Source organism: Somniosus microcephalus, unplaced genomic scaffold (genome assembly GCF_052327205.1).
Source record: "Somniosus microcephalus isolate GS21.2 unplaced genomic scaffold, FLI_Smic_1.0 scaffold255, whole genome shotgun sequence".
Classification (NCBI taxonomy): domain Eukaryota; kingdom Metazoa; phylum Chordata; class Chondrichthyes; order Squaliformes; family Somniosidae; genus Somniosus; species Somniosus microcephalus.
This window is the reverse complement of record NW_028225442.1, coordinates 304173-366925: the sequence shown is the minus strand read 5'-3', so window position 1 is coordinate 366925 and position 62753 is coordinate 304173. Positions and strand designations below refer to the sequence as shown.

General features: G+C 49.3%; 1 long non-coding RNA gene and 1 pseudogene across 2 annotated transcripts; both read right to left on the bottom strand.

The window, feature by feature from the left end:
* Positions 1-2476: 2476 nt before the first annotated feature.
* LOC147081974 (uncharacterized) lies at positions 2477-10676 on the bottom strand (annotated as a pseudogene). The gene is made up of 2 exons (XR_015076344.1): positions 10237-10676; positions 2477-5015 (listed from the first exon to the last, which is right to left on the bottom strand). The product of XR_015076344.1 is annotated as an uncharacterized LOC147081974 (transcript).
* A 13643-nt stretch (positions 10677-24319) lies between these two features.
* Positions 24320-27789, bottom strand: LOC147081973 (uncharacterized). The gene is made up of 2 exons (XR_015076343.1): positions 26838-27789; positions 24320-25012 (listed from the first exon to the last, which is right to left on the bottom strand). It is a non-coding gene; the product is annotated as an uncharacterized LOC147081973 (long non-coding RNA).
* Between the last annotated feature and the right edge of the window lie 34964 nt (positions 27790-62753).

Genomic DNA, 62753 nt, shown 5'->3' with positions numbered 1-62753 from the left:
GAGATGAGGAGGAATTTCTTCACTCAGAGGGTTGTGAATCTTTGGTATTCTCTGCCCCAGAGGGCTGTGAATGCTGAGTCTTTGAGTATATTCAAGGCTGAGATAGATAGATATTTGGACTCTAGGGGAATCAAGGGATATGGGGATCGGGTGGGAAAGTGGAGTTGAGGTCGATGATCAGTCATGATCTTATTGAATGGTGGAGCAGGCTCGAGGGGCCGTGTGACCCACTCCTGCTCCTAATTCTTATGTTCTTATGTAAAACTTTAAAAGGAGTAGAGGAGCAGAGTGATTTAAGAGTTCAGGTACAGTGGTGTTCCACAGGGATCGGTGCTGGGATCACTGTTGTTCATAAATGATTTGGATTCAGGAATCAGAAGAACAATTTCAAAGTTTGTCGATAACACTAAAAAAGGTAGAGTTAATACTGAGGAAGACAAAATGCAAGAAGCCATTAATAAATTTCAGAATGGGGGTGTAATTGGCAAATGAATTTCACTGTAGATCAGTGTGAGGTGGTGTGTTAATGAATTTCACGAAAAATCAGTGTGAGGTGGTGTGTTAATGAATTTCACTATAGATCAGTGTGAGGTGGTGTGTTAATGAATTTCACTGTAGATCAGTGTGAGGTGGTGTGTTAAAGAATTTCACTAGATCAGTGTGAGGTGGTGTGTTAATGAATTTCACTATAGATCAGTGTGAGGTGGTGTGTTAATGAATATCAGTATAGATCATTGTGAGGTGGAGTGTTAATGAATTTCACTATAGATCAGTGTGAGGTGGTGTTAAAGAATTTCACTGTAGATCAGTGTGAGGTGGTGTGTTAATGAATTTCACTGTAGGTCAGTGTGAGGTGGTGTGTTAATGAGTTTCACTGTAGATCAGTGTGAGGTGGTGTGTTAATGAATTTCACTATAGATCAGTGTGAGGCAGTGTGTTAATGAATTTCACTATAGATCAGTGTGAGGTGGTGTGTTAAAGAATTTCACTGTAGATCAGTGTGAGGTGGTGTGTTAATGAATTTCACTGTAGATCAGTGTGAGGTGGTGTGTTAATGAATTTCACTGTAGATCAGTGTGAGGTGGTGTGTTAATGAATGTCACTATACATCAGTGTGAGGTGGTGTGTTAATGAACTTCACTATAGATCAGTGTGAGGTGGTGTTAATGAATTTCACTGTAGATCAGTGTGAGGTGGTGTGTTAATGAATGTCACTATAGATCAGTGTGAGGTGGTGTGTTAATGAATTTCACTATAGATCAGTGTGAGGTGGTGTTAATGAATTTCACTGTAGATCAGTGTGAGGTGGTGTGTTAATGAGTTTCACTATAGATCAGTGTGAGGTGGTGTGTTAATGAATTTCACTATAGGTCAGTGTGAGGCAGTGTGTTTTGGTGGGCAGAATAAGGAAGCCACTCAGCACTTGGACAAGTGGGTGAAATTGGGTTGCTTTGTGCCTCCCGCGATATTCAGCAGGAGGTTAGCGACGGAGTTAGTCGGTAGCTCCCCGCGGCACTGCACCGCCGGCAATGACGTCATCGCCATGCGCAGCACCCCGGCTGCAACCTTGGGTTGCGACCCCTGACCTATCGCTGGACAATATGTCCGACGGGGTCAGGGGTCGTTTCTGCAGCCGCGGCGATGCCACTTAAAGGGCAGGTGTCGGGCGGCAACTTTTTATTTTGGCCGACGGCCAGCTCCTGCCCCCTTCCCCTTCTTCGGGGTGTCGGCCGCGATCGCACAGCAAGGCGCTCCTCTTGATCCGACACCCCACTCCCTGGTGGTCCAGCAGGGCCCCGGTGTGCGCAGTGCTAGGACCCTCCCCTTTAATCAGGGAGGGAGGTCTGCTATGACACGGTGCTATGTGCCAATGGGCGTGGTGCTGTTACATGAAGCGCCGTGAAATTCACTGGTAGCGCCTCAAGAGGGAGGGGAGCACTTCCAGTAGCACCCTGCCTCCTGCCTGGGGCGCTACCACTGAATTTAATGCGCAGGGGCGCTAACTTTTTCAGGGGGCTAAAATTAGCCCCGGTGACGTTAGCGACCCAAAGGGGGCACCACCGAATTTCCCCCTAAGAGTCTAAATGGGCTGGAGGAGCAGAGGGATCCCGGGATACAGATACACAAATCACTAAAAGTAGCGACACACGTTAATAAGGCCATTAAAAAAAAAGCACGGGGTACATTCCTAAAGGAGCCTTCTGTTCCGTGCCTAGGAGCTCTGAACCATGGCAGAGAGTGGCTGGGGCACATTTCTCACACGCCTCGAGATTAACCCGCACGGCAACTTTGCTGTCAGTGAAGAGAGACGAGAAAGACCAAAGTGCCGTTTGCCCCTCTCAGTGTGGCCCTGAAGGACTGTGTCCAGGCTGGAGTTCTGTTCCCACCATACGATCCTCCCCCAGATTGTCCTTTCTGAGCTCCAGCCAGGTGATGCTAAACACTCAGGTGGGAAAGGCAAAAATCTACAACAATGTGTTTAAAACAAAGTTGATTTATTTGACATATATCCAGAATATTAAACTCCAGCCCAGTTCCCGGAGTTATTAACATCAGCAGAAACAATCCCCACCTGTTAGAATGAACATGGTTCAGTCCTGGATGTGATTAACAGCAGCAACAACAGAATCCATCCCCTGCAGTCACTTGTGAACTCGCTGGTGTGTCAGCAGGGTGGATGGCTGAGTGAATCCCATCCCACACACGGAGCAGGTGAATGGCCTCGCGCCAGTGTGAGTGCATTCGTGTTGTATCAGCTTCCTTTTGCTTTTAAAACTGTTCTCAGTAAGAACATTTAAAAGGTCTCTCATCAGTGTGAACAAGTTGATGATCAGTGAGGTGGGATGAGCGAGTGAATCATTTCCCACACATGGAGCAGGTGAACGGCCTCTCCCCAGTTTGAGTGCGCTGGTGTACAGTGAGCTCAGATGATCGCCTGAACCCAGTCCCGCAGTGAGAGCACCTGAACGGTCTCTCGTCAGTGTGAACATGTTGATGGTGTATCAGTGCCCCGGAACCTTTATAGCACTTCCCACAGTCCGAGCAGTTAAAAGGTCTCTCGTCAGTATGAACTCGCTGGTGATTCAGCAGGTTGGATGACTCAATGAATCACTTCCCACACTCAGAGCAGGTGAACGGCCTCTCCCCAGTGTGAACTTGCTGGTGTCTCAGTAGGGTGGATGGCTGACTGAATCGCTTCCCACAAACAGAGCAGGTGAACGGCCTCTCCCCGGTGTGAATGCGCTTGTGTATCAGCAGGATGGATGACTGAGTGAATCCCTTCCCACACTCAGAGCAGGTGAACGGCCTCTCCCCAGTGTGAACACGCTTGTGTATCAGCAGGATGGATGACTGACTGAATCCCTTCCCACACTCAGAGCAGGTGAACGGTCCTCTCTCCAGTGTGAACTCGCTGGTGTCTCAGTAGGGTGGATGACTGAATGAATCCCTTCCCACACTCAGAGCAGGTGAACGGCCTCTCCCCAGTGTGAACACGCTGGTGTCTCAGTAGGGTGGATGACTGAGTGAATCCCTTCCCACACTCAGAGCAGGTGAACGGCCTCTCCCCGGTGTGAATGCGCTGGTGTATCAGCAGGATGGATGGCTGAGTGAATCCCTTCCCACACTCAGAGCAGGTGAACAGCCTCTCCCCGGTGTGAACACGCTGGTGCATCAGCAGGATGGATGACTGAGTGAATCCCTTCCCACACACAGAGCAGGTGAACGCCCTCTCCCCGGTGTAAACTCGCTGGTGTCTCAGTAGGGTGGATGACTGACTGAATCCCTTCCCACACACAGAGCAGGTGAACGGCCTCTCCCCGGTGTGAACTCGCTGGTGTCTCAGTAGGGTGGATGATTGACTGAATCCCTTCCCACACACAGGGCAGGTGAACAGCCTCTCCCCGGTGTGAACACGCTGGTGCATCAGCAGGATGGATGACTGAGTGAATCCCTTCCCACACTCAGAGCAGGTGAACGGCCTCTCCCCGGTGTGAACTTGCTGGTGTCTCAGTAGGGTGGATGACTGACTGAATCCCTTCCCACACTCAGAGCAGGTGAACAGCCTCTCCCCGGTGTGAACACGCTGGTGCATCAGCAGGATGGATGACTGAGTGAATCCCTTCCCACACTCAGAGCAGGTGAACGGCCTCTCCCCGGTGTGAACTTGCTGGTGTCTCAGTAGGGTGGCTGACTGACTGAATTCCTTCCCACACACAGGGCAGGTGAACGGCCTCTCCCCGGTGTGAACCTGCTGGTGTCTCAGTAGGGTGGATGACTGAATGAATCCCTTCCCACACTCAGAGCAGGTGAACGGCCTCTCCCCGGTGTGAACACGCTGGTGCATCAGCAGGATGGATGACTGAGTGAATCCCTTCCCACACTCAGAGAAGGTGAACGGCCTCTCCCCGGTGTGAACTTGCTGGTGTCTCAATAGGGTGTATGACTGACTGAATTCCTTCCCACACACAGGGCAGGTGAATGGCCTCTCCCCGGTGTGAACTTGCTGGTGTCTCAGTAGGGTGGATGACTGAATGAATCCCTTCCCACACTCAGAGCAGGTGAACGGCCTCTCCCCGGTGTGAACACGCTGGTGCATCAGCAGGATGGATGACTGAGTGAATCCCTTCCCACACTCAGAGCAGGTGAACGGCCTCTCCCTGGTGTGAACATGCTGGTGTATCAGCAGTTTGGATGACTCAGTGAATCCCATCCCACACTCAGAGCAGGTGAACGGCCTCTCCCCGGTGTGAACACGCTGGTGTATCAGCAGGCTGGATGACTGAGTGAATCCCTTCCCACACTCAGAGCAGGTGAACGCGATAGGCCAGAGGGTTGGCTGAAGCCTCGTCCACACACAGAACACATGTACGGTTTCTCCCCGCTGTGAACGGTGCTTTTTGCTTCCATGTTCAGAGGCCGATGATATTCAGATCCGATGAGTCACGTGATCTGTCAGATCTTGACGTGATGCTTGGTTTGAGTTTCCTGTCTGCAAATCCTCCCCTTCCAGTGCCCTGTAAAATTAATTTAAAACAGGGAGCGTGAGAAACAACCCACAAGAAAACAAAGGCAGGTTGTGAAATTGAGCTCAATGAATCTGGTCAATTGTGGGGCCGGCAGTAGAAAAAAGTGACCATGAAAGCTGCCGGATTGTCATAAAAACCCAACTGGTTCACTGATGTCCTTCAGGGAACGGAATCCGCCACCTGGTCTGGGCCTACACAAGACTCTGGCCTCTATGGGAGGAGAGAGAGAGAGAGAGAGAGGTGGGTGTGGGAGGGGGAGGGGGTGAAGGAAAGGAACTTTATACATCTGCAACTCGACCAGAACTTTGATAGAACCTCCAAAACCCACAACCTCCACCACCTAGAAGGACAAGGGCAGCTGTTGTATGGGAGCACCATCACATCCAAGTTCCCCTCCAAGTCACACACCATCCTGACTCAGATATATTCATCGTTGCTGGGTCATAATCCTGGAACTCCTTACCGAACAACATTGTGGGAATACCTTCACCACACGGACTGCAGTAGTTCAAGAAGGTGACTCACCACCCCCTTCTCAATGGGAAACTGGGGATCGGCAATACAGGAAACTTTCGTTTAAACGGAGGTTAAATATCCGGAATGCTCTATCCACTGGCAAAATTCAGGAGTCGGTTCAGATAACTTTTTTTACTTTTAGCTGCTTTTTTTCTCCATTTGTGGCTCTGCAAGTGTCTAGCTGAAGCTGTTGCTTAGCTACAGAGACGCTTGCAAGCTGCGCCGACTGTTCTGAAGCTGTTGCTAAGCAACAGGGTTTGTTGCTTCAGACGGAGCTCAGAAGCTCCGTATCTTTTAACTATAGCGCTCGTTTCTCCGGCAGTGTTGATCGACCGGCACCAGCTCGGTCCCGTCAGTGCCGGATACCAGAAAGTTTCCTGTATTTGCTGCTCTTGCGAGCTACGCCCACATCCCAAAAATGAATTAAAACAAATCTGTAGATGTAAACTGGATTAAAAGCCTGTACAGAAATACTTGTTCCTAAAACAATGCTCTTTTACATTGTACGGACAGTGTCTGTGTAACAACCTAATCTCCCCTAGAATCCCCCTCCCTTAACAGTCTCACATTGGAAATTGTTGGGTCCTCCTGGGCTCAGAAGTACTGGGGGTTAAACCCAGCAGCTTCTCCTCCATCTCCACTCCAGCTCAAACTGAAACATAGAAACATACAAACATAGAAACACAGAAGATAGGAGCAGGAGTAGGTTATTCAGCCCCTCAAGCCTGCTCCGCCATTCAATGCGATCATGGCTGATTATCCAAATTCAGTACCTGGTCCCTGCTTTCTCCCCATACCCCTTGATCCCTTTAGCTTTAAGAAATATATCCAACTCCTTCTTGAATATATTTAATGTATTGGCCTCTACTGCCTTCTGTGGTAGAGAATTCCATAGGTTCACCACTCTCTGGGCGAAGAAATTCCTCCTCATTACTGTCCTAAATGGCTTACCCCATATCCTTAGACTGTGACCACTGGTTCTGGACTCCCTGACCATCGGGAACATCCTTCCTGCATCTAGTCTGTCCAGTCCTGTCAGAATTTTATAAGTTTCAATGAGATCCCCTCTCATTCTGCTAAACTCCAGTGAGTACAAGCCCAATCGTCCCAATCTCTCCTCATACGTAATTCCTGCCATCCCAGGTATCAGCCTGGTAAATCTTCGTTGAACTCCTTCCACGGCAAGAACATCCTTCCTCAGATAAGGCGACCAAAACTGCACACAATACTCACAATGTGGTCTCACCAAGGCCCTGTACAACTGCAGCAAGACATCCTTGTTCCTGTACTCAAACCCTCTTGCTACGAAGGCCAACATACCATTTGCCTTCTTAACCGCCTGCTGCACCTGCATGCTTACCTTCAGCGACTGGTGCACAAGGACACCCAGGTCTCATTGCACTTCCCCTTCTCCCAATCTATTGCCATTCAGATAATAATCTGCCTTCCTGTTTTTGCCACCAAAGTGGATAACCTCGCATTTATCCGCATTATACTGCATCTGCCATGCTTCTGCCTAATCACCCAACCTGTCCAAATCATACTGGAGTTTTTCGGTATCCTCCTCACACACGCCCACCCTGCTTTGTGTCGTCTGCAAACTTGGAGATGTTACATCTAGTTCCCTCGTCTAGATCATTTATATATATTGTGAATAGCTGGGGTCCTAGGACCGATCCCTGCGGTACCCCACTAGTCACTGCCTGCCACTCGGAAAAAGACCTGTTTATTCCAACTCTTTGCTTCCTGTCTGCCAACCAGTTCTCTATCCAAGTCAGTACCTTGCCCCCAATCCCATGTGCCTTAACTTTACACGCTAATCTCTTATACGGTACCTTATCGAAAACCTTCTGAAAGTCCAAATACACCACATCCACTGGTTCTCCCTTATCTCTTCTACCAGATACATCCTCAAAAAATTCCAATTAGTCAAGCATGATTTACCTTTTGTAAATCCATGTTGACTTTGTCCGATCCTGTCACTGTTTTCCAAGTGCTCTGCTATTACATCTTTTATAATGGACTCTAGCATTTTCCCCACTACCGATATAATTCCCCGTTTTCTCTCTACCACCTTTTTTGAATAGTGGGGTAATATTAGCTGCCCTCCAACCCATGGGAACTGTTCCAGAGTCTATCGAATTTTGGAAGATGACCAGCAATGCATCTACTATTTCTAGGGCTACTTCCTTAAGTACCCTCGGATGTCGATTATCAGGCCCTGGGGATTTATCGGCCTTCAATCCCGTCAATTTCCCTAACACCATTTCCCTACAAATACTGATTTCTTTCAGTTCCTCCCTCTCATTAGACCCTATGTTCCTCGACATCTCTGGGAGGTTATTTGTGTCCTCCTTTGTGAAGACAGAACCAAAGTATGTATTTAATTGGCCGGCCATTTCTTTGTTCCCCATTATAAATTCCCCTGATTCTGACTGTAAGGGACCTATACTTGACTTCACCAATCTTTTTCTCTTCACATATCTACAGTTAGTTTTTATGTTCCCTGAAAGCTTACTCTCATACTCTATTTCCCCCCATTTAATTAATCCCTTTGTCCTCCTTTGCTGAATCATAAACTGCTTCCAATCCTCAGGTTTACTACGTTTTCTGGCCAATTTATATGTCCTCTCCTTGGATCTTACGCTATCCCTAATTTCCCTTGTTAGCCACAGTTGAGTCACACTTTTTGTTTTACTTTTATGCCAAACAAGGATGAACAAATTCTGTAGTTCATCCATGCGATCTTTGAATGTTTGCCATTGCCTATCCACTGTCAACCCTTTGAGTAACATTCCCCAATCAATCCTACCCAACTCGCGCCTCATACCATCGTAGTTTCCTTTATTTCAATTCAGGACCCTAGTCTCTGAGTCAACTGCTTCACTCTCCATCTTAATGAAGAATTCTATCATATTATGATCGCTCTGACCCAAGGGGCCTCGCACAACAAGATTGCTAATTAATCCTTTCTCATTACATAATACCCAGTCTAAGATGGCCTGATCTCTAGTTGGTTCCTCGACATATTGGTCCAGGAAACCATCCCGTATACACTCCAGGAATCCCTCCTCCACAGTATGGTTACTAATTTGGTTAGTCCAATTTATATGTAGATTAAAGTCACCCATGATAACTGCTGTGCCCTTATTGCACGCATCTCTAATTTCCCGTTTAATGCCATCCCCAAGCTCCGCATTACTGTTTGGAGGTCTGTATAACACTCCCACTAACGTTTTCTGCCCCTTGGTATTTCTCAGCTCTACCCAAACAGATTCCACATCATCAGAGCTAATATCCTTCCTTTCAATTGTGTTAATCTCCTCTTTAAAAAGCAATGCTACCCCACCTCCTTTGCCTTTTTGCCGATCTTTCCTGAATATTGAGGACCCCTGGATGTTGAGTTCCCAGCCTTGGTCACCCTGGAGCCATGTTTCCGGAATCCCAATCATATCATATCCGTTTGCGGAGATCTATTTGCGCAGGTAATTCATCCACCTTATTACGAATGCTCCTCGCATTAAGACACAAGGCCTTCAGGCTTGTTTTTTTTAACACTCTTACACCTTTTAGAATGATTATTTACTGTGGCCATGTTTGATTTAAACCCTTGATTTCTCTGACCACCAACTTTGTTTTTCTCCTTCCTGTCTTTTGCTTCTCTCCTGGTTTCCCTTTCCTCTGTCTCCCTGCTCAGGTTCCCAAACCCCTGCCATTTTAGTTTAAACCCCCCCCACAGCACTAGCAAACACTCCCCCTAGGACAGCAGTCCCAGTCCTGCCCAGGTGCAAACCATCCAGTTTGTACTAGCCCCACCTCCCCCAGAACTGGTTGCAATGTCCCAGGAATTTGAATCCCTCCCCCATGCACCATTCCTCTAGCCACGTAGTCATCTGAAATATCCTTCTATTTCTACTCTGACTAGCACGTGGCACTGGTAGCAAGCCTGAGATTACTACCTTGGAGGTCCTATTTTTTAATTTACCTCCAAACCCCCTATATTCAGCTTTTAGTACCTAATTTTACCTATATTGTTGGTACCTATATGCACCACGACAATTGGTTGTTCACCCTCCCCTTCCAAAATGTTCTGCAGCCGCTCTGAGACATCCTTGACCCTTGCACCAGGAAGGCAACATACCATCCTGGAGTCACGTTTGCGGCCGCAGAAACGCCTATTTATTCCCCTTACAATAGAATCCCTTATTACTATAGCTCTCCCACTCTTTTTCCTCCCGTCCTGTGCAGCAGAACCACCCACGTTGCCAGGAAGTTGGCTGCTGCTGCCTTCCCCTGATAAGCCATCCTCCCCAACAATATCCAAAGCAGTATATCTGTTTGAGAGGGGGATGGTCACAGGGGAACCCTGCACTACTTGCCTGCGTCTACTGCTCTGCCTGGTGGTCACCCATTCTCTTCCTGCCTGTGTAGCCTTTACCTGCGGTGTGACCAACTCCCTAAACGTGCTATCCACGATGTCCTCAGCATCGCGAATGCTCCAGTATGTATCCACTCACAGCTCCAGTGCCGCAATGCAGTCTGTCAGTAGCTGCAGCTGGATACACTTCCTGCACGCATGGTTATCAGGGACACAGGAAGTGTCACAAGAATTACAGACACCCTATAAACTCCGCCGCCTCGCTCTTTATATCACTGCCACCGCTCCTCACAGGTCCGCTGCTGTGGGGCTTACCTGCTCCACCACCTCGCTTTATATCACCACCGCCGCTCCTCACAGGACCGCCGCCGCCGTGGGGCCTACCTGTGCTTCGGATAATAGATACATAGCAGATAGGAGCAGGAGTTGACCATTCGGCCCGAGTACCTGAAGGAAAAAAATGTGCAGGGTTACGGGGAAAGGGCAGGGAGTGGGACTCGCTGAAGTGGTCTTGCAGAGAGCCGGCAGGGGCTCGACGGGCCGAATGGCCTCCTTCTGTGCTGTAACCATTCTCTGATTCTATAAAATATTAGAAAGTTTGTTCCACAGAAGCACGAGGTTTATCTGCTTTTATTGATGAATTTAAAAAGTCTGTAGTAAAACCTTGTGTCCAATGCGGGGAATAAAGGCCCACAGCCTCCCCGGGCCCCGGGCCCTGAACAAGGGACTGGAGAAACTCGCTGCCCTGCGGATCAGACAATCAGCCGGCGCTAGTCCCACCCCTCGGGCTCCCCGATTGGTTGGAGGACCCGCCGCCGGCTCGCTCCTCCAGCCCCGCCCACTGGGTGCCGCAAGCCTCGCCCCTTGTGCTCCCCGATTGGTTGGAGGACCCGCCGCCGGCTCGCTCCTCCAGCCCCGCCCACTAGGTGCCGCTAGTCCCGCCCCTCGGGCTCCCCGATTGGTTGGAGGACCCGCCGCCGGTTCGCTCCTCCAGCCCCGCCCACTGGGTGCCGCTAGTCCCGCCCCTCGGGCTCCCCGATTGGTTGGAGGACCCGCCGCCGTCTCGCTCCTCCAGCCCCGCCCCGCTCGCTCCCTATTGGTGGGAAGCTGCCGTCAATCAGGCGGCGGGCCCGGGTGACGTGCCCCGAGGAGATCACGTGAACCGTCCAAGTGCCGCCGCTCGGTCCGGGGCCTCGCGGACTCTGAGGTTTTTCTATTTCTCTCGATTCTCTCCCGATCCACCCCGCGCCATTCTCCACCCAATCGGAGCGGAGAAAACTCACTTCGCGTCACCGATCGCGACTCTGGAACCGACACCAAGGCCTTTCCCCGGAATGGCCCCGCGCCGACTCCGTCCGGCAGGATCCGAGTGCGCAGGCGCAGCTCCGAGTGGGGGAGGGGGGTTGATCTCCTCTGGGCATGCGCGGTTGTTGCCCTTGGTGACCGGGAGGGGTCGCTGTGCTGGACTCGGCCCAAACCGCCGCTCCATGTGCGCATGCGCGGACTCTCGGTTGTCAATCCACCAACCGCCAGAAGAGGGCGCTGGTGAGACCAGTGAAGAAAGAAAGACTTGCATTTATATAGCGCCTTTCAGCACCACCGGACGTCCCAAAGTGCTTTGCAGCCAATGAAGGACTTTTGCAGTGTAGTCACTGTTGTAATGTAGGAAATGCGGCAGTCAATTAGCGCACAGCAAGCTCCCACAAACAGCAATGTGATAATGGCCAGATAATCTATCATTTTTTATGTTGATTGAGGGATAAACATTGGCTCGGACACTGGGGATAATTCCCCTGCTCTTTCCCACATTACAACAGTGACTACTTCATTGTAGTACTTCATTGGCTGTGAAGCACTTTAGGATATCTGGTGGCACTATATAAATGCAAGTCTTTCTTTGCTGAAATAATGCCATGGGATCTTTTACAGCCACCTGAGAGAGCAAACAGGGCCTCAATTTAACATCTCATCCGAAAGACAGCACCTCCGACAGTGCCGCACTCTCTCAGCACTGCACTGGAGTGTCAGCCTGGATTTTTGTGCTCAAGTCTCTGGAGTGGGACTATGAACCCACAACTTTCTGACTCAGAGGCGAGAGTGCTGCCCACTGAGCCACTGGCTGACACTAAAGAGCAAGCAGTTCTGACGAATGGTCATCGACCTGAAACGTTAACTCTGTTTCTGTCTCCACAGATGCTGCCTGACCTGCTGAGTATTTCCAGCATTTTCTGTTTTTATTAAAGAAACGAGGGAGTGATTGCTGACAGGAAGAATGTTGGGTCGTCCTGCGCATGCGCACCTCCCTGGCGGCTGAGGCAAAACACCGACTCGCCCCCACCTGAGCCGCTCACGCGTACCAAATGTTGTGGCTCCGCATGCACGCCCGATGTTCCAACTGCGGAGTTTTGTGTGCTGAGCATGCGTGTTGCGGACCGATCGGGACGGGCGATTGTGGAGCAGGAGGGAGAGCGCGGGGGCCATGAGCACATGCGCGGGACTCAGAGTCAACAGAGTGCTTTCTGGACCGCAGAGGCTTGTGGGTATTACAGCAGTCATTACTGCTGATCCTTTCAACCAACCTGTGCAGCAGCTGGGGCCTGAAAATGAGCTTCACTGCCCCTAGGTTCGGAAAGGGGAAAATTAAACAACAGTTTGCCTCTGATCCTTTTCTGATCTCAATTTACAGGGTTATAGAAGTGGAGCAGTTACAGGCGGGAAGCTCAGGCCAAACATCACGTCAAGATCTGACAGAGTCGCTGGATTCATCAGGACCTGAATATCATCGACCTTTGCACATGGAAGGAGAGAGCAGGGATCGCAACGCAGACAAACCGCACACGTGTTCAGTGTGTGGACGCGGATTCAGCCGATCGCCTGACCTGGTGAGACACTTGCACCGTCACACCGGGGAGAAACCGGGTAAAGGTGGGGACGGCGGGAAGGCCTTCAGTTCCCCGTCTGCATTGGAAGTTCAACGGCGCAGTCTAACCAGGGACAGTCTGTTCACCTGCTCCGTGTGTGGAAAGGGAATTGTTTGTTCATCCCACCTGCAAACACACCAGGGAGTTCACACTGGGGAGAGACCATTTCAGTGTCCTGACTGTGGGAAGAGCTTTAAAAGCGCTCAGTATCTGAAGGGACACCAGCTTGTTCACACTGATGAGAGACCATTTCAATGTTCTGAGTGTGGGAAGAGCTTTAAAAGCCCCCGGGAGCTGAAGAAACACTGGTTCCTACACACTGGGGAGAGGCCGTTCACCTGCTCCGTGTGTGGGAAGGGATTCGCTCGGTCATCCAACCTGCTGGAACATCAGCGAGTTCACACTGGGGAGAGGCCGTTCACCTGCTCTGTGTGTGGGAAGGGATTCACTCAGTCATCCAACCTGCTGAATCATCAGCGAGTTCACACTGACGAGAGGCCCTTTAAATGTTCTGACTGTGGGAAGAGCTTTAAAAGCTCCGGGGAGCTGAAGGGACACCAGCGAGTTCACACTGACGAGAGGCCCTTTAAATGTTCTGACTGTGGGAAGAGTTTTAAAAGCTCCAGGCAGCTCAAGAAACACCAACACCTACACACTGGGGAGAGGCCGTTCAGCTGCTCTGTGTGTGGGAAGGGATTCGCTGATTCATCCAACCTGCTGGTACATCAGCGAGGTCACACTGGGGAGACGCCGTTCACCTGCTCTGTGTGTGGGAAGGGATTCACTCATTTATCCAACCTGCTGACACATCAGCGAGTTCACACTGACGAGAGGCCCTTTAAATGTTCTGACTGTGGGAAGAGCTTTAAAAGCTCCAGGGACCTGAGGGTACACCAGCGAGTTCACACTGGGGAGAGGCCGTTCATCTGCTCTGTGTGTGGGAAGGGATTCACTCAGTTACCCAACCTGCTGACACATCAGCGAGTTCACACTGATGAGAGGCCCTTTAAATGTTCTGACTGTGGGAAGAGCTTTAAAAGCTCCGGGGAGCTGAAGGGGCACCTGCGAGTTCACACTAACGAGAGATCCTTTAAATGTTCTGAGTGTGGGAATAGTTTTAAAAGCTCCCGGGAGCTCAAGAGACACCAACACCTACACAGTGGGGAGAGGCCGTTCAGCTGCTCCGTGTGTGGGAAGGGATTCACTCGGTCATCCTACATGCTGGTACATCAGCGACTTCACACTGGGGAGAGACCGTTCACCTGCTCCGTGTGTGGGAAGGGCTTCACTCAGTCATCCCGCCTGCTGTTACATCAGCGAGTTCACACTGGGGAGAGACCATTCACCTGCTCCGTGTGTGGGAAGGGATTCACTCAGTCATCCAACCTGCTGACACACCAGCGACTTCACACTGATCATAGAATCTAACAGCACAGGAGGTGGTGATTCGGCCCATCGTGTCTGTTGGAGGAAAATTTAAAATGGCACCGTAGTGCCTGCTGAAATACTTGACATTTATTGACATTTTGCAGACACTGGCATAACAGACAGCTGACTTGATCTGCTTGCACCAACTTGTGATATCACTTGTACAGATGTAAGACAGGAACGGCTAGTCAACTGTTGGGGTAAAACTGTAAGAGCGAAAAATTATGTTTAGGAAGAACAAGGGAGGTAAAGGGTGTTTAAGGGCGGGGTTATGCAACTGGCAGGACATAGGTATCACTGTGAGAATAGGGTTGCGAAATACCAACATGTCACATGAAAGAAGCTAGCTAACAGTAATATAATTAAGTTGTTTGTGAAAGAAGCTAGCTAACGGTATAATAATATAATTAACTTGTTTTTGACAGAATGTGATTAAGGGTTGCTAAGGTATCGGATTGGCCAAAGTTGAAGGATGCTAAAGTACCAGATTGGCCAAGGAATTAATGTAATAACTGCTGATATGGTACCTTTCCTGTTTTTAAACTGTATAATAGAAGCTCGGCTACTATTGTAAAACCGAGAAGCTGGCAGCTGAGACCGTGGGGTCTACTGTTCTTCTTCTCCTAGAGCGCTCTGTACATTAAACTGTGCATTTTTACTTCTCTCAAACTATTTGGTTGTGTGAGTTTATTCACATAAGTCTAAGTTGGGTACCGTGTCGACCTCGTATATCACTTGGCCCGCTCAGGCTCCAATTAGACCCTAACAAATTGGCGTAGTCGGCAGGATCAGCTCGGTGGGCACCGGAGCACCCAGAGGTGATCTCGGGCGAGCAGTCAAATTTTTGACCATCCATCAATTAGCGACGCTAGACGGGTGACACCGGAGCACCAACTGATCAAAAGAACAAGAAAGGGGTTTGACGAGAGGTGAGAATTCACAGTTAACCGAAAGTTTGTGGTATTCTTTGTTTGTTTGTATCTCGTAGGGCATTTATAAGGATCATAAGGTAAAACTCGTAGACGTCGCTTACTACCTTTGGGGTTGGACTGGCAGAAGGTCCCGGGGAACCACCGATATATAGATTGCATGTACGCTCGCTTCTCTTCGTGAGGAGGACGTACCTCTGACAACACAGGGTAAGGAGAGGATTTACAAGATGACAGGTAAGGGTCAAACATGGGGGCCTTCGGGCTCCCTTAGTAATCAGTATATGGCTGATAGGAGAACCCTAATTAAAAAAATGCGGAGTGATGGATGGGATACGAGTCAGACATTGGGAGCACAAAGAGAATGGTGGGAAAAGGAGAAACAGGACAAGACTAAAAAGGCAGGAATACTCTTGGTCCACCAATTGGTTGGCTTACAAGAAGCCGTTGAAAAATGTAAGATTGGAATAAAAGAAAGAGATAGTAAGTTAGAAGCCAAAGACGTGAAAATTAGGGAACTAGAGAAGAAACTGGAGTATTTAGAATCAAGTAAAAATACGTATGGAATGATGCCAGTATTGGGAGATATGGGAGAACCCGTCCCACCCTATGAAGAAAAAACAGCCGCCACGGCCCCAAGTACGGGGGAAGAGGCAGGAATTGAAACATTCGCCATGGCCCCTGTGGCACGGGGAGGCACGATAGCCGCCCCCTCTGCAAAATGGACACCATTCACGCCCGGTGATAGACAACAGATAATGCAATTTTTGGGGATCATTAAAACCCCGTAGCAATAATACAGAGTTCTGGAAAAACTTAGAACGAACATGGCAAAGTCACCAATTACATACTAGAGATGTACATCAATTAGTGAGAGCAGCCTGTCCCGCGGACAGATGGAGACTTATGGGGCAGGGAGCCGCACCACCTACCCAATTTAGGGATGGCCAGTGGGCACTTCAATTGCCTCACACTACTGAAGTAAATGCATTGCAGGCAATTTTTATACCATTTAAGGCAGAAGTACAAAGGGTGTTGGGGGCAGCACAGACAAACTGGAATAAAATCACAGCTTGTAGACAACAACAAGGAGAAGGGTCTTCTGAATTTGGTGAATGATTGTTTACGATATACGAAGAGAGTTCGGGCCAAATTAACCCCCAAATGGAAGACCCTGCCTTTGTACAATTATTTAAAGATGGGTTAACAACCGAACACCAAAGGATCCTAAAAATGGGAGTTGTGGCTGCTAATACCTATGATGCAGTTGTCCAATGGGCATGCTCTGTAGATGCCCTGGAGGCCCAACAATCCCACGCGGTCCGTATCAAGCAAGAAAAGGTAGCAGCCGTACAAGGAAACGGCCAGGAAGCACGACCCAAAACGAAGGGAAATTGTCACAATTGTGGGAAACAAGGACACTTTGCTAAAGAATGTAGAGCCCCGCAACAGGAATGCTCATTTTGTAGAAAGAGAGGTCCCACATGGGACAAATGTTATCGTAGATTAAATCAAGTACCGGGAAAAATGACCAGCGATGAATACCGAGAACTCCAAGCCTTTAGGGATGCTCGGGACGGAGGGCACTGACATGCAGCGGCCCCCGTAATTAAAGATAAGGGAGATAGTAGAATTTATGTGTCCGCACTAGTAGGGGGCCGACAGTGTAACATGCTAGTGGACACTGGCGCATCGATGTCTATAACCGATTTACCTTTGCCCATCACACAAACTAACATTTATTTGACCGGATTAGGGGGAACAAAGACCCCCGCCTTTTTAAGTACAGTACAAGTGGTCGAATTAGATGGCCATTTGATCCTGATGAGATTTTATGTGTGTAAAAATAATGAAGGAACTATAATGGGAAATGACCTTATGAGGGAATATAAAATCCTGATTGACTGTCATAAAGGAAAATTGATCTGGCCTAGACAGGATGGAAGTAAAACTGAAGTAAACCAATATGCTGCAAATTGCACTAAAATAGCAACTGCTAAACCTCTTTCCCGGGATTGGAAATTAGAAACTGGTAATTTTGGAACAATATGTAATGCCGTAAAAGGCGTATGGGCAGAGGATAAATTAGATACCGGAAAAGTAAGAATGGAACCAATTAAAATCCCTGGACCAGAGCATAAACCGCATAGACAATACCCAATAAAACCCGAAGCTAAGAAAGCAATTACGGAAATAATTAAAACATTGGAAGAACAGGGAGTAGTGCGTAAAACGGAAAGCACAACCAATTCCCCTACCTGGCCGGTAGGAAAACCCGATGGAACTTGGAGATTAGCTATTGACTATACCGCTTTAAATAAAGTAACACCAAAGTTACATCCTATTGTAGCAAGTCCAGCGACAATATTAAATGGGTTAAGCGCAGAACATAAAGTTTTCACAGTATTAGATACTGCAAATGGATTCTGGTCATTACCTTTGGACCCAGAATCCCAGGAGAAATTTGCGTTCACTATAGGAGATACACAATACACATGGACCCGCTTGCCACAAGGGTTCCATAACAGTCCAGCTATATTCCATAGAGTCATGCAGTCTCTACTGGAGACAGTTGACCTCCCGAAGGGAAGTACTATTCTACAATATGTGGATGACCTCCTCATTGCTTCAGAGAAGGAGGAAGACCACAATTGTGCACTCTATTTGGTGTTACGAGCACTAAATAGTAAAGGGTTTAAAGTGAACCCCAAAAAAGCGCAAGTTGGGAAATCAGAAGTAACCTATTTGGGCCATAAAATTTCGCAAGGAACTAAAACAATGCCAGAAGATAGAAAAGCGGCTATACGGGCTATGCCCAGACCCAGTACAGTTAGAGGAGTTAGGAAAGTATTAGGACTCTTTAACTATAGTAGGAACTTCATCCCCAACTTTGCTAAAATAGCGGAGCCAATACAAAGATTAGTAAAAGGAGGGAAAGCGGCCCTCGATCAGATAGAATGGGGATCGGAACAAGAAAATGCGTATACCGAACTAAAAACTGCCTTAACATTAGCTCCAGGATTAGGATTACCCAATATAGGTAAGCCATTTCACATCTATTGTGAAAATGAAGGAGGCTTCTACGCTGCGGTAGTCACTCAAGACCACGGGGGTGATAATAGACCGTTAGTCTATTATTCCACACCACGATGTCCGGCAGCAGCCGGACTTTCTCGGTGTGTAGCTGCCCTGGATTGTGCAGCATGGGCGGTAAAGGTTAGTGAGCCCATCGTAATGACAGGAGAAATTATCCTCCATGCCAAACACACCTTGGTAGAAATGTTAAATACCGGAAGATTAAGGTCAGTTTCAAATATGAGGAGGGCAAGATGGGAAGCCGTATTAGTACCAGCGGATAAATCAGTACGAATAATTCGGGACACCGGAGTTAACCCAGCCGCAGGAATGTTAAACGAAGGAGAACCACATAAGTGTGGGGATATAGATGAGGAAGCTGAGGAAAGTTGGATTAAGGAAGAAGCTTTGGAACAGACAGAAGAGGTCTTCTATGTAGATGGATCCCGCAAACATATTAACGGCTTACCTAGAACAGGCTGGGCAATAGTGGACAATCCTCTTAAAACAGTAAAATCCGGGCGATTAGAAGGAGGACTATCTGCACAGGTTGCGGAGATAGTCGCCCTAACCAAAGCCCTTGAATTAGCAGAAGGAAAAACTGTCAATATTTATACAGATAGCCGGTACGCCTTTGGGGTAGTACACGACTATATGACAGCCTGGGGAAGACGTGGATTTGTAACCACTACTGGGGAACCTATTAAACATCAACAACGAATAAGAGCCTTATTAGATGCGGCAGCAAAACCAAGTAAGGTAGCCGTTATAAAAATAAAGGCACACCAGAAGGCCCCAGAACAGGGTAACCCTGACTGGCTAAATCAACAGGGTAATCAGGCGGCCGATTTGGCGGCCAAGGCAGCTCTAGAATTAGAGGAAGAGGAAGACAGTTATCCCGTAGGGAGCGTACAAATGGAAGAAATTGAAATACAGAAATTGCAGAAAGATACCCCGCCAGTAGAAAAGGATGAATGGAAACAGAAAGGGCCAGTACAAGGATCAGATGGAAACTGGAGGAAGGATACTAAAGTATTAGCACCAGAGTGTGTAAGGTTAACGTTACTGGATCTGCATCATGGCCTGACGCATTCAGGACGAGATGCCATGCAGGAAGCTCTCTCAAGAGATTGGTGGTGGCCTGGAATGGGGAGAGATATAGCAAAACACTGACACCGGTGTGTGACGTGTGCACAATATAATCCAGGCAGGCCTGAAAAAATTAGAATGGCACATCAGCCTCGACCGAGGGGACCTTGGGAACACTTACAAATTGACTTTACTGGCCCCCTGCCATCATCACATGGAAAAATATATTGTTTAGTAATAATTGATCAGTTTACAAGGTGGGTAGAGGCTTTTCCTACCCGAAATTGTACCGCATTAACAGTTGCGCGTCTTTTGGCAGAAGAAGTTATCCCAAGGTGGGGAGTACCATTGCAAATAGATTCTGATCAAGGAACGCACTTTACTGGAACAGTGGTAAAAAACCATTTGCAAATTGATGGGAATCAAACAGAAATTCCACATACCTTACCACCCCGAAAGCTCCGGGATGGTAGAGAGAATGAACAGAACTTTGAAATTAGCTCTGGCCAAAGCTATAGCCGAAACGGGAAAAACATGGGTGGAGGTGTTACCCATAATATTAATGAAGTTGAGAGCAACTTCCAATCGTACCACTGGACTAACCCCTTATGAACTAATGACAGGACGAGCAATGCAATTACCAGAAGGCATTATAACAGGTGGAGCAGATGTGGGGCCCTTAAAAGACAGGCTAAAACGATATGTGTTGGAACTAAGTAACCAACTAAAAGAAATGAGGGCGGGGGTGAGGAACCGTCAACAGGAAAGGGACGAGGAGCTGAAATTACAAATGCTCCCCGAGGTTCCACCCGCTGGATCTAAGGTAATGTTAAAAAACTTACCTGGAAAACCGGGATTTGCCCCAAAATGGTCTGGACCCTATGAGGTTATAATCAGTGGAGACACCTGTGCCTGTCTGGACATAAGGGGTGTAGGAAAGTGGAAACATTGGACCCAATTAAAAGTCTATAACCCATAAATTGTTCCCGAGAGAAAAAAACCATGTAATTTAAAACTACAGATTGAATACTGCAAGCAAAAGGTGACAGCCCCAAAACAACATGAGGCTGTTAAGTGTTTTATGTATAGTTGCGTTAATTGGTATTGTCACGGAAGGTATACTTAACTCCCGCAAGAAAAGAGAGCTGCATGTAAATACGTTTTTATATATGTCATATAAGTAATCCAAACTGAGTGGGATAGATGCCTGTTCGGTATGTAGCCATACTCCCACTCATGCGAAAGGAGGGATACCCTTGCGACCAATACCCTTGAACCTCACAGATATGGCAGAATGGATAATTAATAAAAATCATACGAAACAGAAAAATACCACCTTATCCACCTTCGGAAAAACATGGGAACAGAAATGGAGTAGCCTAAGGAATGAGTTCCGGGGGGGAGGATATTCATTAGAAAATTTTAAAGAATGGTATAAGCCAACATATGATTATACGAAAGAACCCCCCTTTTTAGTCCTTACCAATACGTCAGGAAAGGGCCAGCCGATCCCAGAGATATGTTGGGAGCGCGGTACAGAACAGACTGAAGGGATCAGAATTGATGTGGGGAAAAGTCATTGTATACAAAATTTTACCACATATAATGCAGGAAATTCCATGGAAAGCTGGTGGTTCAATACCACCAATTTGATGAATTTGACCAATAATAAACCATGGAATGGGACCAGGCGAACAGATACTGACAACCAGATGGGTTTTACCGTCTTCCGCGCCAACATAAACCCCGAACAACCGGGACAGATAATGACAGCCTATAATGGGACATACTTCATATGCGGTCATAGAGCATACCCCTGGCTACCAGAGAATTGGGCAGGATCATGCTATTTGGGGTATGTAGTACCATACGTACACCACATAAAGGAATTGAAAGACCACCACAAGCATAGTCGTACTAAAAGAGAACTTCCCACCTGGCAGGTGGTACTAGGAGCTATGTTCCCCACGGCTGGAATAGTGTTTACTTCTCAAGAAATATAGTTATTGGCAACCATAATTGAGGGAGTAGCCAATGACATGGCTGAATCCCTGAGAGAGATGAGTGCCGAAATGGTAGCCCTAAGAACTGTTGCCCTACAAAATAGAATGGCACTAGATTACCTACTAGCTGCACAGGGAGGTACACGTGTCATGATCGGAGCAGAATGCTATACATATATCCCAGACAGTTCTGAAAATATTACCAACCTAGCAGACCATATTCAAAAACAAGTAGCTTTGCTCCATCAATCCAATATTGGAGGCGGATGGTTTGATTGGTTACTGGGAGGATCAGGCTGGGGTGCTTGGCTAATGCAAATGATATTGATCATAGTTGTGATATGTATACTGCTGTGCTGTGCATTGAGTATCATTAAAATGTGCTGTCAAACTGCTGTGAAAGCTGTGCTGCCAGTAGCTTCTGTCGAAGAATACACCGACCTCCTGCCCAGAAATACGGGTGAAGAAGAAACGTATGATGACGTGGCCGGAACAGACGGTTCTCACGAGATGAGTCAGTGGTTGTAAACCAACCCTGTGAAGAAACGAAGAACGATGGTCATCTGGGAGCAAGAGGATCGTGCTCCAGGACCAAAAGGAGGGGCTGTTGGAGGACAATTTAAAATGGCACCGTAGTGCCTGCTGAAATACTTGACATTTATTGACTTTTGCAGACCCTGGCATAACAGACAGCTGACTTGATCTGCTTGCACCAACTTGTGATATCACTTGTACAGACGTAAGACAGGAACGGCTAGTCAACTGTTGGGGTAAAACTGTAAGAGCGAAAAATTATGTTTAGGAAGAAGAAGGGAGGTAAAGGGTGTTTAAGGGCGGGGTTACGCAACTGGCAGGTCATAGGTATCACTGAGAATAGGGTTGCGAAATACCAACATGTCACATGAAAGAAGCTAGCTAACATTAATATAATTAAGTTGTTTGTGAAAGAAGATAGCTAACGGTATAATAATATAATTAACTTGTTTTTGACAGAATGTGATTAAGGGTTGCTAAGGTATCGGATTGGCCAAAGTTGAAGGATGCTAAAGTACCAGATTGGCCAAGGAATTAATGTAATAACTGCTGATATGCTACCTTTCCTGTTTTTAAACTGTATAAAAGAAGCTCGGCTACTATTGTAAAACCGAGAAGCTGGCAGCTGAGACCACGGGGTCTACTGTTCTTCTTCTCCCAGAGCGCTCTGTACATTAAACTGTGCATTTTTACTTCTCTCAAACTATTTGGTTGTGTGAGTTTATTCACATAAGCCTAAGTTGGGTAACGTGTCGACCTCGTATATCACTTGGCCTGCTCAGGCTCCAATTAGACCCTAACCCCAATCCTAACCAATAACCACTAGCCCCAACAACTAACCCCAATCATAACCACTAACCCCCAATCCTAACCAATAACCACTAGCCCCAACAACTAACCCCAATCATAACCACTAACCCCAATCCGAACCAATAACCACTAACCCCCAATCCTAACCAATAACCACTAGCCCCAACAACTAACCCCAATCCTAACCAATAACCACTAACCCCCAATCCTAACCAATAACCACTAGCCCCAACCACTAACCCCAATCCTAACCAATAACCACTAACCCCAACCACTAACCCCCAATCCTAATCAATAACCACTAGCCCCAACCACTAACCCCAATCCTAACCAATAACCACTAGCCCCAACCACTAACCCCAATCCTAACCAATAACCACTAACCCCAACCACTAACCCCAATCCTAAACAATAACCACTGGCTCCAACCACTAACCCCAATCCTAACCAATAACCACTAACCCCAACCACTAACCCCAATCCTAATCAATAACCACTGGCCCCAACAACTAACCCCAACCACTAACCCCAATCCTAACCAATAACCACTAACCCCAACCACTAACCCCAATCCTAACCAATAACCACTAACCCCAATCCTAACCAATAACCACTAACCCCAACCACTAACCCCAATCCTAACCAATAACCACTGGCCCCAACAACTAACCCCAATCCTAACCAATAAGCACTAGCCCCAACCACTAACCCCAATCCTAACCAATAACCACTAGCCCCAACCACTAACCCCAATCCTAACCAATAACCACTAACCCCAACCACTAACCCCAATCCTAACCAATAACCACTAACCCCAATCCTAACCAATAACCACTAACCCCAACCACTAACCCCAATCCTAACCAATAACCACTAACCCCAATCCTAACCAATAACCACTAACCCCAACCACTAACCCCAATCCTAACCAATAACCACTAGCCCCAACAACTAACCCCAATCCTAACCACTGGCCCCAACCACTAACCCCAATCCTAACCCATAACCACTAACCCCAACCACTAACCCCAATCCTAACCAATAACCACTAACCCCAATCCTAACCAATAACCACTAACCCCAATCCTAACCAATAACCACTAACCCCAATCCTAATCAATAACCACTAGCCCCAACCACTAACCCCAATCCTAACCAATAACCACTAACCCCAATCCTAACCAATAACCACTAACCCCAATCCTAACCAATAACCACTAACCCCAATCCTAACCAATAACCACTAACCCCAATCCTAACCAATAACCACTAGCCCCAACCACTAACCCCAATCCTAACCAATAACCACTGGCCCCAACCACTAACCCCAATCCTAACCAATAACCACTAGCCCCAACAACTAACCCCAATCCTAACCAATAACCACTGGCCCCAACCACTAGCCCCAATCCTAACCAATAACCACTAACCCCAACCACTAACCCCAATCCTAACCAATAACCACTAGCCACAACCATTAACCCCTAAGCCTACACCCTAACCACAGCCCCTAACAAAGGACCATTGACAGGGATCAATGGAGGAGCTAAAGACCTGATAATGGAAGTATTTGAAATAATTATCTCAATGAAAGAAATAGTGCAAGGTATGTTAGTAACAAGAGATTAAATCAACTGGACCATCAAGCTCAGAAATTACTACTGCAAAGATCAGAACCTTTCAAAGGTTCTCACGTGCAGTCCGTGTGGAGGAGATTTACTAAATGATACAGGTAATAACAGATTTCAAAACCTATGCAAGATAGTTCTATAAAGCTATGGTTCAAAGGAATTGCAGCTGAGTGTGCTCTTTTGTGTTAACAAATAAACTGTAGCTTAATTTAAAACATTAAAGGAAACTTAATAATTCAATTAACATTTCATTACCTGTGGTGATAAGCACCCCAGTCCCTGCGGTGTGCAGATGAGTTTACTCTTTTGTAGGGATCATAAACAAATAAACTGTAACTTAATAAACCATTAAATGAAACTTAACAAATTAAATTAAAATTTTGTTGGCCGGGGTGATGATGCACTCCAGTCCCCGCAGTGCCCACCGGTCGCGGAAGGCCTCGAGCCTGCCAGCGGACACCGCGTGCTCCATCTCCAGGGCCACCGGAAGAGAGGCAGGCAGTCGGGCCGAACGACCCCCTCGACCGCCCGCTGCCTGGACCAGTTGATGGCAGTTGAGTGTAAGTGAGACACTACAGTTCAGTCTATGACACCCACAAGTCGTGTACTCAAATGGAGCAAGCTTGGGGTTTGATGTGGTAGAAGGCGAACGAGATGAGAACGGAAATAATCTAGAGTAAGAAAAGGCCCGAAAATTAAACAGTCTGGAACAGAACATCAATTCGTCTTCTCTTATGGAGAAATCAAATATTTGACACACTGTGTTTGAAACAAAGCTTATTTATTCCCTGAAATAACAACAGAAAATGCTGGAAATACTCAGCAGGCCAGGCAGCATCCGTGGAGAGAGAAACAGAGTTAACGTTTCAGGTCTGGGACCCTTCATCAGAACTGGAAAAAGCTGGAGATGTAACAGATATTACTAAGGTAAGAGGCAGGAAAGTTATCCTGGGTGGATCTGAAACACGAAGGGTGGAAGTTCAGTTGGAATCCACGTGGAATAAGTTGGAACCGGAGACAGGTGCTGAGGAAAGGGATGTGGCTGTGAAACCGAGTCTTGGAAAATGTTACAAATGGGGATGGCAAAATCATACAGCATGAAAAATGGGAGTAAGTGTTAAAGTCTGAAATTGTTGAACTCAATGTTGAGTCCAGAAGGCTGTAAAGTGCCGAATCGAAAGATGAGGTGCTGTTCCTCGAGCTTTATTTATTCACTATTTAAACAGAATATTAATCTCCAGCGCAGATACAGGAGTTATTAAGATCAGCAGAAACAAACCATGACTACTAGAATGAACATGGTTCAGTCCTCAATCTGAACAGCTGGGGTCCTGATCACAGTAAATCATGTTCCATTCACTAATCTGGTGAGGAGGAACTGAAAGAAATCAGTATTTGTAGGGAAATGGTGTTAGGAAAATTGATGGGACTGAAGGCTGATAAATCCCTAGGGCCTGATGGTCTACATCCCAGGGTACTTAAGGAAGTGGCCCGAGAGATAGTAGATGCATTGCTGGTCATCTTCCAGAACTCGATCGACTCTGGAACGGTACCCATGGATTGGAGGGTAGTTAATGTTACCCCACTATTCAAAAAGGTGGTAGAGAAAAAGCGGGGAATTATAGACCGGTAAGCCTGACATCGGTAGTGGGGAAAATGCTGGAGTCTATTATAAAAGATGTAATAGCAGAGCACTTGGAAAGCAGTGACAGGATCGGACAAAGTCAACATGGATTTACAAAAGGTAAATCATGCTCGACTAATCTACTGGAATTTTTTGAGGATGTAACTGGTAAAATAGATAAGGGAGAACCAGTGGATGTGGTGTATTTGGACTTTCAGAAGGCTTTCGATAAGGTCCCACATAAGAGATTAGCGTGCAAAATTAAGGCACATGGGATTGGGGGTAAGGTATTGACTTGGATAGAGAACTGGTTGGCGGACAGAAAGCAAAGAGTTGGAATAAACGGGTCGTTTTCCGAGTGGCAGGCAGTGACTAGTGGGGTGCCGCAAGGATCGGTCCTAGGACCCCAGCTGTTCACAATATATATTAATGATCTGGATGAGGGAATTGGATGTAATATCTCCAAATTTGCAGATGACACAAAGCTAGGTGGGAGGGTAAGCTGTGAGGAGGATGTCGTGAAACTCCAGTACGATTTGGACAGGTTGGGTGATTGGGCAGAAACATGGCAAATGCACTATAATGTGGATAAATGTGAGGTTATCCACTTTGGTGGCAAAAACAGGAAGGCAGATTATTATTTGAATGGCAATAGATTGGGAGAAGGGGAAGTGCAAAGAGACCTGGGTGTTCTTGTGCACCAGTTGCTGAAGGTAAGCATGCAGGTGCAGCAGGCAGTTAAGAAGGCAAATGGTATGCTGGCCTTCGTAGCAAGAGGGTTCGAGTACAGGAACAAGGATGTATTGCTACAGTTGTACAGGGCCTTGGTGAGACCGCACCTTGAGTATTGTGTGCAGTTTTGGTCACCTTACCTGAGGAAGGACGTTCTTGCCATGGAGGGAGTGCAGCGAAGATTCATCAGGCTGATACCTGGGATGGCAGGAATGATGTATGAGGTGAGATTGTGTCGATTGGGCTTATACTCACTGGAGTTTAGAAGATTGAGAGGGGATCTCATCGAAACCTATAAAATTCTGTCAGGTCTGGACAGACTACATGCAGATAGGATGTTTATGATGGCCAGGGAGTCCAGAACCAGGGGTCACAGTCTAAGGATAAGGGGTAAGCCATTTAGGACTGAAATGAGGAGGAACTTCTTCACCCAGAGAGTGGTGAAGCTGTGGAATTCTCTGCCACAGAGGGCGGTGGAGGCCAGTTCATTAAATATATTCAAAAAAGAGTTGGATATATTTCTTAAGGCTAAAGGGATCAAGGGATATGGGGAGAAGGCAGGGACAGGGTACTGAATTTGGATGATCAGCCATGATCTCATTGAATGGTGGAGCAGGCTTGAGGGGCCGAATGGCCTACTCCTGCTCCTATCTTCTATGTTTCTATGTCTTTTACCCAGCACTCCCCGCGGTGGACCACATGCCGCACCCAGACTACAAGAGCCCAGCGCGCAGGCGCAGCAGGGGCCGGTATAGTGAGCATGCGCAGTGCGTTACCGGAGTTGGAGAGGAGCTGAAGCCGGGAGGGCGACGGAGGGGAGTAATGGACCGGTAGGTGGGTGGGGAGGCTTCATAAACAACTCGTGCAGGAGGCAAGCCCCGAATAATAACCTGAAGATCCCGTGTTTGCAGTTGCGGGGATTTCTTCCCCTTACAGGCCCAGGTTAACGGCAGCCATCTTTGTAAAGGCCAGCGGAAAGTTTCAGTGCGACGTCACCATATGCCTGAGACAAAGAGCCTTGTGTCCAATGCGGGGAATAAAGGCCCACAGCCTCCCCGGGCCCTGAACAAGGGACTGGAGAAACTCGCTGCCCTGCGGATCAGACAATCAGCCGGCGCTAGCCCCGCCCCTCGGGCTCCCCGATTGCTTGGAGGACCCGCCGCCGGCTTGCTCCTCCAGCCCCGCCCACTGGGTGCCGCTAGTCCCGCCCCTTGGGCTCCCCGATTGGTTGGAGGACCCGCTGCCAGCTCGCTCCACCAGCCCCGCCCCGCTCGCTCCCTATTGGTGGGAAGCTGCCGTCAATCAGGCCGCGGGCCGGTGTGACGTGTCCCCGAGGAGATCACGTGCACCGTCCAAGTGCCGCCGCTCGGTCCGGGGCCTCTGAGGTTTTTCTATTTCTCTCGATTCTCTCCCGATCCACCCCGCGCCATTCTCCACCCAATCGGAGCGGAGAAAACTCACTTCGCGTCACCGATCGCGACTCTGGAACCGACACCAAGGCCTTTCCCCGGAATGGCCCCGCGCCGACTCCGTCTGGCAGGATCCGAGTGCGCAGGCGCAGCTCCGAGTGGGGGAGGGGGTTTTGGTCTCCTCTGGGCATGCGCGGTCATTACCCTTGGTGACCGGGAGGGGTCGCTGTGCCGGACTCGGCCCAAACCGCCGCTCCCTGTGCGCATGCGCGGGCTTTCGGCTGTCAATCCACCAACCGCCAGAAGAGGTCGCTGGTGAGACCAGTGAAGAAAGAAAGACTTGCATTTATATAGCGCCTTTCACCACCACCGGACGTCCCAAAGTACTTTACAGCCAATGAAGTACTTTTGAAGTAACAACAGAAAATGCTGGAAAAACTCAGCAAGTCAGGCAACATCCGTGGAGAGAAATTTGAGTTGACGTTTCGGTTACACTTCAAAAAAGTACTTTTGCAGTGTAGTCACTGTTGTAATGTAGGAAATGCGGCAGTCAGTTAGCGCACAGCAAGCTCCCACAGACAGCAATGTGATAATGACCAGATAATCTATCATTTTTTATGTTGATTGAGGGATAAACATTGGCTCGGACACTGGGGATAATTCCCCTGCTCTTTCCCACATTACAACAGTGACTACTTCATTGTAGTACTTCATTGGCTGTAAAGCACTTTAGGATATCTGGTGGCACTATATAAATGCAAGTCTTTCTTTCCTGAAATAATGCCATGGGATCTTTTACATCCACCTGAGAGAGCAAACAGGGCCTCAGTTTAACATCTCATCCGAAAGACGGCACCTCCGACAGTGCAGCACTCCCTCAGCACTGCACTGGAGTGTCAGCCTGGATTTTTGTGCTCAAGTCTCTGGAGTGGGACTATGAACCCACAACTTTCTGACTCAGAGGCGAGAGTGCTACCCACTGAGCCACTGCCTGACACTAAAGAGCAAGCAGTTCTGACGAATGGTCATCGACCTGAAACATTAACTCTGTTTCTCTCTTCACAGATGCTGCCTGACCTGCTGAGTATTTCCAGCATTTTCTGTTTTTATTAAAGAAACGAGGGAGTGATTGCTGACAGGAAGAATGTTGGGTCATCCTGCGCATGCGCACCTCCCTGGCGGCTGAGGCGAAACACCGACTCGCCCGCACCTGAGCCGCTCACGCGTACCAGATGTTGCGGCTCCGCATGCACGCCCGATGTTCCAACCGCAGGGTTTTGTGTGCTGAGCATACGTGTTGCAGGCCGATCGGGACGGGCGATTTTAGAGCAGGAGGGAGAGCGCGGGGGCCATGAGCACATGCGCGGGACTCAGAGTCAACAGAGCACTTTCTGCAGAGCCGGGGCCTTGTGGGTATTACAGCCGCCATTACTGCTGATCCTTTCAACCAACCTGTGCAGCAGCTGGGGCCTGAAAATCAGCTTCACTGCCCCTAGGTTCGGAAAGGGGAAAATTAAACAACAGTTTGCCTCTGATCCTTTTCTGATCTCAATTTACAGGGTTATAGAAGTGGAGCAGTTACAGGCGGGAAGCTCAGACCAAACATCACGTCAAGATCTGACAGAGTCGCTGGATTCATCAGGACCTGAATATCATCGGCCTTTGCACATGGAAGGAGAGAGCAGGGATCGCAACGCAGACAAACCGCACACGTGTTCAGTGTGTGGACGCGGATTCAGCCGATCGCCTGACCTGGTGAGACACGTGCACCGTCACACCGGGGAGAAACCGGGTAAAGGTGGGGACGGCGGGAAGGGCTTCAGTTCCCCGTCTGCATTGGAGGTTCAATGGCGCAGTCACACCAGGGACAGTCTGTTCACCTGCTCCGTGTGTGGAAAGGGATTTGTTTGTTCATCCCACCTGCAAACACACCAGGGAGTTCACACTGAGGAGAGACCATTTCAATGTTCTGACTGTGGGAAGAGCTTTAAAAGCCCCAAGGAACTAAAGCTACACCAACTTGTCCACACTGATGAGAGACCATTTCAATGTTCTGACTGTGGGAAGAGCTTTAAAAGCCCCGCGGAACTAAAGCTACACCAACTTGTCCACACTGATGAGAGACCATTTCAATGTTCTGACTGTGGGAAGAGCTTTAAAAGCGCTCGGTATCTGAAGGGACACCAGCTTGTTCACACTGATGAGAGACCATTTCAATGTTCTGACTGTGGGAAGAGCTTTAAAAGCCTCAGGGAACTGAAGGGACACCAGGGAGTTCACACTGATGGGAGACCATTTCAGTGTCCTAACTGTGGGAAGAGCTTTAAAAGCCCCGGGGAACTAAAGCAACACCAACTTATTCACACTGACGAGAGACCCTTTAAATGTTCTGACTGTGGGAAGAGCTTTAAAAGCCCCCAGCAGCTGAAGGGACACTGGCTCCTACACACTGGGGAGAGGCCGTTCACCTGCTCCGTGTGTGGTAAGGGATTCACTAATTCATCCCACCTGCTGGTACATCAGCGAGTTCACACTGGGGAGACGCCGTTCACCTGCTCCGTGTGTGGGAAGGGATTCACTGATTCATCCCAACTGCTGGTACATCAGCGAGTTCACAGTGACGAGAGACCCTTTAAATGTTCTGACTGTGGGATGAGCTTTAAAAGCTCCGGGGGTTTGAAGAGACACCAACACCTACACACTGGGGAGAGGCCATTCACCTGCTCTGTGTGTGGGAAGGGATTCATTCAGTCATTCCAGCTGATGGTACATCAGCGAGTTCACACTGGGGACAGACCGTTCACCTGCTCCGTGTGTGGGAAGGGATTCGCTCGGCCCTCCAGCCTGCTGGTACACCAGCGAGTTCACACTGACAAGAGACCCTTTCAATGTTCTGACTGTGGGAAGAGCTTTAAAAGCTCTGGGGAGCTGAAGGGACACCAGCGCGTTCACACTGGGGAGAGACTCTTTCAATGTTCTGAGTGTGGGAAGAGTTTTAAAAGCTCCGGGGAGCTCAAGAAACACCAACACCTACACACTGGGGAGAGGCCGTTCACCTGCTCCATGTGTGGGAAGGGATTCACTCAGTCATCCAATCTGCTGATACATCAGCGAGTTCACACTGGGGAGAGACAGTTCACCTGCTCTGTGTGTGGGAAGGGATTCACTCAGTCATCCAATCTGCTGATACATCAGCGAGTTCACACTGGGGAGAGACAGTTCACCTGCTCTGTGTGTGGGAAGGGATTCACCCAGTTACCCAACCTGCTGACACATCAGCGAGTTCACACTGATGAGAGGCCCTTTAAATGTTCTGACTGTGGGAAGAGCTTTAAAAGCTCCGGGGAGCTGAAGGGGCACCAGCGAGTTCACACTAACGAGAGACCCTTTAAATGTTCTGAGTGTGGGAAGAGTTTTAAAAGGTCCGGGGACCTCAAGCTACACCAACACCTACACACTGGGGAGAGGCCGTTCAGCTGCTCTGTGTGTGGGAAGGGATTCACTGATTCATCCAACCTGCTGGCACATCGGCGAGTTCACACTGGGGAGAGACCGTTCACTTGCTCCGTGTGTGGGAAGGGATTCACTCAGTCATCCAACCTGCTGACACATCAGCGAGTTCACACTGACGAGAGGCCCTTTAAATGTTCTGACTGTGGGAAGAGCTTTAAAAGCTCCGGGGAGTTGAAGAGACACCAGCGACTTCACACTGATCATAGAATCTAACAGCACAGAAGGAGGTGATTCGGCCCATCGTGTGTTTGAAAGATCTGTCCAATTTAGTCCCACACCCCAGCTTTATCCCCAGAACTCTGCAAACTAGTCCTCTTCAAGGACTCATCCAATTACTGTTTGAAAGTTCCTGTGGAACCTGATTCCAACATCCTTTCAGATGGTGCGTTCCAGATCTTAACAACCCTCTGTATGAAAACAATTCTCCTCATTTCCCCTCTAGTTCTTTTAGTAACTATTTTAAATCTGTGACCTTTGGTTACCGACCCACTTGCCAGAGTGAACAGTTTCTCCCTACTTGCTCGATCAAAACCCCTCATCATTTTGAACACCTCTATTAGGTCTCCTCTTAACCTTCTCTGCTCTAAGGGGAACAATCCCAGCTTCTCCAATCTCTCCACATAACTGAAGTCCCTCATCCCTGGTACCATCCTGGTCAGCCTCCTCTGCACCCTCTCCAAGGCCTTGACATCCTTCCTAAAGTGTGGTGCCCAGAACTGTACACAAGACTCCAGCTGAGGCCAAAACCCTGCAGCTGTACAAAACCCTGGTTAGACCACACCTGGAGCACTGTGAGCAGTTCTGGGCACCACACCTTAGGAAGGATATATTGGCCTTGGAGGGAGTGCAGCGTAGGTTTACCAGAATGATACCTGGACTTCAAGGGTTAAGTTACGAGGAGCGATTACACAAATTAGGGTTGTGTTCCCTGGAATTTAGAAAGTTAAGGGGTCATCTGATCGAAGTTTTCAGGATATTAAGGGGAACAGATAGGATAGATAGAGAGAAACTATTTCTGCTGGTTGGGGATTCTAGGACTGGGGGCATAGTCTTAAAATTAGAGCCAGACCTTTCAGGAGTGAAATTAGGAAACATTTCTACACACAAAGGGTGGTAGAGGTTTGGAACTCTCTTCCGCAAACAGCAATTGATGCTCGATCAATTGTTAATTTTAAATCTGAGATTGATAGGTTTTTGTTAACCAAAGGTATTAAGGGATATGGGCCAAAGGCGGGTGTATGGAGTTAGGTCACAGATCAGCCATGATCTCATTGAATGGCGGAACAGGCTCGAGGGGCTGAATGGCCTCCTCCTGTCCTATGTTCCCAACTAGTGATTTGTAAAAGTTTAGTGTAACTTCCTTGTTTTTGTATTCAATGGCACTGTTTACAAAGCCAAATATCCCATACGCTTCCTGAACCGCCTCACCAACTTGCCGTGGCACTTTCAAAGACTTGTGAATATGGACCCCCAGGTCCCTCTGCTCTTGCACCCCCTCAAAATAGTCCCATTTAGATTATACGGCCTCTCCCTGTTGTTTCTCCCAAAGTGCATCACTTCACACTTCTCCTCATTTAATGTCATCTGCCTTGTGTCTGCTCATTTCACAGTCTGTCTCTGTCCTTCTGAAGTCTGCTACTACTACACTCACAAAACTTGGCAACATAGTAAATAGTATCATCCGTAAACTTTGAAATTGTTCACCTATACCCAAGTCCAGGTCAGTTATATATAACAAGAAAAGCAATGGTCCTAATTCCGACCCCTGGGGGAGCCCACTGCATACCTCCCTCCAGTTCAGAAAAACATCCCTCAGCACTGCTCACTGCCTCCTCTCCCTTAGCCAATTATATACCCAAATTACCATCAGCCCTTTAATTCCCTCTGCTTCTATTTTCAGAGTAAGTCTCTTATGTGGTACTTTATCAAATGCCTTTTGAAAGTCCATATATACAACATCTGCTGCACTACCTTCATCAACCCTCTGTTACTTCATCCGAGAACTCAATCAGGTTAATCAGACACGATTTACCTTTAACAAATCCATACTGGCTGCCCCTTATTAATCCATGCTTCTCCAAGTGAGAATTAATTTTGTCCTTGACAATGGTCTCTAGTCGTTCACCCACCACTGTAGGGGTCGCAAAATCCCCTCAGCCCCCGAAGATCGGGAAATATTAATCCACATCGTAGATGAAGACTTGTGTGATTTAAATTGTCTCTGGGCTGGACAATGTTTTAAAACAGACCCAGAACCGCAAAAGGCTGCGTTAAAAAGCTCGTAAGCTAGGCAGCACTTGGACACTGGAATCAAAGAACTTTGTGAAAATCGCACACTTTAAGATTGTACATTTTATTAAAAGATGTACTCTTGAGTTTTGGACTGTTTAAATTGCCCAGGGCATAAAAATGGCTGAACAGACCTCATGGAAACAGAATTTTAAAAGGCAGCAGAAAAGGACAGACAGGCTGTTAGCATATGAAAAGCTCAGCGCTGCCCTGTGGTAAGTTTGAATGGAGCCCGAGCTGTCAGTCACCCTGTGGTATTGGGTGGGTCCGGTAACCTACAAGCTGCTTGTTTACACTGGGGAGTAGCCCATTTGAATCAGCCAATCATCGGACGGCAAGCACAATGGGTTGTTAACACACATCCATTCACTGAAATTGACTCTACTACGTGATGTCTCCATGTATGAATGGAGGAAGTTAAAAGCCATTCTCTTGTGTATTCGGACTTTTCGGCGCGAAATTGCGCATGGACCTTTTCGGCGCGAAAACAGCAGGGACTCCCAGGGTATAAAGATTAAGCCCAGGAAGTCCTCTGCCCCCTTTTTTGTCTCTTTTACTCTTTGGACTGCAGGTGAGCAAGGCTTCTGACCCACTAGCAAGACAATCTAGGGAGAAGTAAAGCGGTGGTAACTTAAGGGAAATGTTGCTAAGATTGTACGGTTAACATTGTAGCCATTTATCCCTCATTTTTGCCGTCTGCCTTCCCCTGTTAAGCAATTTTACCGTGATTACTTTGATTGTGTGGTGTAGTTTCTTTAGTTTTAATAAAATTTGACTTTCTTGCATCCAGACTATTTGTCCGTTTTTAATATATCATTAATTATAAGTTCCTCCAGTCAGAACTGGAGTTTTTTTTAGCAATTTGAAACCGCTGATTGAAATTGGTCACAGGGCAGTGGCAAAGGCAGCCTGACCAGGTAAATTACTGTAAACCAGGTAAAGGATGCCCACCTACAAATTGGCGACCACGGCAGGACTGGAGGAAGTTTTTGAAAGGATAAGTGGTCTGGATCTAGAGAAAGCATCAGCTCTTGCTTTTCTTGCTTTCAGTCTGTGGGTAGCCCTGCAGAAGTTAGCGGCAGCATGTAAGCTGACCTATTATAGTATAGGTGGCTGGGTTAAGAAGGGTGAGATGAGGGTGCGGGAGGAGGTTACAGAGGCCAAGAATCGGGAGTCAGTGTTTGAAAAATGCCAGGCGGACGTAGAACGCCTCATAAGAGAGGTGAATGAGGCCAGAGATAGTGGGATGAGGGTGTGGGAAGAAAATGCACGCCTCACACTAGAGGTCACAAAATGCCAGGCAGAGATCGAGCGCCTTGTGCAGGAAGTCACAGAGGCTAGGGACAGTGAGATGAGGCTACAGGAGGAAAACGCACATCTCACCCAAGAAGCTACTGAGGGCAAAAGCCACACGAGGCACAAGATAGAGTTCCTAAAGTGCCAAATTACAGAAGCAAAGAGTAACGAGATGAGAATGCCCACCTCACCTCAGAAGTAACAGCAGGAGGAAAAGGTTAGGGAGGTAAAGGCAGCTTATAAGCTGGCCTGCGACCAAAGATTTAGTGGAGCAGATCATACCCCATGTAACAGACAGATAGAGAGTTTAGGTATGGTGTTATTAAGGACTAAAGGGATGATATGTCTCATAAGTCCGAAGGGAAGTCCGTCGGACAGTACCAGCAGCCCAAATCAAACTGCCCCACAGGCAGCACCCAGAACAGAGCTGGCTAGGGAATTAGAGATCCCAAGACCGCAGCCCACAGCTCCGAGTTTTGAGGAGCTCTGGCAGCAAGAAGGGGTGGACAATGGGGTGGTAGGAGAATGCCAGCAAGTCCCACTAGGCAGGCGGGGACCAGGACCAGTGTACCCCCTCCGACAACGGAGGTATGGTCTGCCCGTGAACGATAATGACCCAGGGGCTGTTCAGCATACCTATCTGGTACCCTATGATACCCAACAGCTCAGAGGCCTGGTGAAACATATTCCCCTGCTCTCCGAAAAGGGAAACCCTGAATGCACTTCCAAGAGATAGAACAGGCAGCCTGTGTTAACGGCTGTGATGACGAAGAGAAAGCCAAAATGTTGCTTTTCTCTGTAGATAGTAAGCTCTATCAGACCCTTTCAGATGAGGCTAAGAGAGGGCAGAAGGGTTTTGAGGACCTAAAGGAGGAAACACTGGAAGCCATGGGTGCGAACGACGGCAGTCCATTCGATCGCATAGGGAAAACTCTGCAGAAGGAAGGGGAGACCCCACAGGCATTTGCAGACAGGCTGTGGCCAGTCTACAACAGTGCGTGTACAGGGGGACAAGATAGGGCACACCTGAACCAGCGGCAGCGGACCCAATGGTTTCATTGCCTGGTGTCCAATTGCCTGCCCCAGATAAAAGCAAAGGCTGATACTTGGTTTGACCACCGAGACCCCCTAGCAACCGAAGAGACTGTAATCCGGCAGCTCACAGTAGCATATAGGAACGGTAGGAATAGTGGGACCCCCCAGCAAAAGGGTAAGGTCCACGAGGTTAAACCTGGGGCTCAAAACAAGAAAGAGTGGCGCCAGGAGGGGAGCCATCCCTCCCAGAACAAGGTCACTTGTTACAGGTGCGGGGAGGATGGCCACTGGCACCGGGATTGTGAAAAGCCTGGGAGAGATGATAAAGCCAGGACCCCCAAGGCCCAACTCAGAAGGCAGAGACAGAAACTTCTCCCGATACAGTCGAGTCCATCATGGAGTCGATAAAATCTTTCCTCAGGGCCAATCAGGGAAAGGTAGCAGCAATCAGTGGTGCTACAGCCCCCTCGCCCACCTCTGCCTCCCCACAATGACTGGAGCCCACGCAGCCTGTCCGTCTGTGTAATCTCCGGTACGATGAATGGAAGAGACCGCTCGTACAGATGGAGGTAGAGAAGGTTACAGGGACTTATCTATTGGATACGGGGGCATCATGCACCGTGATCCATATGGATAATCCCACCACCTCACCTCTGTCTAACGGGGTTCCATACATACTATCGGGATTCACCGGTCAGGAGCAGGCGGGGGTAATTTATGGGCAGGCAGCAGACAGCATGGGGAAGCATCATTGGAATAACCGGCCGCTGCTCGAGCCTAGCAAGAGCCACCAGTGGGAGATAGGAGACCTAGTGATGGTAAGAAACTATTCCCAGGTGGGAAGTTTAGAGCCACTCTACATGGGACCCTATAGTATAGTTGATAGGGCCAACCCCATGGTCTATGCAGTAAAACTACCCCGGTGCACAAAGTGGTTCCACACCAACCAATGTAAATTGTATAAATCTGACCATACAAGTTCAAGTTCACAGGCTGTAAAGACAGGCGCTGTGGCTTGTTTCAAGGGAAAAGTTGTCCGGCCTACCAATTGGGACACTTCCCCGCCCCAGTGGGACCTAAGTTTTGGCCAAAGTTTAAATTTGAAGCAGTTATTTAGTTCAGAAACAGAGAAACCGCAGCCTGAGAGTAGAAATCTGCAGGCTGCTGTGAGTTCATTCACAGAAAATCGCTTGGGGGGCTCCAGGAAGGAGCCGCCTTTTGAAGAGACTGCCTGCTCATGCGTAGTCGCCGGTCTGGAGACAGGAATTCCCCAGTCTTTTGAACGGCCTGTTCGCGCAGGTGCAGTTCCCCAGCCCGTGACCACAGCGGCTCCTCTTCAGTTTTCTCGCGCAGGCGCAGTCACCTGGTTAAAGGGACAAGCTTCCCAGCCCGCTTCTAGAGTGGTTCCCCCTATGGTGTGGGACTCTGGGAGGAAGGGATAGCAATTCCTCTTGCAGGGGACATATGGAAGGAGCTGGTACCAGGTTTTGGACCTGGAGAGGAAGATTTTCAGCCACCAGCAGCGGGTGGTGAGGGGATACCTGCCCCCAGTACAGGAGTGGGTAGGGAAAAGGAGACAAACCCGGATTACTGGCAGGCTGCCAGGTATATTAAACAGTGCGGGCTGTTTGCATTAGGGGGAGAAGGCTCCCAGCCAGCTAGGGCTGTGACCCAAGCTCAGGGTCCGTCAGCCAAAGTTTCCCCCACAGAGACGCCCCTCAGAAGGTCTCAGCGGGTCCACAAGCCCAAGATAAGATGGTCACCAGAGTACCCGCCACAAGGAGCAATCTCCCGAGCCCGGGAGGAAACTGATCACAGAGGTCCCCAACTAGCAGCCATAAGTTGCCAGGGACCAGAAGCAGGAGGCAGTCCAGCTTTGCTGCAGGCAGCAGTAATCTGCGACAGTGACACCAGAGATTAACCTGGCCATCCGGAGATGGGCGGCATTTGTATTATAGCTTTGTGTTAAGTTACCAATGTTTATAGCTTGCTTTTAAGGTGTTTAAATTTTAAGTTTAGAATGTAACTAGTAGTTTTGAGTTTAAGTTCAAGGTTTAAGTTTATAAGTGTGCCAAATGCTTGTATTTTGGTCCGAGGTCGAGGGACTCGACCATGTCTCCACCTAAGACAGCAGGTCAGTGAGAGACCTGGCTGCATTTTAAGTTCTTTTGCAGGAGAGTGGACAAAGGAGCAGCCCTGTTCGCTCAGCCCGAGCTGGGCATCAAATGAAGGTATAGTTATACAGAATGTTGGGGATCACCTCGCCACTGGACGAATCTAGGAGGAGACCCCGCAGCGACCTTTGGGAGAAACCGGACAGGGTCTGGAGGAACCTGCCTATTCATCCTACGTGGAAGAGATGGCCCCAGCTGGGTGGGGCACGGCCCCAACCCAGCACTATCCTGACCGAATTTCACTTGCGGGAGACCTCGCTATTGAGGAGTCATGGTGGGGAAGTGCGGGCGCCTTGTCAGATAGGGACGCGTTCCCCGGGAGTGGGTGGTGGTGGCCTGGGAAAGATTGTAAAGGGAAGGGGGAGACCCAAGAGTCACGTGGGTGCGTTCGGGGAAGGGAGGAACTCACCCGGGGCCCACGGGTAAAGTTAGAGTGTAAGTGTGGCTGGGAAGGATGAGTGGGTGGCCGGATCTGGGATCCAAGTTTGAGTGTGGGGCCAGTGAGAGCCGCCACACAGGCACCCATCATTTTCTGCAGCCAGTCGAGGGAAGACTGGAGGGGGAGGGACTGGGAGTCACAATCCTATACTCCCCGGTCTCGGTCTGTGAAATATGAGGGGTACCCCGCCTCCACAAAGGGACAAGGGAACGGCTCGGGGCTGGCAGATCAGACTGTTCTGTAAAATCCATTCTGTATATTTTAAACGTTTATGACCATTAAAGGGGGGATGGATGGAACATTTACTGCCCGGGTGGGAGGAGCAATACCCACTCGAATTTTGCGACCCATCATTGGCACGTGATGGTTGGGGTTTATTTCAGCATTTTGTTTCAAATGTTTAATGAAGATTTTGTATTTTGTTTTACAGTTCCAAGCACTGCAGAGGCGTTGGACCCTCTCCGTGCTTGGGATCATTTTGATTACATTGTATAACCAAGATTGCAACATTTTGTAATATGTTATAATGTAACAAGTGGTGCAGGGGTATGAGACCCCTTATTGTAACATTTTGTAATTGATGTATCTGTAGATGCCTACCGTACCATGGTTTTTCTCGGATTTGAGGGTAATAGACGGGTCGGGGAATCAGTGATAGGTAGCTATAGGTAATTCCAGGGGATGATTGTTTGTGGGGGGGGTCAGAAAATTTTGCTCACTTCTTCAAGAGGATACTACAAGCAAGTTGGAAGTATCCAAGTGGGGAAATGTAGGGGTCGCAAAATCCCCCCAGCCCCCAAAGATTGGGAAATATTAACCCACATCGTGGACGACGACTTGTGTGATTTAAATTGTCTCTGGGTTGGACAATGTTTTAAAACATACCCAGAACTGCAAAAGGCTGTGTTAAAAAGCTCGTAAGCTAGGCAGCACTTGGACACTGGAATCAAAGAACTTTGTGAAAATCGCACACTTTAAGATTGTACATTTTATTAAAAGATGTACTCTTGAGTTTTGGACTGTTTAAATTGCCCAGGGCATAAAAATGGCTGAACAGACCTCATGGAAACCGAATTTTAAAAGGCAGCAGAAAAGGACAGACAGGCTGTTAGCATATGAAAAGCTCAGCACTGCCCTGTAGTAAGTTTGAATGGAGCCCGAGCTGTCGGTCACCCTGTGGTATTGGGCGGGTCCGGTAACCTACAAGCTGCTTGTTTACACTGGGGAGTAGCCTGTTTGAATCAGCCAATCATCGGACAGCAAGCACAATGGGTTGTTTACACACATCCATTCACTGAAATTGACTCTACTACGTGATGTCTCCATGTATGAATGGAGGAAGTTAAAAGCCCTTCTCTTGTGTATTCGGACTTTTCGGCGCGAAATTGCGCACGGACCTTTTCGGCGTGAAAACAGCAGGGACTCCCAGGGTATAAAGATTAAGCCCAGGAATTCCTCTGCCCCCTTTTTTGTCTCTTACTCTTTGGACTGCAGGTGAGCAAGGTTTTGACCCACTAGCAAGACAATCTAGTGAGAAGGGGTGGTAATTTAAGGGAAATGTTGCTAAGATTGTACGGTTAACATTGTAGCCATTTATCCCTCGTTTTTGCCGTCTGCATTCCCCTGTTAAGCAATTTTACCGTGATTACTTTGATCGTGTGGTGTAGTTTCTTTAGTTATAATAAAATGTGACTTTCTTGCATCCAGACCATTTGTCCGTTTTTAATATATCATTAATTATAAGGTCCTCAAGTCAGAACTGGAGGGGGGGGGTTTAGCGATTCAAAACCGCTGATTGGAATTGGTCAAAGTGCAGTGCCAAAGGCTGCCTGACCAGGTAAATTACCGTAAACCAGGTAAAGGATGCCCACCTGCACCAATGACATTCGACTGATTGGCCTGTAGTTACCAGGTTTATCCCTCTTCCCTTTTTTTAAACAGGGTGTAACATTTGCAATCCTCCAGTCCTCTGGCACCACTCCCATATATCTGAGGGAGATTGAAAGATTGTGGTCGGAGCATCTGCTATCTCCACCCTAGCTTCCCTTTGCAATCGAGGATGCATCCACCTGGACTGGGTGACTTGTTAACTTTGAGTGATGACAACCTATTTAGCACCTCCTTTCTATCCATTTTTATCCAATTTCTCTACTCCCCCTCCTCTACTGCGACATTAACTTCATCCTCTTCTTTTGTGAAGACAGATGCTAAGTACTCATTCAGTACCTCAGCCACGCCCTCTGCCTCCGTATGATGAGCTCCTATTTGGTCCCTAATCGGCCCCACCATTCCTTTAACTATCCTTTTACTTTTCATATGTTTATAAAAGATTTTTGGGTTCCCTTTTACATTACCCACTAATCTTTTCTTGTATTCTCTCCCTTGTGTCAGCTGTGGCTCTCTGAGTCAGAAGGTTGTTCTAGTCCCACTCCAGGGACTTGAGCACATAAAGCTAGGCTGACACTCCAGTGCAGTGCTGAGGGAGTGCTGCACTGTTTCTGATGAGACTTTAAACTGAGGCCCCGTCTGCTCTCAGGTGGATGTAAAAGACCCCATGGCACTCTTTTGAAGACAAGTAGGGGAGTTATCCCCGGTGTCCTGGCCAATATTTATCCCTCAACCAACAGAACAAAAACAGATTACCTGGTTATTATCACAATGCTGTTTGTGGGAGCTTGCTGAGCATAAATTGGCTGCCGTGTTTCCCACATTACAACAATGACTCCACTTCAAAAGTACTTCATTGGCTGTAAAGAGCTTTGAGATGTTTGGTGGTCGTGAAAGGCGCTATATCAATGCAAGTCTTTCTTTCATATATCCTTTTTCAATTTCCCCCCACTCTCTCTATTCTCCTGGTTTTTGACTTTATTCTGTACCTGACATTTGTCATAAACTTCCTTTTTCTGTTTTATTCTTACCTCGATATCCTTTGTCATCCAGGGAGCTTGAGCTTTGGACGCCCCATCGTTCCTCCTTATGGGAATATGCTTGGTTTGTACCTGGTGTCAAATTTTGTTTTATAACGCTCCCGTGAAGCACGTTGGGACATTTTACTACCTTAAATACATTATATAAATACAAGTTGTTGTTATTGTCTGAAACTAACAAATTCCACAGAGGAAAAATAACAGTATTTTTACTCCCAAATATTAAATATTTTGTTCCACGAGATTTATCTGCTTTTAGTGATGAATTTAAAAAGTCTCTATTAAAACCTGAGAAAGTGTGTTGTGAGACAAAGAGCCTTGTGTCCAATGTGGGGAATAAAGGCCCACAGCCTCCCCGGGCCCCGAACAAGGGACTGGAGAAACTCGCTGCCCTGCAGATCAGACAATCAGCCGGCGCTAGTCCCACCCCTCGGGCTCCCCGATTGGTTGGAGGACCCGCCACCGGCTCGCTCCTCCAGCCCTGCCCCGCTCGCTCCCTATTGGTTGGAAGCTCCCGGCAATCACCCGGGCAGTGTGAGCTGAGCATGCGCGGACCTTGGCAGCTGCCGCTGACACATCAGGTGAGAGAGCTCAGGGAGCGGGTTAATGAACCCCAGGGGAGGCTGCGAGATTCTCAGCAGCTCAGCTCTGCTCGGTGCTGTGTGAACGGGCTGCTCCACACCCCGGCTGCTCACAGGGAATGTCAGTGCGGAGCACCCAGTGCAGAAGGCCCAGGGTGGAAGTCCCAGAGAGTGTCCTCAGCGGGAGGCCCAGCACGGAGGACCCCAGGTGGGAGGCCCAACACGGAGGACCCAGAGGAGAGTGTCCTAGGCGGGAGGCCCAGCACGGAGGATCCCAGGCAGGGGGCCCAGCATGGAGGACCCCAGGTGGGGGGCCCAGCGCGGAGGACCCCAGGCGGGGGGCCCAGCGCGGAGGACCCCAGGCGGGGGGCCCAGCGCGGAGGACCCCAGGCGGGGGCCCCGGGCGGAGGACCCCAGGCGGGGGGCCCAGGGCGGAGGACCCCAGGCGGGGGGCCCAGCACGGAGGACCCCAGGCGGGGGGCCCAGGGCGGAGCGACTGGTCGACAGAAGCGGAGTCGGGAGATGCTGTGGGTGAGCATGCTGCACGGTTTCTAAAGTTGAAGAACGGTCTCCGGCCCGAATGAGTTCCAGCGGCCCCGCCTGTGCTTCGTCTGGTGGCAGCTGTGAGGCTTTGTTTCAGTGATGGGATCGGGTTTGTGCGCTGCCATTTTGGTGGAGGAAAGACAGACTGTTCCTATCTATAGTATGGTGCTTGAACAGCCATAAGATGGGAAAAGAGAACGGGATACAAGTGAAAAAGGAAAATAAAAGACAAAACAAGGTATATCGGCAAGGAATAACCAATGTCTTGATGGCTGGGTCCTGTGAGTGATAACAGCAAGAAGAAGGAAATTTGAGTACTCGTTTTCCTCTTTTACGGGATTTGAGAAAGTGGTCGGCTTCTTTTCTGTGGAAAGGTTGAAGATTGTGGATAAGGATTATGACATTATATGGTTGGATAACATCAAGTGAAGACCAGGAGTTATTAGAGTGCCAATAGGACTGGCGTTGAACTGGTATTACTTGTATTTTGAAGAAGTTTCGGGTTCTGGTTAAAAATAGTTTACTTGAAGTCTTAAGTGATTTTTTGATGTGGTTGTAGGACTTTGTATATTGTGGTGTTATTTAGTGTTAAAGCCTTCCTTAATCGAATGAACGAACGCTCTAGTGAACGCACGCATGCAGATACAAATATATGCACGCACACACGCATACACAGTGGAACTTACGTTCAGCCGAATGAAGGGCCCGCTCTCCAGGACGGGGGTCGCTCGGTGAGTGTGAGGCCTGCCGGACGGATGAACTAACGCACGCATACACACAGGTAGACAAATGATATGCACGCATACACAATGGAACTTACGTTCGACTGAATGAAGGGCCCTTGCTCTCCAGGATGAAGGCCCGCTTGGTGAGCACGAAGCCTGCCGGACGGATGAACGAATGCACGCATGCACGCAGATAGAAATGGCACACATGTACACAGTCATGCACAATGGAACTTACGCTTGAGCGAACGAACGTACGAATGGAGGAATGACTGATTGAACGATGCCAGTTGGACTGGTGTGTACGGATTCTTGGTTTATTAAATAGTTGCAGTTTGTACTGTAAATATTATTGATTTACCTGTAAAATTTATTGTTGTATTTATATTGTTGACCATAATTGGTCAATGAATGTAATGGATTTACTATGTAACTGATGAGTTGTATAAGTACTGTTGTACTTGAATGTTAACATTTTAAAAAGGACAACAGGTTATACCAAGCAAAAATGATGAGTTACTAGATTGCCAGTAGGACTGGTATGTATTGTTTTTTACTATGGGTGCCTGTATTGTTGACATTGGTTTTGCCTGGAAAAATTTATTATTGTATTTGTACTGTTAATCTAAAAGCTGTTTTTTTTTAAGGCTTAGCCTTATTGTGGTTAATGAATGTAATGGATTTATCATGTAATTGATGAGCTGTAACAAGTACTACCAGATTTAAATAAAAGAGAAAAAATGAACCCCGGGATCCCTGATAGCCAGCCAGGAATCTGGTGCTGCTGCTGTGCCAGAAGAGAAGAGAGGAGAGGAGAGGAGAGGACAGGTGAGGTCTCTCTCTCTGTCCAGGAGGAGAGACCACATCTGTTGCTGCTGCAGCTACTATTGGGGTGCCAGAGGAGAGTAGAGGAGAGACCAGGAGACCAGACCAGAGCTAACAACAAAGGGAAGCCATTCCATCACTGTTTCCCCAACTGGTCTCCATTACAGGAGAGGGAGAGAGGTGAGAAAAACGAACATCCTACATCTGTTCAGAAGGAGGGAGAGCCATTGGAAAACTTCTACAGGTGGGTGTTTCATGGTGCACTCTCATAAAGACTTTGTATTTAAGTGGGGGGGAGGAAAGAAGAAGGAGAAGAAAACATCTAGGGGTGTGTGTGAGTGTTTGTGGCTCTTGTAAAAACTAGGCCACACACACCACTAGCAAACACCCCTCCCTATTGCTTGACCTGGGACAGCTGGAGCTGCCCAGGTGAAGTCATCATTTAATTATCACATCGTTAAGACCTGGTGGTGGACTGAGCCTGGGCATCGCTAGCTTTATTTTCCCAGGTGAAGACATCTTCTCCCCCCACAAGAAGACCATCAATAGAGACTTATTTTTCAGAGAGTGCACCCCTGCGAGCACCCACCCACCATCTTGAGTGGAGACCCAGCCCCTGCGGCCTCCCTCCTTCCCACCCCCCTTTCTCTCTCTCTTTTTGTCTCTCTCTTTGTCTCTCTCTAAAGAGGCACCTCATATCCATCAATTGCCCATTGAGCAGAGGGGAGAAGGCCCCTCTCCCAATTTAATCAACAAGGGGAGAGGTGTGTCTTCACTTTTAAAGCTCCCCCTGCTCAGGGAAAACAACCACTGAGGCCATTAACATCACCAGGCCTGTGACTTGGGCGGGTGTAGCCCTTTATAATAAGCACCCCACGATGGTGACCACATCATCGCTGGTGACGGGGCCAGCAAGGTTATATGCAAGTGTGGCAGCCATGGCCACGGCTGCTCCCGCTGCTTCTGCTGCCCCGTCACCATTCCGCCTCATCACTAAAAAACACGGGGTGAAGAGCTACACTCACCCCAACATGACTATCGAGGCGTGCGTGAAGGCCATGGCTGGGGTTGTTGGCCCTTCAGCCATCATCGCCACCTCGAAAATGTACGGCAAGGCAGTGTTCTTCCTGGCATCGGAGCGGGCGATGTCCCTGGCTGTAACCAAGGGGCTCACCGTGGGTGGGACCTTCCTGCCAGTGGATCCTCTTGAGGCCACCGCGCAAAGGATCCTCTTGTCAAACGTCCCGCCCTTTGTTTTGGCTGAGCTCCTCCTCCCCCCACCTACGTCAACTGGGGGAGGTGAGGTCGGGGATCACACCCATCCCACTCGGATGCAAGGAGGCCAGCCTCCGGCATGTCTTCTCCTTCCAGCACCAGCTTTATGTTCAGCTGGCTCAGGATGAGGACACCGAGGGCGCTTTTATCGTGTGCCACGATGGGGCTGCCCACCGCGGCTTTTGGATGTCGGACGGTGTGCAGTGCCACGCCTGTAAGGAGGTGGGGCACGTACGAAAGAACTGCCCTGCCTCCAAGGCCCTAGACAGATGGTCGGATCTGGTGCTGCTCGTCGGCTCCATACGTGCCGCTGTCAAATCCATGGGCGCGGACGAGGGCGCGGGGCCACGGGAGCAGCGTCAGATCAACAAATTCCTCACTGGGCTGCTGAGGGAGTGGCGGTCGAATAGCGGCCACTCTCCCTCCTCCCGTTGGGTTAAGTAGAGTTTGCACTATGCTCTTGTCATGAAGATAACCATAGCCAGCCTCAACATCAACGGCAGCAGAGATGCGCGCCGTAGAGTTAATAACTTCTTGGTCCTCCGGGACGGGAGGTATGCTGTGTGCTTCCTGCAAGAAACCCACACCGTTCCGGAGGACGAGGCCACGTGGCTCCTGGAGTGGCAAGGAGGGGTCAGCATGAGTCACCTCTCCAACTATTCCAGCGGGGTGGCTACCTTGCTGGCCCTGCATTTTCAGCCGGTTATCTTGTGGGTCAAGGAGCACGTGCCGGGCTGCTTGCTTCAGGTCACTGCGGCTGGTGCGCAGCAAGTGTGCTTCTTTGAAGAAGTGTCTGCTCTTCTGGGCTCCATCGACGTCGGTGAGTGCATCATCCTCGGGGGAGATTTTAATTGCACCCTCAAGGCGAGGGACCGTTCGGGTCCCCCGCGCAGCCTGGCATTGGTGGAGAAGTTGAGGGACCTGGTCGGGTCCAAAGATGTGCGGGTTAGGTTGATTGGCTATGATAAATTGACCCTTAGTGTTAGGGGGATTAAATACGTGGGGTTACGGGGATAGGGTGGGATATGTGTTGGTGTAGGCGTTACGGGGATCAGGTGGGATATGTGTCAGTGCAGGCTCGATGGGCCGAAATGGCCTCTATCTGCACTGTGGGGTTTCTGTGTGATTTCTGTGTGGGTCCTTTGACTTGGTGGACATCTGGCGAAATCTCCATCCCGATTCCAGCGCCTTCACTTACGTAAGGTCTGGAGGAGGAAGGTCCAGAATCGACCGCCTTTACATTTCCCGGGCGTACGTCTCCTGCGTCCCGGCGGTTTCCATGCGGCTGGTGTCGTGCACGGACCACCACCTGGTGTGGGTGGAGCTCGCTCCATTGCGTGCGCTGGGGGGGTCCACGTACTGGCATTTTAACAACCTGCTGCTGGAGGACGCACGGTTCCAGGATTCGTTTCGTCGGTTCTGGGCTGACTGGAAAAGAAAGCGGGGGGGGGCTTCCCCTCCTTGAGGCTATGGTGGGACGTGGGCAAGGCTCACGTCCGTCTCTTCTGTCAGGAGTACACGAGGTGGTCAACCAAGAGGCGGGAGGCCCAGGTCGGTCGGTTGGAGAGGGAAGTGCTCGACCTGGAGTCCCGTCTCGGTCAAGTCGTCGATGACCCGGCCCTGCGGAAGGTGTACGAAGAGAAGCAGGGCACACTGAAGGACCTGCAGCTCGTCGGGTCCCGAGGCGCGTACATGAGATCGCGGATCCAGACCCTCCGGGACCTGGACCGCAGCTCCCCCTTCTTCTACTCGCTGGAAAATATGGGGGGTCCGTAAGCAGCTCTTGGGGCTGCTGGCCGACGACGGATCTCTGGTCTCTGATCCGGAGGGGATCAGCGCGGAGACCTGGGCCTATTACAGGGCTCTGCTCTCTCCGGATCTGTCCAGGGAGGATGCGCACAGAGCTTTGTGGGAGGACTTGCTGAAGGTTGGCCTGGAAAGCGCCGAAAAATTGGATGCTCCGCTAAGCTTGGCGGAGCTGACCGGCGCCCTCGGCCAGCTCTTGAAGGGAAAGTCCCCAGGGCTGGATGGGCTGACCGTGGAGTTCCACAGTGTGTTCTGGGGCATCTTGCGGGGTGACTACGTGCGGGTCCTGGGGGAAAGTCTGGCGACCGGGGAGATGCCCCTCTCTTGGCACAGGGTGATCATTGTCCTGCTGCCTAAGAGGGGCGATCTCCACCTATTGAAAAGCTGGCGCCCGGTCTCCCACCTCAGTACGGATTATAAAGTTTTTGCCAGGACTATGTCTGCCCGCCTTGGCACCGTGCTGGCCCACATGATCCACCTGACCAGTCCTACACAGTCCTGGGCCGGACTATCCACGATAACATCCATCTGGTCCGGGACCTGGTCCACCATTCCCAGAGATCTGTTCTGTCGGTCGCCTTCCTTTCCCTGGATCAGGAGAAGGCATTCGACAGGGTGGATCATGAGTATCTCTTCGGAACTCTGCGCGCATTCGGGTTCGGGATGCATTTCGTCGCCCGGATCTGACTTCTGTACGCCGCCGCGGAGTGTCTGATTAAAGTTAACGGGTCTTTGACGGCTCCCCTTTGTTTCGGGAGGAGGGTGCGTCAGGGATGCCCCATGTCCGGCCAGTTATATGCCGTCTGCGTGGAGCCTTTCCTGCACCTCTTGTGGAAGAGGCTGATGGGATTGGCTCTGCAAGGGCCGGGTGTGGAAGTCGTCCTCTCGGCTTATGCTGATGACGTGCTCCTCATGGTCACGGATCCCACTGACTTGCGGATGATGCGAAAATGCCAGCAGATTTACTCGGATGCACCCTCCACCAGAATCAACTGGGAGAAATGCTCCAGGCTCCAGGTGGGTCAGTGGCGGGTGGACTTCCTGCCGGAGGAGTTCAGGCCCTTCGCCTGGAGCACCACACACCTCCTCTACTTGGGAGTCTACCTCAGCCCCGCCAAGGACGCCTGGCCGGCAAACTGGCAGGAGCTGGAGGCCAAAGTCACCGCTTGCCTAGGATGCTGGACAGGACTGCTCTGAGTGTTGTCCGACAGGGGTCGAGCGCTGGTCATAAACCAGCTGGTGGCCGCCATGTTGTGGTACCGGTTGGTCACTTTGATCCCGCCCCCTGCGTTTGTCGCCAAGATGCAGAAGAAGCTCATCGACTTCTTCTGGGACAAAGGGAAGCACTGGGTCTCTGCCGCGGTTCTGAGTCTCCCGCTTAGGGAGGGTGGTCAGGCGCTGGTGTGCCTTCGCACCTGGGTGGCGACTTTCTGTCTTCGGACCCTGCAGAGATACCTGTACGTCGAGAATCCTCCTCGATGGTGTGGGCTGGTGACGTATTTCTTCCGCCAGCTGCACGGCCTCAACTACGACACGCAGCTCCTGTTTGTGGAATTGGGCTGTATGCGTGCCTACCTGCGGGAGCTGCCTGTCTTCTACCAGGAACTGCTATGGGTCTAGAACAGCGTCGCCTCCAGGCGGAGTTCTCCCCTGTCAGGAGTGGCAGCTCTCCTTCAGGAGCCGCTGCTCAGGAATCTGCACCTCCATGACCGCTGGATCGGGCGGCTGGCGGAGGGCAGGGCTGTGCCTGGTAAGGTGACTAGGGTCAGGGACCTGCTCGATGGCGGAGGAGCGGGCTGGATGGTGCCGGAGGAGCTGATGCAGTGCCTGTCCTGGGCCAGTGTCTGGCTCGCGGCCAAAGCCATCGAGACGCTGAAAGCGGCACTGGGCCCCGACTCCACTAGGTGTATCAAGGAGGCTCAAGCATGTGGTGCGATCCCGTCTGAACTGACCACTGTTCGGATGGAATTCCTCATCGGTGCGTGGCCCCAAAACGCCTCTCGGGAACTGGTGCCTCACAATTTGAGCCATCTCGAGGAAATGCCCTCCGTGCCTTATAGTTCTGCGCGGAGGGGTTTCCTGTACGGGCTGCTCCTGCACACTCTCCACTTTGTCATCTTCGCCTGCCGTCCAGACATGCCTTGGCGTGCCATCTTGCCGTCCGGTGGAGGCGGAGGTCCCCAATGGGGGGCTCTCTATGCGAGAATCCTCCCTTTATCTATTGGGGACTTGGCCTGGAGGGTGTTGCATGGAGCAGTCCCGTGCAATAAGATTTTAAGTAAGTTCATGGACTCCCAGGCCTCTTGCTATTTTTGTGGCCTGGAGAAGTCCGTGTTCCATGTTTATGTGGAATGTGAGAGGTTGCAGCCCCTGTTCCATTATTTGAAGGGGCTGCTCCTCGATTTTTGGCTGCACTTCAGTCCCACGCCTCTGATCTACGGCCACCCGGTGCGGAGGAGAGAGGGCAGGTCAGAGAACCTCCTTGTAGGACTGCCCCTGGGCCTGGCTAAAGTGACCATAAACAGGTCCAGGCAGCGGGCGGTCGAGGGTGTCATTCGGCCCGATTGCCTGCCTCTCTTCTGCGGCTATGTTCATGCCCGGGTTGCCCTGGAGATGGAGCATGCGGTGTCTGCCGGCACACTTGAGACCTTCCGAGAGCGGTGGGTGATGCGGGGACTGGAGTGCATCATCACCCCGGCCAATGTGATTTTAATTTAACTTGATTCATTTTTTAAATTAATCCAGTGTTTTTAAGCTTCTTTACAGTCCATCTGTTTGGCTGGGAGAGCGGGAGGCTCCGCTCGGCGATGCAGAGAGCCCTGCAGATGGAGAAGAATGTCGACCAGAGTCTGCTGGATCTGCACAAACTCTCCACTGGGAATGCCGACCCTCAACTTTGTGAATTCCTGGAGACCCACTATCCGGATGAACAAGTGAAGATGATCAAGAAGCTTGGAGATCACATCATTAACTTGGAGACTGGGACCCCTGCCTTGTAGGCATGAGGGCTTGTGACTTTGTACAAAGAGCCGAGACTTGAGCTCTGTGAATGTCATTAAAAAAAAGCACAAAAAAATGAACCAAAAAAAATATTTAAAATTAAAAAAAATATATATATAAAAAAATATAAACTAAAAAAAAATAAACTGCGGGTAGGCCGTGCCGCAGGGTTTATAAAGTTGGAGAATGGTCTCAGGCCCAAATGAGATCCAGCGGCTGAATGTGTTCTGCCAGACAGCAGCGGTGAGGCTTTTTCTCGGTGACAGGCCCGGGTTACGCACCACCATCTTGGTGAAGGAAAGACAGACCGGTTCTGCCTGCAGCAGGGCGCATGCGTGGCCATCTTTGTACAGGAACAGAGAGTGGGCAGGGCTTCAGGGTCCCAGTGACCAAGAGGGGCAATCATTGACTCATTGATTTTATTCTCACTCTGCAGACAGCGGGTGTGGAACTGAAGGTTTCAGGGTCCCAGTGACCAAGAGGGACAATCATTGACTCATTGATTTTATTCTCACTCTGCACACAGCGGGTGTGGAACTGAAGGTTTCAGGGTCCCAGTGACCAGGACAGACAATCATTGACTCATGATTTTATTCTCACTCTGCACACAGCAGGTGTAGAACTGAACCCAACCAGAGTAGAGGGAGGGGGAAAACTGGGAGTGGAGGAAAGAAATGTTGGAGATGGTGCGATGGGTTTGGATTTCAGCACAGGGAGGAGGGAGAGTGTGTGGGACGGGGATTTACAGCTTTGGGGTTAAAATGTGTTATTTTGGTCATATTTCTAGATTTGCCATTTTCTGCCCACAGGGCAATCACAGTGCACTGACCAACACCTCAGCTTGTCAGAATAGGGCAGGTGGAACCGAGCCAGAGGCAGCTCTGGGACTTCATCTTCTGAGCATTGGGTTGGGAAACAAGAAATCCATTGTTTATTGGGCCCTGGGCGAGCACTGCCCTCCCTCCCACAATTTTAATATTTTGATGCATCTGTCTATTTATATACTGGAATGTTTTAATTGCTTTCATAGCAAAATGCATTTATTATTAAACCTCCACAGAAGCAACTGTGGTAACAATTGAATAAAACTCAGAGAGTTGTCGGGATCTGGAGTGCTCGACCTGAAAAGGTCATGAGCTGATTCCATCAATGATTTTAAAAGGGAGTTGGGCGGGTACTTGAGGATGAGGATCTTACAGGGTTACGGACAACAAGCAGGGATGTGGGACTAAGCACGAGTGCTCTTTCTAAGGGCCAGCACAGGCACGATGGGCCGAATGGCCTCCTTCGTGCTGTACGTTTCCATGATTCTATGAAAACTAACAGAACCAAACAAAGAAATGATCTTCCTTGGTTATTGATCATTTCACTAAATTTCAACAGAGTTCTCTATACACCAACAACAACTTACCTTTATATAGAGCTTTTAAAACATCTCAAGGCACTTTACAGTAGGGTAATAAGACAACAATTGACACACATATTTTGCTTGTGGTCCAGTGCACTGACACAAAGTTCCTTCACAACTGTAACAATTTTATTGTGGTTGCTGCGAAGGCTGCGCTCACTCTACTCGTACACCTGGTCTCCAAAGGAGGCAAAACAGGACTAATGCTGCCGAGCTCAGCTCTTTTTGATCACAAAATATCAACTGTTTTGCCTCGCCAGGAAATGCACAAAAGAGGCAGCAGTGCTGATTGGCTGCCCAGGGAAGTCCTATTTAGATTAAACTCCTTCACCCAGAGGTTGCTGAGAATGTGGAACTTGCTGCCACAGGGAATAGTTGAGGCGAAGAGCATGGATGTATTGTGATGAAATATATTCCATTCATCACTGCCTGTTTTCTGTGTCTTGTAACTGCCTGCTTTCTGTGTCTTTTCCCTTCCCCCAGTCCTCATGTATTATGTATTGGAATGTGCTGGAACTGGTTGTGTGCAGGGCTCCGCCCATACCTGGCTCCTTTGTAATCTAACTTCAGTCCGGCATCAGCCTCCTGAAGGTAGACATCTCTCTATTTTACGTGTTATGTTCTGAGTTAATAAAAGCCTTACTTTTGTTCTGCTAACTTCGAGTCTCGGAATAATTGAGGCACATCAATTTTATTAACTCAATTTTCAACACTATGGATCAACTCCTGAAACCCGAACGTTTGGATTTGGATCAACATGCTCCGGACGCATCAGCATGCTTCGGACACTGGTTTGACTGTATGGAATTCTTCCTGGACAATTCCGCAGCCGTCAAAGACGCTACGGACACTGCGAAGATGAGACTCGGAATGCTACGGAATTGGGTAAGCCACCGGGTTTACCCCCTCATCCAAGATGCCGATACGTACCTGGCCACCTGCAACACCTTAAAGGCGCATTACCAGCAGCCTACGAATGAGGTGTATGCTCGGCATCTACTCGCTACTCGCGCACAGCGACCTGGGGAATCGGTGGAGGAGTTCCTAAGCATCCTGAAAAAGCTTGGCAAGGACTGTAAGTGCCGAGATGTAAAAGCCGCAGTGTACACCGACGAGCTTGTTCGCGATGCCTTTATCACAGGCCTCAGCTCCACTCACATCCGGCAAAGACTGCTGGAAAAAACGGGGTTGGACCTGAAACAGGCTGCAGACACCGCGCGGTCGCTGGAGATGGCCCAGAGAAACTCGGACGCCTACTCTTCAGCCCGCGCCGCCCACGCCGCCACGTGTGCGCCGAGGGCGCCGCCATCTTGGAAGGCATCTTCCCCGCCCGGCAGCCCGACACCGGCGGGGCCCAGCTCTCCCCCCAGAAGCCCTACGACAGCCGCGACGCGTCAAGGACCCAACTGCTACTTCTGCGGGCAGCCAAAGCACACCAGAAACCTGTGCCCGGCGAAAGGCACCACCTGCTTTAAGTGCGGTAAGAAGGGGCACTTCGGGAAGGTGTGCAGAGGGAACCCCGCCGGAAAACCAACCGCCGGAAAACCCGCCACCGCCGCGTGTGCGCCGTGGGAGCGGCCATCTTGGACGCCATCTTGCCCGACCTCGTGGGGTCCGCCATCTTATGAGCAGACAGCGTTGGCGCCATCTTGTCTCGATCAGGGCCCTACAGTGGCATCGGTCACAGTGGACCAGACCAGGCCGCATCCGCTATCCAAATCAATGGTGGACATCGAGGTAAACGGGTGCCGGGTTAAATGCTTAATTGACAGTGGAAGCACGGAGAGTTTTATCCACCCTGAACTGGCACAACAACTCTCCCTAAAGGTGGTCCCTGCTCAGGGTACCATCTCTATGGCCGATAAAACCCAGACATCGACCATTCTGGGTTACTGCACGGTACAATTGTGCGTTAACGGAACTGTGTATGATAATTTTAAAGTATTAATCATGAAGAATCTATGTGCGAGCGTGATCTTGGGTTTGGATTTCCAGTGCAACCACCAAAGCATCACGCTCAAGTACGGTGGGTCCCAGCCGCCCCTCACAGTGTGTGGTCTGGCTACCCTGAAGGTAAAGCCGCCTTCGCTATTCGCGAACCTTACCCCGAACTGTCGGCCAATAGCGACCAAAAGCAGGAGGTACAGCTGGGAGGACAGGCGGTTTATCGCGACCGAGGTAGACAGGCTCCTGAAAGAGCGCATTATTGAACACAGCAACAGCCCGTGGCGCGCCCAAGTGGTAGTGGTAAGGGGTAGCGAGAAGAAACGGATGGTGATCGACTATAGTCAAACGATCAACAGGTACACCCTACTAGACGCCTACCCGCTACCCCGCATATCAGAAATGGTGAACCAAATCGCCCAATACCGGGTGTTCTCCACCATCGACCTCAAGTCAGCGTACCACCAGCTCCCTATCAGACCAGAGGACCGCCCGTACACCGCCTTCGAGGCGAACGGACGCCTCTACCAATTCCTCAGAGTCCCCTTTGGGGTGACGAACGGGGTCTCGGTCTTTCAGAGGGAGATGGATCGCATGGTCGATGACCACCACTTGCAGGCAACCTTCCCCTACCTCGACAACGTCACCATCTGCGGTCACAACCAGCAGGATCACGACTCGAACCTCGAGAGGTTCCTGAAAACCGCACAAAAACTCAACCTCACCTATAACGAGGACAAGTGCGTTTTCAACACCACGCGCCTCTGCATACTGGGCAGCGTGGTGGAGAATGGGGAAATCGGACCAGACCCCGACCGATTGCGCCCCCTACGGGAGCTGCCCCTGCCCAACACTCCCAAAGCCCTGAAAAGGTGCCTGGGGTTATTTTCTTACTATTCCCAATGGGTCCCCAACTACTCCGACAAAGCCCGCCCCCTCTTGAAAGCATCCTCTTTTCCGCTCTCTGCTGAGGCCCACGCCGCCTTCAAAAGCATTAAGCAGGATATTGAGCGGGCCACGCTACAGGCAGTGGACGAGAACACTCCATTTCAAGTGGAAAGTGATGCGTCCGACTTCACCTTGGCGGCCACCCTCAACCAGGCGGGGCGGCCCGTAGCTTTCTTCTCGAGGACCCTCCAAGGCCCCGAGATCAGACACTCCTCCGTGGAAAAGGAGGCCCAAGCCATCGTGGAGGCAGTGCGCCACTGGCGCCACTACCTAGCCGGCAAACGCTTCACCCTACTTACCGACCAGCGATCGGTAGCGTTTATGTTCAACAATAAACAGAGGGGGAAGATTAAAAATGATAAGATTCTTAGGTGGCGGATCGAGCTCTCCACTTTTGAGTACGACATCATTTACCGGCCAGGGGCCCTTAACGAATCCCCTGACGCCCTCTCACGAGGGATGTGTGCCAGCGCCACCGAGGATCGGCTACAGACCCTCCACAACGACCTCTGCCACCCAGGGGTCACGCGGCTGTTCCACTTCATAAAGTCCCGTAACTTACCCTACTCGATTGAGGAAGTTCGGTCTCTGACCAGGAACTGCCGCACTTGTGCTGAGTGCAAGCCTCGGTTCTACCGCCCAGATAGAGCCCACTTAATCAAAGCTACACGGCCCTTCGAGCGGCTCAGCTTAGATTTCAAGGGCCCCCTCCCGTCCGTCGACCGCAATGTTTACTTCCTGAACATTGTGGACGAATACTCCCATTTCCCATTCGCCTTCCCCTGCCCAGACATGACCAGCGCCACGGTCATTAAATGCCTCAACAGCCTGTTCTGCCTGTTCGGTATGCCGAGCTATATCCACACGGATAGGGGGGCGTCCTTCATGAGTGAAGAGCTACGCCAGTACATGCTGTCCAAGGGGGTCGCCACGAGCCGTACCACCAGCTACAACCCCCGGGGTAACGGCCAGGTGGAGCGAGAGAACGGGACAGTGTGGAAAGCAGTCACTCTAGCTCTAAGGACCAAGGGCCTCCCTATCTCCCGCTGGCAGGAAGTCCTCTCGGATGTGCTCCATTCGATACGGTCGCTATTGTGTACGGCCACTAATGCCACGCCTCATGAACGAATGTTTGTCTTTCCTCGGAAATCCACCTCAGGCGTATCCATGCCGTCATGGCTCTCCACCCCAGGTCCGGTACTCGTGCGAAGGCATGTGAGGGGCCACAAGACGGACCCTCTCGTGGAGCCAGTACACCTACTCCACGCCAACCCCCAATACGCATATGTCCGGCACGCCGACGGAAGGGAGGACACCGTGTCCATAAAAGACGTCGCCCCAGCCGGCATCAACAACAACCACGGCAATAGCAGCGACGACGATCACAGCAACCCTTACCCACCCACTATTCTTTCATCACCCCCGGAAGAACATCGACCAACGGCACCCCCACCAACTACCCCTTCAACAACCCCGGCGGCACCCCCGGCAGAGACCCAGGAGGCTACCGGGAACACCCAGCCGACACCCGCGGCACCACAACAGCCACGTCGGTCGCAGAGGGCTATCAAACCCCCGAACAGACTAAATCTATAGAAGGGGTGAATGTGATGAAATATATTCCATTCATCACTGCCTGTTTTCTGTGTCTTGTAACTGCCTGCTTTCTGTGTCTTTTCCCTTCCCCCAGTCCTCATGTATTATGTATTGGAATGTGCTGGAACTGGTTGTGTGCAGGGCTCTGCCCATACCTGGCTCCTTTGTAATCTAACTTCAGTCCGGCATCAGCCTCCTGAAGGTAGACATCTCTCTATTTTACGTGTTATGTTCTGAGTTAATAAAAGCCTTACTTTTGTTCTGCTAACTTCGAGTCTCGGAATAATTGAGGCACATCATGTATTTAAGGGGAAGCTGGATAAACACATGGGAGAAAGGAATAGAAGGAGATGCTGATAGGGTGAGATGAAGAGAGGTGGGAGGAGGCTCGTGTGGAGCATAAACACCACATGGTACAGTTGGGCCGATTGGCCTGTTTCTGTGCTGTACAATCTGTGTAATTCTATGTAATAAGAGAGGAGAGAATGTTCCATAGAAACTAGAATTATCTGTTCCAAATTTTAATCCTGAACTTACAGTGATGTCTTTTGTAAACTGCTTTTACAGGGAATATCGGCCTTTGAATGTGGAAGGAGAAATGTTTGCCTGTTCTGTCTGTGGGAAAAGATTTCGAAGATCGGTGTGACTGGAAAAGCACCGAGACACACACACCCGAGTGAGAGTGTTCCAGTACACTGACTGTGGAAAGAGCTTTAACCAGTTACACAGTCTGAAAAAACATCGCACTGTTCACAGCGGGGAGAAACCGTAAACGTGTTGTGTGTGTGGATGAGGCTTCAACTGATTCAGCTCCATGTCCCAGCTGGAAACTCATCGACGCAGCGAGTTCACACCGGGGAGAGACCGTTTACCTGCTCTGAGTGTGGGAAGGGATTCACTAATTCATCCAACCTGCTGATACACCAGCACATTCACACTGGGGAGAGACGGTTCACCTGCTCCATGTGTGAGGAGGGATTCACTCATTCATCCAACCTGCTGATAAACCAGCACATTCACACTGGGGAGAGACCATTCATCTGCTCCTTGTGTGAGAAGGGATTCACTAATTCATCCAACCTGCTGATACACCAGAACATTCACACTGGGGAGAGACCTTTCACCTGCTCCGTGTGTGGGAAGGGATTCAATCAGTCAACCAACTTGCTGATACACCTGCGAGCTCACACTGGGGTGAGGCCGTTCACCTGCTCCGTGTGTGGGAAGGGATTCACTCAGTCGTCCACCCTGCTGACACACCAGCGAGTTCACACCGGGGAGAGGCCGTTCACCTGCTCAGTGTATGAGAAGGGATTCAATCAGTCATCCAACCTGCTGGCACACCAGCGAGTTCACGCCGGGGAGAGGCCGTTCACCTGCTCAGTGTGTGAGAAGGGATTCAATCAGTCATCCAACCTGCTGAGACACCAGCAAGTTCACAAGTGACTGCAGCGGTTCGATTCTGCTGTTATTGCTGCTGTTAGTCACATCCAGGACTGAACCATGTTGATTCTGACAGTTGGGGTTTGTTTCTGCTGATATTAATAACCCCTATAACTGGGCTGGATTTTAATATTCTGGATATATAGCTGATTGCATTGTCGGGGCAACAGTGTCCCTTTAAGTGCTGCTGTCTGATCTTTCCCCTTAATTTCTGATGTGTGTCCCTGAAATATTTTACAATAAAATTATGAACTTTTACTCCAATCGTATATTACTCTTTGCTATAAAATCTACAATTCATTGTCTGAAAGATTCCATTGATTATCATCTCCAATTAGAAAGTGCTGATTAATCCTCGCTGACAACTCTTACTGACTTGCACATTACAAACAGTGGCACCTCCATTATCCACCAGAAAGAAGGGGAATGGGAATTGGTGAAGAATCGAGAGTCCCCAAATGTTGCCCCTTATGGTGTATGTGCCTTGAAGAGCACCTGTGTACTGTAATGCTGGTAGTGGCCACTCGGGCTATATAAGCCTGTATAGTGTCTTGTATCTGTTAGTTCACCTCCAGACTTTGTTCAGTAAACACCTGTTAAACCAACTCCTGCATTCCGTGTCTCCATTAACACATGGATACAACAGTGGTGACGAATTGGAAACGGACTTACCTGCAATTCGGCAGCACCTCAAGGAGATCGATTCCTCAGACGAAAGTCGAAGAAAAAAAAAAGGAAAAAAAAACTTTGGTTTCACCAGCTAGCTGGGCTGGTGGCAGGTACTGCAATAATCCTTCCTGGGTGGTGGGCTGGGGCTTGATCGGCTGGCTCTGCAGCAGGGCCAAGCAGTGAAGGCGGAGGCAAACAGAGACGGAGGGTGGTGCACTCGGGAGACGGCCAGCGCTGCAAAGCAGGTCGGCGTTCGGACCAAGCAGAGGGAGGGGAAAGTCCCAGAGAGTCTGATGGGAACAAGTCTCCAACTATTAAAAATATCTGTATAAATAAAAACCGCAGAGAACAGCGTTGTCAGCAGCGGCAGCGGCGGGAAAGCGCGGGAGGCGCCATTTTTTCTCAGCAGGGAAGAAAGGAAAGCGCGGGAGGCGCCATTTTTTTTCCAGGATGCCTAAGACTGGAAATATTACTGCTTTCGATAGTGATGTAGAGGATTGGACCACATATGTGGAAAGAGTGGAGGTATATTTCACAGCGAATGAAATAGAGGATGATAAAAAGGCATCGGTACTTCTAAATCTAATGGGCGCAAGGACATACGGGCTGTTACGAAACTTAATCACTCCAGCCAAACCGATGGACAAGAATTTTAAGGAGATTGTTGATACCCTACAGGAGCACTTGAACCCAACACCGCTGCTGATAGCGGAATGATTCACATTCTTCAGGAGGAATCAGCACAAGAATGAAAGTAACGCTGATTACCTCACCGAATTAAGGAAGGCTGTCAAAGCACTGCCAATTCGGGGCAGGACTGGCAGATTCTCTTCGAGACAAATTCGTCTGCGGTCTCCTAAGTGAAGGAACACAGAAAAGGCTACTTTCTGAGAAAGATTTAACACTGGTCAAGGCTTTCAGGGTAGCTGTATCATACGAAGCAGCAGCAAGAGGAGCTGCAGAGATACAGCAAAAGCCACAGGACTTCGGCACCCATGAAATGACACAGGGTTTCGAGACATGTTATCGCTGCGGCAGATCCACCCATGACCAGAGGGACAGCTGGTTCAAGGACAAAGCATGCACGCAATGCGGAAAGATGGGACACATTGCACGTGTATGCCGATCTGGAAACAAAAAATCCACTGACAGAAAAAAAATCAATAAGGAAAAGTACAGAAAGTTGCAAATGAGGACGGACAGTAGCTCCGAAGACCAGAAGAGAGATAGCGACTCCGGAACAAGAGACTAAGCTGTCTCAAATTACATAATGTAATTGCCAAAGAAGATTACCAGACCATTTGGGTTACCCTCACGATAGCGGGGTCCCCAGTTAAAATGGAGCTAGATACAGGATCAGCTCTGACCAGATGAACCCGACACTGGCATTCAAGCCGAATCAACCTTGCCAAAAGAACCTACTACACCACCGAAAACTACTACACCACCGAGGCGTTATCCGGACCGAGTCAGGAAGCCTCCAGGGAGACTAACTTATAATTAATTAACTGCAGCAAATGTGTAGATTATTGTTCTTGTAAACATGTTAATTAACGAACACTTAAAAATGTTATGTACTGGTTGTCTAGAAGGGGAGGAATTGTGGTGTATGTGCCTTTAAGAGCCCCTGTGTACTGTAATGCCGGTAGTAGCCACTCGGGCTATATAAGCCTGTATAGTGTCTTGTATCTGTTAGTTCACCTCCAGACTTTGTTCAATAAACACCTGTTAAACCAACTCCTGCATTCCGTGTCTCCATTAACACACGGATACAACACCCCTCCCATCTGGTACAGCAATCCCCTCGGCACGGGAATGGAGACAAGTCCAGTTATAGTGATGGGATGAGTTAAAGGTATTTACTCAGATGGGCGGAAGGTGGGAAGTGGTGTTCCACGGGGATTGGTGCTGGGACCACTGTTGTTCACCATTTACATGAATGATTTGGACTTGGGAATCAGAAGTACAATTTCAAAATTTGCTGATGACACTAAATTGGGGGGTAGTTAATACTGAGGAAGACTGTGATAGCATCCTTGTAGGATTATTCAGTTGTGTTCAGTAAATAGCACCATCTTTTAATTTGCTTTGACTGATCACATCACTATATAGTTATGTGAAAAACAGAAATTATTAACAGCTCCCAATTTCAGAATTGTCAGATTCAAACTCAACTTCTTCCAAGTGCAATCTAACATTTCAAAAATTGTAATGGATGTAGGCGAGATATTAGGACTGTTGTCTAACACAATCTAAACACAGTGACACACAGACAGATGGGCAGGTGTAGCTTCACAGCGAATTCTTTCAAGCCTCACTAAAAAGTGGCAGACTGGCAATCCATTGTCCACTAATGCAGTTGTGATCTTTGTAAATTAAGAAATGGAAATGTGTCAAAGAGTTGATTAACAGAGTGGGGCATCATCTTCCTTTGATTTCTATTTCTGACACCAGGCAACAGAAAAAGGTCATTACAACACAACATAAGCAGACTCTTCAGGTGTGAGACATCAGACTTCAGAACAACACGTCTGCCAGCTCTGGCCACAAACCTCAGTACAGTCAACCTTTCAGCAGCTGCAGCCCTGATAAAATAATTAGTAGTTTAACATGTCTAGTCGAACTTTTGTATCAAAATAGAAGAAATGTATTTGTGACACACACACAATTAATAATTAAATCACAATGTGATTGTGAGGATCGATTATCGCATCTTGATACCTTCCGTGTCCACCAGTCGAGGAAGGTATCAAGTGAACCGATGGACACCGCCTGCTCCCTCTCCAGGGCCACCCGGGCAGGGACAAGACCATGGGAGAGAGGCAGGCAGCCAGAGTGAACCCCCATGGGCCCCGCCCATCCAGGATCTACAAATTGCTGTTTCCGCCAGGCCCAAGAGCAGGTCCAGGAGAAGATCCTCCCACTTACCCACCCCCACTCCGCACCAGGCGGCCAAAGATTAGGAGCGTGGGGCTAAAGTGTAACCAAGAGTTGAGGAGCAGCCCCTTCAGGTAACTATACAGGGGCTGTAACCTCTCACACTGAATATATACACGGCACGTGGACTCGTCTAGGTCGCAAACATCACATCTGACCTTGAAGTCCGGAAAGGAGCTTAAACTGTTGCACACGACAGCTCCCTGCAACAGTCTCCACCCCAGATCCCCAATGGTGCTGGGAAGGACCCCCGTGTAGAGAGCCCTCCACTGGGGAACCTCGCCTCCGTCAGACAGCAAGATGACCCGCCAGTCTAATTGAGATTGGGCAATAAACAAAATTAATCAATAAATGACACAGAAATCTGAGTCCCCGGGTCCTCAGCCCTGGTGTGAAGTACGCTGGCCACCAGTCTGGTTTAATTACTAAATGTTTTCTAACTCGGGTTCAGGCCTGTCATTCTGAGGGAAACAAGGCTTCATTTATTGCTGTGTCCCACCCGAGCGGCTGTTAATGGCTTTAATAAACTGGCAGCAAGGTTTTTTTTAAAGGTGGAAAGAGGTGAAAAACGCAACTAGCGATGCCTCAAAACTCATAGACAGAGAAATCCACTTCATCAGCGCCCCTGCCACAGGACTCAATATCCACTCCCTCCACCACTGGTGCACTGTGTCTGCAGTATGTACGGTCTACAAGATGACCACGGTCAGGCCGTATGGAGTCAAGGGCCAGGCAGCAGAATGGATGGAAAGATCACTACAAACTTCCCTTAACTCCGTTTCTGTTTTGTAGCCAGCTTTCCATCCATTCTGCTGCCTGGCCCTTCACTCCACACAGCCTGACCTTGGTCATCTTGTCGATCTTACATACTGTTACAGATAGCGAGCTGGTCACAAAACAGAAAACAGAGAGTAGGGGTTAAGAGTAGCTACTCAGAGTGGCAAAAGGTGGGAAGTGGTGTTCCACAGGGATCGGCGTTGGGATCACTATTGTTCACCATTTACATAAATGATTTGGACACGTGAATCAGAAGAACCCATCACATGGGTTCGGGTGGATGCAGAGTGATAGAAAATTTGAGGTTAGGATCAGATCAGCCATTGAATGGTGGAGCAGGCTCGAGGGGCCGATTGGCCTACTCCTGCTCCTTTTTCTTATGTTCTTATGTTCTAGAACATTTTCAAAGTTTGTCGATAACACCAAATTGGGAGGTAGAGTTAATACTGAGGAAGACAAAATGCAAGAAGACATTAATAAATTTCAGAATGGGCATG